A 72,089-nucleotide genomic window follows, 5' to 3' on the forward strand; every position below is an offset into this window, starting at 1 on the left:
ATTTAGAACCTCATAACTTTTGCGGGGCATGGGCGGGTCACAAATCCTTTTGGGGATCCAAAAAAAATGATGTATCCTGCCCAGAGCACAAAAGCACACCCACAGAAACTTCCACATGGACTTCAGGAAATCACGAACCCCCAAATCCCATGTTAAGAACTTCTGTCTGGAGGCTATCAGTTTCCTTTGTGAACTGGAAATCTTAGTTTGCTAGCCTTATCAAATCATCTCTAGTGGGCTGGGTGCAGTGGCTCACACCTGTAATCCCAACACTTTGGGAAGCTGAGGTGGGAGGATAGCTTGGGGCCAGGAGTTCAAGAGCAGCCTGGATGACATAGCGGGACATCTGTCTCCACACACAAAATATTAAAAATTAGCCAGGTGTGGTGGTGTGTGTCTGTAGTCCCAGCTACTCAGGATGCTGAGGTGGGAGGATAGCTTGAGGTCATGGGTTTGAGGCTGCAGTGAACTATGATGGTGCTACTATACTCCACCCTGGGCACCAGAGCAAGACCCTGTCTCTAAAAACAAAAGCAAAACAAAAAACCCACAAATCACCCCTAGTGAAAAACCATGTTAAAGTGAGAATCTGACATACTAACAATGTTTTCATGGTACACTCAGTTGCTGGCATCTTGAAATACAACAATGGCACCAACAAGAATGTAGATAATTAGTGACAATTTCCTAATCAATATTTTTCTGCCTCCAAGTGCTTTTTATTAAGTAATATAATATCGCCAGAGCATAATTTCCTCCTTTTTGACTCAAACTTATGTCATCTCTGGGGCAGAAGAAGCCTTATGAAACAAGACAGAACTGAGGTGACATGGCAGCAATAAAGCTGGATGCTAGATTCCTTTTCTGGGTTTGGGATCTGGCTTTGCTACTCATTTTCTAGTGACTTTGGGAAATACCCAGTCTTCTCAGGCTTCTTTTTTCCTTATCTGTAAAGTGAGGAAGTTGGACTAGATCGGAGGCTGGCCGATCTAGCCTGCAGCCCATTTTTGTAAATGAAGTTTTGTTGGGACACAGCCATGCTCATTCATTGCTGCATTATCTATGGCTGCTTTCTCCTACCATTGTCAGAGTTGAGGAGCTGTGACAGAGACCAATGTCCTGCAAAGCCTGAAAGGTTTACTATTGAGGCCAGGCACAGTGGTTCATGCCTATAATCCCAGCACTTTGGGAGGCCGAGGCGGGCAGATCACCTGAGGTCAGGAGTTTGAGACCAGCCTGGCCAACATGGCGAAACCCCGTCTCTACTAAAAATACAAAAATTAACCGGGTATGGTGGCATGTGCCTGTAGTCCCAGCTACTCAGGGAGGCTGAGGCAGGAGAATCTCTTGAACTCAGGAGGCACAGGATGCAGTGAGCTGATATCATGCCACTGTACTCTACCCTGGGTGACAGAGCAAGACTCCGTCTCAAAAAAAAAAAAAGAAATATTTATTATTAGTCCTTTACAGAAAAGTTTGCCTGCCTTTGACCTAGATGATCTCTCCGTCCCTTCCCACCTGTTGATGATCTGTGACACCCAGAGGCAGAGGGAATATTACCCAACCCAATTTAAGGGCAGACACGGAATCGAAATACTGGTAGATGAGCCAAGACAAAAACCCCTCTACTGTTTTGTTAACACAGCTCCCTCAGTAACTGCTGCTTAGGGAAGTCTATTAAAGAGTCCAGTGGAATTACTTAAAACAATCAGTCTTCCTTTGTGCTCAAACTTGCTTCATAATCCAGACAGTCACTGATTCAGAATGGTTTTTTCTACCTAGTGTATCTAAATCAGTGAGGGTTTTTTTTGTAAAAATCACCCTGATAATATACATTAATAAACATGATTAAGTTTAGGAAATAACCAACAGAAGAGCACATACAATCCTTTTTACCCAACTCAAATTCTGTTTTGAAATGAACTCCACCTTAAGCCAGTCCACAAAGCAAGCAAGCCCTTCTGATATGGATGGTGAGGGCAGTGTTCACCTGTGCGTGAACTTTCTGGGCTGAACATTCCACAGACTGATATATTCTTATGATTCATGTTGCCTGAACCACGCTTTTCAAACATCATGAGCTGAGAAGTCACTGCACCACAAGGGCACAGCTACAATGGCAATTGTCCCAGGGGCTCAGGTTTCCCAGAAAGTCAGCATCCAACAATCTCATTAGATTGGAATGGATCTTCCCCCACCCCAATTGCCTTTCCTATTCCTCGTCACTTAATTCATCCAAGAAGGGGTTATTTGGAGCTAAGTAGCTAGCAAGGTTTTTTTTCCCAAAATTAGCATATTTCAAAGAGCTAAGCCTCTACATTAAGTTCTGAGAAAATAAGCCAGAGGCTAGTCTTACAGATGCTCAAAATTTCAGGTCCAGAAGAACAGGAAAATCCTCCTACTATTGATATAAATTTACTCTTTCAATCTATCTCAACCATCACACTACAATTTCTCTTTTCTCATCTAACAGCATCTCTGCCTACTGTCCCTTTAGTGCTTTGGAGCAGTGGAAATCATAAATTATAGCAACGGGCCATTTCCTAACTGACCGTGAGAAGCGCTTTTCAAACAGCTTGGAAAAATCTCTCCCTTCTGCCATTTTGTTTTAATGGTAGGTAGCAAACAGAACAAACAGTCCCAAATGAATGACTGTCCCAAATGAGATGACAAGGAATGTAGTGTATGAATTCCTCTCCACTTCCTCAAAATCAAAGGGAGTTTGGATCCCAACCCAAAGCCACTGGGGTCCCCCGGGGTCAGAACTAGAGTTGAGGTTATAAACCCATGATTCCCAGAGGTGCCCACACTCCAGTGGGGCAGAGTGATCACAATGGAAAGTCAAGTGACTCCTGAGTAGCTTGGAGAGCGCTGGTTCCTTCCCTGAGCCTGGATATTAGATAAACTGGGCCCCAACTCCCAACTTTGGAAACCTGGGAGATTTCTTGGTTAGCTTCACTGTTGTTGTTCCTGCTTCATAACTTACCTTCTGCTCCTTCATGGCTGCCGCAAGAGATTTGACCTCATCACATATTTTTTTTTATCTTTTGAGACAGGGTTACCCAGGCTGGAGTATGGTGGTATGATCATAGCTCACTGCAGTCTCAAACTCCTGGGCTCAGGCGATCTTCCCAGGTAGCTGGCACTACCAGAACATGCCACCATGCCTGGATGATTTTTGTTTTAAATTTTTTGTAGAATGGGGTCTCACCCATGTTGTCCAGGCTGGTCTTGAGCTCTTGGCCTTGGGTGTTTCTCCAGCCTCGGCCTCCCAAGGTGCTGGGAGTACAGGTGGGAGCCACTGCACCTGGCCAACATTTTTACTTTTTTTGTTTGTTTGTTTGTTTGTTTTTCTGGAAAAGTCCACGCACTATTTCATTCATCTTTCACAGCATTTTTCTGCCTTGCTCCTGGAGCCTCTGCTGTAATTCCTTTCTCCAGAAATCACAACTTACGGCCTCTCTCTCTTCCAGAAGGACCCTTGCCCCTGACAACTTCTTACACTGATTCTTGTTTTTGCTCCTGGGTCATGGCTCCATCTTCTGCTCTCTGCCCACTGTCTCATCTCACTCCTCATTCTAGCTAAAAAGAATTCTTGATCTCTTTTGCCATAGTGGGGGTTGGGGGACAAAAACAACTAGAGGAATTGCCTAGAAGAAGAGGTATTGCCCACAGCTTGTTTTGTTTTTGTTTTTTTGGTGGGGGGCAGGGAAAAGGCAAGTAGCTAAGATGTGGCTCAGAGAAAGTTCTTGTGATCAGCATCACAGTCCATTGCTTCTCAGCCCTTGAATTTCTTTCCTTTTTCTAGTAAAGAAATGTTTGCATTGCCTTGTTTGGAACTGGAATATTGGTCTTGCTCAAAGCCCTGCTATGACGTTCTTAGTTCCAGTGTTTATCTCCAAGCAAATCTCTGTTCTATATTTTGCTTCACTGTTTATGTTTTCTTATTCAACTTCCTGGTCTAAGCTCTGTAGAATTCACCTTTAGCCTAATCCAGTTGTAATACTTTCTAAATTAAGTGCTGGCAGTTCCTAAAATACAAACACCAAATTTACAAATGTCCCTTACACAAAGATGGCTGCCCTTTTTTACTTCTGGGTGGTATCACCAGAACGGTTGGAAGGAATTCTTTCTTTTCTGTGAACTTTTGGCAGCAAGAGGAGAATTTCTCACAGCCAGGTTTTTGAGTGAGGACTAATTTCCCAGAGAAACCATTGCCCATGGTGGTCTAGCTCCCAGACTAGCCCACCAAAAAAAAACCATTTAATCCACAATGTAGCTGAAAAAGTGTGGAAAAAAAAGGCAGTGTATAAAGCTGTTTTTGCTCATGTGTAGGATTTCATTTTCATTAGGGGTTAAATTTGCACAGCCACATTTATTACAATGTTTCTATGGGAAAATGTTTGCTCCAGCTTCCAAAAATTGATTTACAAATAAACTCTTGGAAGAAAAATCCAGTCTAAATTTAGAACTTCCTAGATTAGCTCTAGTTTTCAGCACATATTTTTCCTTTTGTTTGCACAAGTCATCTGGGGACGGCTTTACTGGGGTTGTGTCTCTGCAGGTAGGCCAAAGGCGTGAGGCCGACACCTGTCTGGGGTGAGCCACCCAAGTGTACCACGTCGAGGAGGGGGCCTCTGTAGCTTGCAAAAGGAGGTTTGGTTTCAATTTGGACTGCATTTTCTGGATTACTATAAATGCTGTCATCACTCTGCCTGTGTAGGAAGAACATTAGCTCAATTTCGTAAGCAAATTCTCCCTTTATACCTTCTCAATCAGCCAATGTGTTGCGAATGTGAGTCTTCCCTAAACATTACAAACCCAAACTCCAAATTGGTACATCCAGGAGTGATTCTCTACAGTAAGATGGAATTATTAAAAACTGGATTTACCAAGAAAAATTCCTACTGCAGCCAGCTTGACCCTATGAGGACGTGGGCTTGGAGCCTTTCTTCTGGTATGTTCCCTTAAGGAACAGAGCTGTTTCTTGTGTCTAATCTCAACTGAAAAGGATTCCTTGTGTAGGTTGTTCTCCGGACACAAGCCTGGTTTCTGGGCCAGCTGCTCTAGGGGTACCTGCTCCCTATGCCAAATCACCACAATACTCAAGGTGTACTTTCAACGGGCACTGTAGTTCTTTTGTTCAGGAGGGTTGTAAGTGGCATTTTATTTAAGCAATAATGACTGCTAGAGAGGGCATTTCCTAATACTTAATGGCCAACTGGAGGGATTGTGGGCCTGAGGCAATGCATATAATATGCTATTAAACTCTGAAATTTAAAAATGTAAAGAAAAAATAATTACCTTCTTATGCATGTTACCATGGATACTGAGTTTTGTTTAGTTTTAGTCTTTTCCTAGAGGTTAAAGTCCAGTTTAACAACCAATAGAAAATAAGCACCTCAGTCTTAATTTCCACTCTCTTTATAATGCTTGACATTACCTAGTTAGTGTATGTTTCTTTAAGAAGGTACACATCACCCCTGAAATAGGATATGTAACATGTGATGCAGATTGCCATGGTAAGTATTCATATTTTATTGAAGAATTTGGCAATCAGTATTTAAAATCAGCTAACCTTGTAGATAATCATGTTCTGTTCCCCCCAAATGGCACTAACTTTCATACCATTCTTTCTCCCCCAAAGAATGATTCATTTTTCAGCCCTCAAATTGCATGCACATATTTTATGCATTAGTGCCAGAAACACTTTTTTCAGTGGAATCTATTATTACAGTGCATAACTCAGAGATTAACATTTTAGTATGAAGGAGGAAATACCCAGAAAAGCACCTAATACTCCAGAATTTACACGGTAACTGTTTGTTCTATACTTTTAAAAATCTTCAAACACTTTTTCTTTTCTAACTCTTACAGAAAGGTAAGACTTAATTGAATCAGTTTTATAACTCTGCAGAGGTGCTGGCCCAAGTTAATACAACTAACTCCTTACTGTTGATTCTAGGGACAAAAGAACTCTTAGGAAAATTTAGAATCTTAATTACATTTATAACTTCACATTTCATCCCACAAATATTTTTTCCTACCATTAGATTGATCAGCTTTTATTTTTATTTTATCATAATAAGTGTATACTATAGCATCCCTTTATCAAATACATAATACAGAAACACCATTCCTTCCTTCCTTCATTCATTCATTTATTACCTATTAAGTATTTTTTTGACCAGGTGTGGTGGCTCACACCTGTAATCCCAGCATTTTGGGAGGCCGAGGCAGGTAGATCACTTGAGGTCAGGAATTCGAGACCAGCCTGGTCAACATAGTAAAACCCCATCTGTACTAAAAATACAAAAAATAACCAGGAATGGTGATGGGCACCTGTAATCCCATCTACTGGGGAGGCAGCCAGGTGAATCGTTTGAACCCCGGAGGTGGAGGTTGCAGTGAACTGAGGTGGCGTCATTGCACTCCAGCCTGGGTGACAGAGCCAGACTCCATCTCGGGGGAAAAAAAAAAAGTATTTTTAAAGTGTACTGAGATTTGCAGTGACTTAGGTCCTAGTAGCACGCAGCAAATAAGGAAGCCAAGCCCCCCATCCTTGAAGAAGTCTGTCTGCTAAGAAGTCAGGTATGAAACATCAACCACAATACTTCCTTGGAGGTGCTACACTGAAAGTGTGACAAGACGCATTGGGAGCACAAAGTGAAAACATGTCTCCTAGGAATTCAGTAAGGCATCTCAGGGGAGGTCACATTTACTTTGGATGTGAACTGTAATGCACTATTCACAATTATAAAGTTATTATTATTATTTTGTTTCCTTAACTATTCTTCTATTGGAATACAAAGATGGAGACATTTCTAAGGCAACTGCAACTCAGTTGGGAGTCAAATACAAAAACCCCACAATGGTGGTAACAGTGGTGATAAAGCCCATTTAATACATCTCCCATCCAGATCCCCCTCCTCCAAATTTTTATATCTATAAACAGTGCTAAATTTACATAAAGAAGTGTGTCTGTGATATGTCACGTTGACATAGAGACAATGGGGACACTAAAAGTCCCCGCGAAAAGGAAGTAGTCACCTCCCACTCTGTTGATTTCCACATTGACATGCAGTGCTGTGCACACTACATTTCCTGGCTTTATAAAAGTACATGAGGAGAATCCCGATACCTTTCTTTGTATTATTTTTATCTATAGACATCCAAATCATGGTCAATGCCAGTGTGATTTATCTGGGTCCATAGAATTACACTGCACAGGCTAAAAGCCTAAGTTCTGAGTAGTAGAGAAATAAAGGGATCAGAAGAGAAATCACTAGGAAACGCTGCCTAGACCCCATGAATCTGAGCAAGACCTTTTGGGCTGTAATGAACATATAGTCACAGAGATAGGCTAGCATGGACAAAAGCAAGTCCTTGGGGGTTAGAGAAAGCAGATTAGCGTCCCTGGAACAGAAGGCCTGGCTTGCTGTGAAGTAAGGAGAACTTAGATTAAAAAGATAAGGGCAGGAGGAGAGCAGATGGCAAATGGCCCATGGCTAGCGGAGGAGTGTGGTGGGATTGGTGAATTACTACTCCACAAGGCGTCACCTCTGCGTTCCTGCCCCAGGTGTGCCTCAGCCCATAGCACTTACTAAGTCATAGTGAAGTGATCTGGTTAAACATCAATCCCTCCACTCTCTCTGCATCCCCAACTCTGATCTCCTGCAAGAATGGAGGTACTGCATCCTAGTACCTACTCAGAGCCTGGTGCAGTGTCTGTCAGTGAATGCTGGTTGAGCCTGAGGCAGCATTCATTGATTCAGCCAACGGTAATGGAGGGTCAGCCCTGTAACAGCACTGTCCAAGCAGCTAAGGAAACAGTGGTGAAAAAGATCAAGTCTTGATTGTATGGAGCTTATACCAGGTAGGCACTAGGGCGCCATTCTAGATTCTTACGCACAGTGTGCGTGAAGGAACTGAGGAAGATTCCTTGATCTGAGTTAGGGAGCAGCCTGAAATTCCAGTCAGACATGCCAGCCTGCAGCTGCCGCCTTAACTCCAGTGTGAACATATGAAGAGCCGGATCGGGCCTGACAAGAGGGAGAAGCCCAAGGCACAGACCATCAGATGGTTAATCAGAGCTGAAAATGACAAGCTTGCTAAGACTGGGAAAGATTACGTTTAAACATTTAAATAGTAAGCTTTTCAATGGGAAAGTCCAGGGGAAAGTATAAACGTTTTTGCAGGGAAGAGGAAAAGTACTACTGCAAGTACTTTGACATCAAAAGGCATATTGAGGAGGCAAACACGAGGACTGGATGCAATAAGTTTCATAAACCAACTCCCCTGGCACGGGCTAAATCAATTGTGAAGGCAATCTCAGGGGGAAGGATGACCTAGCTTGATTGAGAAAGCACACAAGCCCAGAAGATGTGAGTTCTGACTCAGGCTCTGACAGAACCTGGACTCAATCACCCAGCCTCACTGCTTGGTTCCCTGTGCCTCTGAAGGCTGCCCCTGGCCTCTGCAACCTTCCAGCATCACAGCAGGAGCATGACCCCTACCTTCAAGAGCTGGGGGAATAAGAGAATGTTCTTCCCGTCCTTTTAACCAGAGGCTACTAGAGCTGACAGGATTATCTAAACCACGAAGGACAGAGTTTGGGGACGGGAGGGAAGTGGGGAGGAAAAGGGAGAGAAGCAACCAACCCTACTTGAGGTGTGGCCTACCTGGGACCATGCGCAATGCCATGTGCAATTCATAGAATGAATAAGCCACATGCCTCTTCCAGTAAAAGATCTGGGAAGTTTGATCCAAAGAGGAAAAGCTAATTCATGTGCCTCAGAAGGCTTATAGGAAAATGGGGGGAAAGTTCTCTTTACCCAAGTCAAGAAAACAGATATGCATGCTCAACTTCCATTGCATCACTTGTCAGGAGAATTTGGGCAAACCTGTGGAAGAGGTTTTCTGAAGTACTTTCTCAAATCAGTAACTTTCGGTCATAAAAGAACTCAGAGGAACCACCTTGTTATTTTCTAAAAGGCCCCCAAGATGGAACTTTCTCATTGGTGAGTCAAGACCAGAACATAAAGTGGCAAGGAAGAAAACACAGATTACTGATTTGTCCAGACACGCTGATGTAAGTTGACATGTGAGCACACATATGGCAGCTGGGGACATACTGATTCCCTTTTCTGATCTTCCCTGAGCTCCAGAAAATCTCCAGAGATTTTAAGGAGCTTCTATTAGGTGAATAGGAAGTCATAATTCAAGAAAAGATTCATAGAGTTTGATTAAAAAAAAGAATCATGGTTTTAAGTTTCTGTAGTTACCCACAGAATGCTAACCTCAGCATATATCTGAATTATTAAACATCTGCTGTATCAGTGTGGTTCAGTTTCAAGAACTGATTGAGCTGAAAAACAAGCCATGCATGCAAAGAAGGTACAAAACCTTAGGATCCTAGAAATGAATATATGAATCCACAAATTCTCATAAAGTTTCTGACCATGTGTCAAAACTCTAAGGAATGTTTGCATCTACTTACCTCTGTAAAAGTGCATTATCTTTCACGAAATGGCTAAAATCCAAACTGAGAATTGAAATCAGGGTTGAAAATCTGGCATCTGAAGTGAGATGTGCTCAGACTGAATGCATTCAGGAATTCTCAAAAAGAGTTCACCTTGCTACGTATATATATATTTGATTAACATCAATTGACAACTAGCAAGAGGCTCATAATTCTATAGTTTGGTGTTACTGAAATTGACTATTTTTAGAATAAAAGTTTTTTCTTGACCTCACCAGCCTATGCATACAAATCATTTCATACGGTGATAACCCAAGTTTCACTGGCTGTTGCAGGTAAGGGTCCCAGGGAAACAGTTTATTAAGGAGTGCTTTGGGGATCAATACCTGTGAAGGGAGAAGGACAAGTAGGATAAGACAAAGGGGGAAGTTAAGATGCGATGCAGTTTTCAGCAAAAACATCAGCCAGTCCACGTGGAGCTCTGGATCTGGGGTTTAGAGTTGTCTCAAGTTAGAGCAAGAAGGTCAGGTCTTTCCGGTTTCATATTGATCATTCAGTACAAGTCATTCCTGGCAGGAGGTGTGATCTTCAGATCATGCAGGCTGTATTCTCTATGTGAGGCAACCCCACAGGCTAACAGCTGAGGGCTATCTTCTGACAGCATTCCCAGCATCTTGGAAATAAGACTTTCATTCCTCAACAAGAATCTTCCTGAGTAGGAATCATGACAATGCATCAAAGCATCCACAACAGTCCACCCCTTGTGGCGCTTGTATCCTCTTATAGGCTCTGGGAAACTTTCCTTCAAGATACTAGTGAGCCTCTGTTCCTAGTGGGAACTTGTAAAAGGAAGAGTAGTGGGACAAATTATAGATCCTGATGCTAGAGCTGGCTTAAGGGTGACACTAACACTTATCTTCTCTCTCCTCTATTATCCCTTGAAGATTTCCATCACTCTCAACAGGCACCTCTTCTGATCTCAGTGGCTTTCCTGGTGTTAAGACAAGTTGCTCATCCCTGAGGGGTCTGAACTTCCTGGTCATTATGCCCTTCACAGGCTACAGTCTATTTTCTTTAAAAATTGGAGAAGGAAGTGCTGAGAGGCGCCTAAGTAAATCTCTGAGGTTATACATGTATTCTTCCCTTCTTTGCATGTTACAGTAGCCTTCCCTCTTCCTGGTGACTGATAATCAGGTTCAGTTATCCCTTCCAAGATGGCGACTCCTCTTTCTTGCCTGTGGTCCCCTTGGTGCAAGCAGTGTCCATGGATCAGCCACAGTTATGATTCAATGGGCTGTTGCTGTGTCACCTGTCAGAAGCATTCTCCCTTAAAAAATGAGTACCTCAAAACCCACAGAGCTCAGTGTTTGGAGGATTCTCCAAGTACGTCATTGGGAGTGATGGCTGGCAGAGACACTCCTATTTCCACTCCTTGGTTCCCGGACTCAGGTATTTTACCCGTGTGAATACAGTGCCATATAAAGGTCTTTGCTTTAAGATGTATTCTGCCTCCTGGAGAATGGTGCTCCATCCTGACAAGGCATCACTTTTGAGCTGGTATATTGGCTAAGCCCCAACAGTTCTGTCTATACCATTGCTTTATGTGGCTTGAAGCCCCAGGGTGTCGTAGCATGTGCTAGAACCGTTCAGTGGAGTCCATGGGCATGCGCCCATTCTAACAACTCCTTTGCTGAAAAGTGGGCTCCTTGCCTTGATGTGATATTATACGGATCCCATGAAGGTGGATTTAACACTATAGAAGCCCTTGAATAGTGGTGCTAGCCAAAGTGCTAAGGGCAGGAAATGTGAACCCATGCCCAGGACATGGATATGTGCCCATTCAGGTTAAAATTAATTGCTGCGTCTTCCAGGGTGGAAGGTATCCAGTGTAGTGAATTTGCCAGAGTGTCCGGTTGGTCTCCTCGAGGGATAGGCTCTACTGGGACCCTAGTATCACTCTCTGCTGCTAGAATGTTAGACATTTGGCAGTAGCAGTGGCTAGAAAAGCTTTGGTAAGCGGGAGCCAATACTGGTGGGCCCATGCATAGCTTCCATACCTGCCACCATGGCTATTCTATTCAGCGCCGGCCCTGGAGTGGATGATGACAGAGACTGCTGTCAACTGGTTAGTCATTTTGTCTACCTGTATGTTTAGTGCCTCTCTTGTGGGTGTTAACATGTGATACAAAGACCTTCAACACTCCTGTAGTCCATGCACGTGTCTCTACTCCAGACCTCCTTGTGGCCAATCTGCCAATCTGTCTCCTACTAGGCCCCTGCCCATTCGGTCAAGCCATTTGGTACTGCCCATAAGTCTGCATATATCACGACCCCAGGCCACTTCTCTTTCAAAACAAAGTGTATGACCAGGGACACCACCATCCACTGTCTTTTAAGACCACCCTTGAATGGGACTGTAGCACAGTTCCCATTCATTTTCAGCTTGCACGGATGTACAGAGCTGGCCCATCCATGAAGCAAGCTTGAGCTCCTTCCTCTTTAGTCAGCTAATCATAAGGGTCTTACATATGGCCGTGGGTGTGAGCTGAGAGGGAAGTGCTGGTACAGTAATAGTGGATGGCTATTGTGCAGCTTGACTGTGCCCTCTGGTCCTGCTTAGGCCTAATCCCAGATGTACCAGTCCAGTCTTACAGTGGATTGTTCCAGGGCCTATCCAATGACATAACATAGTGGTTTCGACAGAACCCAGCTCCTGATGGGCTGCTTTGGCCACATGGTCACTTTGTGTTCCATGGTCAGATACTGTGTCTCTATGAGGTCCCCATAGCATGCCAGAACTGTTGTTCAAAGTTGTATAATTCTCGCTGTGGATGGCATAATTTTGTTCCAGGCTTGTTAGTGATTAAACAAATTCAATAAATCATCTCCAAATGAAGACAGTAAAGTTTTTACACTTACTTTTCAAAACCACAATTTTCTCATCATTTTAAAAAAGCTACATCATATAGTAAGAGTATTCAATGTGACTTTGGGACTTTTAGACATGATTTTTTTAAAAAAGGTCTACTCACACCAATCTTTGCTTATTTATATCAAATCCACAAATACAGCAGGATGAAATGAACAAATAAAAAAACTTAGGAGGAAGTTAAAAATATGGCTTGGAAAAATAACACAGGGCCAAGTTAAAGTTAGCAGACAAAAGCCCAGGGCCAGAGTTCCCAACCAGTTGCTGGATCTGCACTGTAAACTCCATTCTGGGTCCTGCTGTGACTGTTGCCAAGACATCATGACTCAGCACTCTCCCTGAGACCCACCACATGCAATGCAAGGAGACAGGTTACCCCATCACCCATTTCATGCACACACCAGGATGCAGATGCACTCAGTGAAAAGAGGGCTGAGCTTTCTGCATTTGGAAAACTGCCTGAGATGGTGGGGGTGTGTGAAGATAGCCTAGACAGTGTAACTCAATTTAGTTAAAAAAAAAAAAAAAAAAAAAGGCAGCTGGGCGCAGTGGCTCATGCCTGTAATCCCAGCACTTTGGGAGGCCGAGGTGGGCGGATCACGAGGTCAGGAGTTTGAGACCAGCCTGACCAACATGGTGAAACCCTGTCTCTACTAAAAATACAAAAATTAGCCAGGTGTGGTGGCGTGCACCTGTAATCCCAGCTACTCATGAGGCTGAGGCAGGACAATCACTTGAACCCGGGAGGTGGACGTTGCAGTGAATCAAAATCATGCCGCTGCACTCCAGCCTGGGCAACAGAGTGAGATTCCATCTCAAAAAAAAAAAAATATGACTTGAACTTAGTCTTGGTCCTCCAGACAGCAGATCCTGAGACAAACGCTTGAGTGCAAAAATTTATTGGGATGTGTGATCCAGCAAGTAGGAGTAAAAGACAAGACGGATGAAGGACAGAGGATGGAAACCAATACAAGGATGAGTTATTAAGTTGGCCACAGCTCCTGGCGAATGGTTCCTGGCTGTTTCTGGGCTGCCTGAGGAGTTGCATGAAAGATGTTTCAGGGCTGTCCATCTGGGGGAAGAAAGGAAAACATTTATCCATTAGCACTTAGACTCCATTGATCACTCCTGGGTTGGGCAAAATGCATGGGCCCCCGACGGCTTAGAGAAGCTCCAGGGCAGACTCTGGAAGCTCCAGCAGAGGTGTGAGGCAAAGGCATGAGGCAAGGCCCCAGCAGGAAGCTGCTCAGAACCTGCATCAGTAGCTGGAATGAGGGACAAGGGACACCCAAAGGCACTGAGGTCATACCCAAGAGGTGCCTGATGCACAGTCCAGATTTAAAATTGGTTGCTGCTGGAAAACCATCTTCTTAGAATCTGTTCATCTTTAGCAAATTGCTGATCCCTAAGTAATGACCCCTGTAAGAGTTAAGTAATGTCAGCAGGATACTTGTTTCAAGCACCATTCCGTCCATGAACAGAGCCAGCATTTGCAAGTATGTTCTTTGCTTCCTGTGTCAAAATATGAAGCTTTCATGAATGCTCCAGAGATTATATCTGAAAACAGATTTATTCCAGACATCTAGTCTAGCACATGCGGCCCAACTTAATGTCCTATAGAGATAATAAAGAGTTGAAAGAATAAAACTGTTCATTTTATACACATAGGTAAGAAACCATATCTCCACTCATTTTCAGAGCATCTTTGACTTTCCAGAAGCAACTTTCTTTTAGGCTGGGTGGTTTAAATACAGTTTGAAAATAATGTGAATTTTCACACTGTGTTCTCATATAAGGCCCCTGAAAATTTTTCTTCTCTGAAAATACAATATTGACTCTTTTATGGCCAAATTAAGCTACAACAAATAAGGTACGATTCTATTTTACTTTTCACTGTAAACAGTCTCTATTGTTTAAAATAATATGGTCCTCTGGAGGCCAAGGTGGGAGGGTTGCTTGAGGCCAAGAGTTTAAACCCAGCCTGGGCAACATAGCAAGACACCCATCTCTACAAAATGTTAAAAAATTAGCCAAGTATGGTGGTGTACACCTGTAGTCCCAGCTAATAAGGAGGCTGAGGAAGGAGAATCACTTGAGCCCAGGAGTTCAAGGCTGCACTGAGCTATGATTGCACCACTGCACTCCAGCCTTGGCAACAGAGCCAGACCCTGTATCCAGAAAAAAAAAAAAATGCTTCTCTGGCTCATAAACCTATTGCTGAGAAATTTGCCACTGGCTATTAAGCCAATCCTTGGAAAACTGATTGTAAACAAAGTGTTTTGGATCTTGCTACACAGCTGCTCAACTCTTCTATTTGAGAATGAAGTGTAATGAAATTACAACTTAAACTTATTGAGAGGAAGAGCTCAGTAATGCTGTTGAAGACTTGGAATCCTTCTAGCTGGAAAAGCAACAAATGGCCAAGGCGCAGAAGGCTTCACTCAAGCTCAAAGGCAGCAAGCAGAGAAAACCTAGTCCCTCGGGCTATCAGCCGCTGTGATCCCTCTCCATTAATACACCAGGCTTAATTAGTTAAATTAACCTATTAGAGGTTGGATATTTATTTTTTAATTAACCAATTATTAGCAATTTAAATAAAATTTATATCTACCATGAGAATTCTACGTGCCTATAAGAGCTTTTAACGTCTTAACAAGACTGTAAATTAGAAACTATTATCTCTATGTACAAATAAAGTACCTGGGCACAGAGATGCTAAGGAAGTCCTCCAAAGTCATACAGCTAAGTAGTGCCAGAGCTGGATTTAAACTCAGGTGACACTATAGAGTACCCCCAATGCCTCCTTAATCTACATCTTCAATGCTTTTTTTTTTTTTGAGGTGGAATCTGGCTCTGTTGCCCAGGCTGGAGTGCAATGGTGTAATCTTGGCTCACTGCAGCCTCTACATCCCAGGTTAAAGTGATTCTCCTTCCTCAGTCTCCCAAGCAGCTGGGACTATAGACTCATGCCACCATGTCTGGCTAATTTTTGTATTTTTAGTAGAGATGGGGTTTCACCATGTTGGCCAGGCTGGTGTCGAACCCCTGACCTCAGCTGATCTGTCTGCCTCGGCCTTCCTCAATGCTCTGTCTGTCAAAAACAACAATTTGTCACATGGCATAACAAAGAAATCAAGGGGAAGGAGTAGACCTTCATTATGGCAAATTAATCTTGTGCAGATCCCTTGATCCCAGCTCCTTCTATCTCTCAGAGCCTAGGAGGAGTTACGGAGAAACGGTGCGGCAAAGTTAACACTGAGCTTCATCGATATCCTCCAGCTGCAAATGTTACTAGATGCTTCTTCAACAAACTACCTGCCTGAGGACAGTGCACATGAACACATCATAGGCTCTGTAAAATCCTCTGGCAAAGAAACCTGTTTGCCCGAGGATCCCTTTTTGAGGAGCATCTACTTGACACTCATTTGGAAGAAGGCAGTTTCAAAATCACCGAGGTGCAGAATATCACAAAATAATAAATTTGAAACCACAGCCCCTTGGTACCAGGCAGTTCCCACTGGTACTCGGAGTGGAGCCGTCACAGCTTGTCCTGGCATCCCAAACAGAAAATGTATGTATGGATTTCTCACTAACTTAAGAGGAGTCTGACTATTCATTGGCTCAACAAGTATTTATGGGGCATGAGGAGTCAGGCACAGTGCTGGCTCATGAAACTTACAGTCCAGTGGGGAGGGTGAATTTTGCCCAGTTGTACATTTGATGAGTATTACAAAAGAGAAGATGAAAGAGCTACAGGATCCTGTAACTGGAGGACCTGATCTGGCCCAGGCACCAGGGAAGTGACATTTCACCTGAGGCCTGAGGAATAAGTGGGAGGGGAATGGGTTGGGGGTGGGCTATGCAGGGAGACCTATGTGGGCAAAGGGCCTTTCTCCTGGTAAGTTTCTACTCACCCAGCCTCCACCTGGACATCCTCCCTCCCTCCCCAGGAACTGGGCTGAGAGCCGCCCTACTGCTATCCATGGCACTTGTCACCCAGAGCCCTGGTGAACTGTTTGCTTGTATGCAGCACCCCTCACCACATGAAGAGCATCTCAAGGGCTAGGAGTCTCGTTTCTTGTATCCCTGGTCCACCGCCTGATCTCCAGCACACATGAGGCACCCATCAAAATGTTAGCGAAAGGAAAGGAGGAAGGGCAGGAGGGAGGAAAAGAGGGAACAAAGTAATTAGCGAATCCCTAGCTGCAGGCACAGGTTGATTCTCTGCAATGTCTCCTTTTCTGTCACAGAGAAAAAGAGCACAGTTAGAGTTCACAGGGACCGCGCCCTGCCACACATTAATTTATTCTCCAAACATTTGTGGAAGTTGCTAGAGACACAGATGCAACGTGTTTTCAGGGAGCTTATGATCTAGCAGTGGAAGCGCAACAGAAGTGCAATTCTTTCATCCTTTTGCCCACACAAAGCAGCCAAGGCACGACGAATTTTGATGTCAACTGCCCAGGCAGGACTTTGTCCCAGCCCAGGGACCCTCACGAGGCCAAGGGCAGAGATGATAGTTGCAATATACTCTTCTGTCCATTCCCTTGATATTCTCCTCAAGGGGTGGGGGGCGCCTGAAATCCATCTGCCCCGAGGAGAAGGGCCTCGTGGGCCAGCGCAGCTTGCTCCTCCGCAGACCCAGAAGCATTTGTGCGTCCCAGGCGTGGCAGGCCCGGCGCCCACTCCGCCCTCCCGCCCCTCCCCCGCGCCACGTCACCCGGGTCACGTGAGTGACCAGGCTCCTCACCCCAACCCCCCTCCCTACTCCCGCCAGACTCAGCTGCTCTCCCCGGGAGCTGAGGAGCCGGGGGCGGGCAGCCGCGTCTGTCCTGCCCCACCTCGCCCCCTCCCCCGCAGCCTGAGGAGGGCGTTAAGCAAGGGGCTTCGGAGAAATTAGAACCAGCGTTCTAAATTAAGGGGAGCAGATGTCCTTGTTTTGCTCGCGAGGCCTGGGTGGCCTGCTGTTCAGACAGAAATCGTTGAGGCGCTGACCTTCCGGGACTGCTGTCAATCTCCGCGTGCAGATGGCCAGCCCGGAGCCTCGCCGCTCCCCTGCATTGGAAATGCGGCAGCCGGGGGTGCCGGCAGCTTGAGAGAAAAGTCTGCGTGGAGGGGGGATGGGGGTGGTGAGGGGAGGCCCGGGGAGACAGAGGGCAGGAGAAAAAGGCCGGCCCCGCTCACAATGGAGCCCCTGTGGCGGCCCCTCCGAGACAATGCGGTCCCCCGGGACCCGCGGTGGGTTGCGCCAGGCCAGTCCGCGCTCCAGCTGCCTCTTCAGAACAAGGCAGTGCAAATGTGCCCACTTGATTCTAAATCCTCTTAGGCGCTGTCCATGTGAACAAGGAAAGGGGTGGCCCTACGATCCTTTACAATCGGAGGCCTGGGGAGGCCTGGGAGCCCTGGAGCTCCGGAAAATGTCTGCACCACGCATGCAAATGGGTCATTTCGCTTGGACAGAGGCATCTGGCGACATCGGCAGAAAGCCTCTCTGCCCGGTAGACGGTGAACAAAACCCACAAAACCAGCCAGCCAACAGCGTGCAGTAAACACCCCTCTCTGGCCCTTCAATGCCACCCGGAGTCCTGAAAAATTTTCAGGTTGTTTCCCCCGGAGAGACGTCCCATGAAATGTTCAGAAAAGCCAGCTGAGCTGTGCAAAGTCATTAGTCACCCAGGTATTTACACTGTTTTTCCTATTTCCTTTCTCTTTTGGCCTCTGTGGTCAGTGGTATAAAATTCCTAGGAACTCCCACCTAAACACCAGCTTCCTGTTTATTCTCGCAGTGGCTTTAATGTTTCGCTGTTAAAAGCGGTTGACCAAGACACTGAAACAATCAGTAGAGGTTCGCAGGTGAATGGAAAAAAAAATTTAATTAAAAAATATATCTATTGCTCAGGTCAAAGGTCCAGGTTCATTTTTACTGCTTTTGTCAGAATCGCAGAGGGGAAAAGGTAAAATTAAAATGTAACTTAATGCCTAAGATCTTGGTTCAGTTTCATTTGGCCCCTGTGTCTACATGAACCTATAAAATACGATACACTAAAGTATGAATGTTTTCATTTCTAGCAGTGGAAGGCCTTTTTTTTTTCAATGTGGCATGACATTCTTTTGTTAGAGAAGGTTAAAGTTCATGCATTAGCACAATTTGTGTGCTCCTGCGTGTGCCTTACACCTCGCTATGCCTGTTCTGCCTTAAGTTTCTGCAGCAAAACCTTGCATTTACAGAGCCATCTGAATTGCAGCCTCCCTGGCCTGGAAAAGAACCCTCGAAGTCACCTCATTCAACCCTTTTCCAATACTGAATTCCCTGTATGGCCCCTAGGGAGTGCATAACTATTCTCTTAGTGATGGGACCCTTTCTACCTCGGATTTTATAAATTTATTTTTTAGAGACAAGGATCCACTCTCTCGCCCAGGCTGGAGTGCAGTAGTACCATCACAGCTCACTGCAGTCTCTAACTCCTGGGCTCAAGTGGATCCTCCTACCTCAGCCTCTGAGTAGCTGGGACTACAGGCATGTGCCACCATACCTGGCTAATTTTTTAAATTTTCTGCAGAGATGGGTTCTTGCTATGTTGCCCAGGCTGTTTGTTTGTTTGTTTGTTTGTTTGTTTGTTTGTAAGAGGGAGTCTTGCTCTGTCACCCAGGCTGGAGCGCAGTGGTGAGATCTCGGCTCACTGAAAGCACCACCTCTCAGGTTCCAGCTATTCTCCTGCCTCAGCCTTCCAAGTAGCTGGGACTACAGGCATGTGCCACCACGCCTGGCTAATTTTTGTATTTTTAGTAGAGACGGGATTTCACCACCTTGGCCAGGCTGGTCTCGAATTGATCCACCCGCTTAGGCCTCCCCAAGTGCTGAGATTACAGGTGTGAGCCACTGCGCCCAGCCCCAGGCTAGTTTTGAACTCCTGGCTTCCAGTGATTCTCCTGCCTCAGCCTCCCAAAGTGCTGGGATTACAGGTGGGAGCCACCGTGCCTGGGTAACAATCTTATTTTTCATAAATGTCTTCTGTCTATAAAACCAAAATATGTCTCCACTTACGGAGTCATGCGGAATAAATCTAATTTCTTTTGCACATGATATTACCCTACAAATGTTTTGGAGATAGCTCTGCTGTCCCCACACAGTCTTCTCCCTGCTAAACATCCTGAGATCCTGCAGCAATTTCTCTCATGGGTATGAGCCTCTCGCATCACCCTGAGTTATCTAGCGATGCTCTAGTTAGTGTAAATCCTTTAGAAACTAAAGACAGAAATTCAACTCATGCCGAAACTCAGCTTCTTAGGCAGCACGGGGGAACATGGGTTAAAACCAAAAGACAGATTGGTCGGACCATGTTTGAGTTACTCAGACAAAACTACATTTCAGTTTCTCATTTTAGTCCTTTTCTCTTCTAGGTCATTTATGCCACACTCAGTTATGAAGCCTAGGAAAGAAGAAAAAAGACCTACTATGTGCTAGTTCATGTGCTTGCAATGTATCCTCACAGAGACCCTCTGAGTGGGTACCATGGTTATTCCCCTTTTATAGGCTCAAAGGTTAATTCATCCACTCAAGGCCGCACAGCTAATAGGTAGGAGGGTTCATACGTCTGACCTGCAACTTACTCTTTACATTATACAAAGCTGCTGCTGCAGACGTTTCCAGCTAAAACTTATATCCCAAATTTGTTTTTCAGCGTATCCTATGGCATACAGTTTTTATTCAAGGCCGGCTTGTATATATCATATTTATACAGTGACAAGAACTTTTGAAATACAAGTTAAGAACTTTAAGGAGAAAAAAAGTTCTTTTTGGAAGCAAATGAAACAGAAATTCTAAGTTAAAGCCAAAAGTCATCCTGAACATGCTTTTATTCCAATGGTATTACTTAACAGCAAAGTGTTATATTACCCTTGAATTTCCTGCCTAAGCTAAGGGTAGGCCAGGCCCTTGATGCTGCTTAAATTGTTCCATGTATCCCAACTATATCACAAGCAATGCCATCACACTTTACTTGTGCCTGATCTCCAACTTGTCAGTTAGTCAAGAAGGAGGAAAGAATCTGTTTCCCGTGCACACACTGTAATTTTTTTTTCCAGTGTTGCTAAGCCTGCCAGAACAAAAGTAAAACCACAAAACAAGATTTAGATCAGTGTCTTGATCACCCTGTTGCTATTTTACAGTTTTAGGAGGGTTGGACATCAAACACTTGAAACTGTCATCTACATATTCCTTCTCAGAATAAGGAAGCACTGGCATGTACCCCTGCTAAATTATTCTCTACCCCCAAATGTTGGAAACTTTCTCTCCAGGAAAATGCTCTACAGAAGGCACGTTGAATTAATGGAGTTAGTTCTGAGAAAGGTTCTTACTGTCTAAGATGAACTGTCATATGCTGACTTCCGGCCAGGTGGACTCGACGCCTTAGCAGGAATGTTGCTTAGACATTTAGCTTTTTCTAATTTGTTTGCTATTATAAACAGTGCTTGAGAAACCTAAAGTACACCCCCACCTAAAATTACTATCACGTCGATTTGTTTATCTTCTTTATAATTGCTTATCCCAACCGAATGTTTCATAGCTTGCATGCTTGTTTATGTTCTACTTTCTTTCTCGGGATCATGACTTGGGCATGACACAAGTTACCTCTTCTATCTTGTTTATTACCACGTAGTAAGGACTCAGGAAATATTTTTGAATGAATGAGTATATCTTTCATGCACATGTATTTTACTGTTGTACAATTATCTTCTTAAGATAAATCTTTTGAGTAGTCAAATTCATAGACACAGAAAGTAGGATGGTGGTTGACAGGGGCTAGGGTGGTGGGGGGAATGAGAAATTAGTGTTTGATTATTTACTTTTATTTTATTACTATTATTACTTTTGAGAGAGGGTCTCACTGTTGTCCAAGCTGGAATACAATGGTGTGATCATGGTTCACTGCAACCTCAAACTCCTGGACTCAAGCAATCCTCCTGCCTCAGCCTCCCAAGTAGCTGGAACTATAGATGCACATCACCACACCCAGCTAATGTTTTTTAAATTATTTTTTGTAGAGACAGGTCTCACTATGTTGCCCAGGCTGGTCTCAAGGGATCCCCTGCCTTGGCCTCCCAAAGTACTGGGATCACAGGCATGAACCACTGCACCTGGCTGAGAGTTAGTGTTTAATAGGTGCAAAGTTTCAGTTGGGGAAGATTTAAAAACAGTTCTGGAGATGGACAGTGGTGATGATTGCACAATGTGAATCTACTTCATGCCACTGAGCTGCACACTTACAAATGGTTAAAATGTTAGTTGCCTCACAGCTTGAACAAGTAAAATGGAAGCTGTAATTAACCTTAAAAAATATATATGTGTCTGAGATATAATTGTATATAAGTATATGTATACAGACATGTAAACTATTTGTTAAAAAAGAAACTAGAACAAAAATATTTTACATTTACCTGGAAAATGGTTAAAATGGTAAATGTTATAGTATGTACATTTTACTACAATAAAAATGAATAAATTTGTTGAATTACCATTCTTGGGCTAAGGGTAAGTGTGAGTATTTTAAGCTGTGGTATGTATTTCGAGACTGCCCTTCAGAAGAATGATGCCAATTTACATAAAAAACAACTATAAGGGCATGAGAATACCCATTTCAATGGTAGGTTTTCTCAGTCTCTTTATTCTTTGTATTTGATAGGCAAAGACAAAGACACACACACAGACACATACACACACACTTTACTGTTTTATTTATTATTTTATGTGTGAATATTAATATAGTTGAAACTTAAGATTGAATATTGTTTTATATGTTTGGCATTTCTTCTTTTATAAGCAGGCTACATGTATCTTTTCCCATTTTTATGGGGCTCTTTACTTCCTTTTATTGATTTGTAGGAGCTCTGTGTATAGTAAAGGTATTAATTCGGTCCATCATATCATTTGCAAATAATTTTTCTCCAGTTCTTTATTTCTGCTTAAATGTCATTTGTGATCTTTTGCCATAGGAAATTTAAAATTATATATTGTATCAAGATAATCTTTCGGTAAGAAAATTCTTCGTTCCAAGATTATGAAAGTATTCATCTGTGTTTTCACCCAGTACATTTCTGGCTTTGTTTGATGCATCTGTATGTCAATAATAAGGAATCAGGTAAAGATATAACTGAATTGTTCTTCTTGCAAATCCATTATTTTATCATAATTTGTTATATAATCCATGCTTTCTATCGGTTATTTGAAATGTCATCTTTTCTTTATAATAAGTAACCGTATTCTTAGGTCTATTTCACTGATCTGTCTATTCCAGCACCCAGGCCATGCTGTTTTACTTACAGTGAAAGCTATTATACCAATCTATCTAGATGGTATTTGTTGCCATAAATCTTCGATTAGTGAGGCACCTCTGTGTTTGGGAATTAATGGATGATTGGAAAATTTTTAAGTTATATATAATCATTAATTGGAAAGGCCGAGTGAGATCAAGAATTTTCTGTAAATGGGAATCGGCAAGTGTGTTAGAGGTAGCTCCCTAGAAGGACCAGAATGGTAGAAGGAGAACCATCAGTTCTTGGCAGAGCAGGACACCTGGCACAGTGTCAGGCTTTGTACTTAGATCCAACGTATTTCCCCGCGCTAGATTCACTTAGCAACCAGTGTGTTGGATGGCAAGCTGGTGGGCTTTGCCCTCTTGATAGTGAATGCTGTCTCGGCCACCTACTAGGTGTGCGATCTTAGGTAAGTCACTTAACCAATCTGCATTCCGAGACTAATGGCAGCTATCCAATATGATTGTTATAAAGATTAAACAATACGTTTAAATGCACTCTGAAAGTGATCATATTGAAATATTGATCGTCATTATTTTTACTACTACTACTGTTGGGGAGGGATGCTTCCCTCCCATGTCTTCATGCTTGTGCCCATTCACCTGCCTCCTGGCCTTGCTGCTTCTCATGAGACAGAGTTCTCCAAGGAAGCGCTGCTATCAGGACAGTCAGACTCAGAGGCCACCTGTTGACCTCCTTTGATGATGGATGGGATTGCTACTTGCAATGTGATGGACACTCCAGGAATCTCCCTTCTGATCCGCCTCATTCGGGATACTGCTACTGCTGGCTTCCGCAGTTAGGTCAGGGTTGTGCTCTACCTAACAAGCCTTCCTTCATCCTCTTTTTTCCTCTAAAAACATCCTTAATGTGTTAGTACCATGATTTTTACTTTCTTGCAAGGGATGTCTTGGTGGTGGATTAGGAGGTCTGTTTGGCCTTAAGTTTCAACCACAGGCTCCAACGCAGCTTAACCAGCGAGCATCTGTTGGTGGCAATGGGTAATAACAATACAGTGGTAATTTGATTGCTATTCCTTGTGTGTTTTTAGACTCACTCCCCTTGTGTGTTATTACACACAATCAAACCTCATGGGAGGAGGACCGATTGACAGGGGATTTGGGCATTCCTAGTTCTCCAGCACAAATACCATCCTGACCGTCAAACCCTCACCTCTTTAACCTCTGACCTCTATCAATGACCAATCCTTAGCATGGATCAATTACTCCCATAAGGAGGATATTCTGCACAGTACCCATAGTAAGAGTTCATAATAACAAACCCATGTTTGTTATTATGATTGCTACTGCTTTTAGTTGCTACTGAGCATACAGAAAGCACAGAAGTGGTGTGCTCTGTGAAAGAGGGTAGCTCAGTGCCCAGGTCTCCATCACTGTAACCTTGGCCTTCTGCCTGACTCCTTGCCCTTCATATGATCTTCTCTCTGGCCCCTCAGGCCTGGGACTGAATACCTGGCTCTCCCTTGATCATCTGCCGTCTGAATCCAGCCCATTTTTAAACCAGTCCCTGCCTTTCCTTCTTGGGTTTGCCTGTGTGCCTCTGCCTTTTATCTCCATTTCTCAGGCAGCTTGCCCTGGTCAATAAAAGAAAGCTGAATGACTGTTCAAAGCATCCTGGGTCAGAACAGAAAGGTGAGAGCTTCAAGGCCATCAGGGAGTTCTGTGAGGTGCAGGCATGCTGTAAATGGTAGGCCTGGGGACTCTGACAACTGCACAGCCTGCTCTTATTATAGGAAGGCTGCTGCAATCCTCAGGCAATGTCCAATCATTAGTTTAATGAGCATTTACATTTATTGAATATGTGTGCCACATGCTGGGAATAAGAGGTGGGCAAGACAGACATGATTATTTCTTTCCTTCTTTTTTTTTTTTTTTTTTTTTGAGTCAGGGTCCTGCTGTGTCACCTAGGCTGGAGGGCCATGGCATGCTCTCGTGGCTCACTGCAGCCTCAACCTCCTGGGCTCAGGCGATCCTCCCACCTCAACCTCCCAAGTAGCTGGGACTACAGGCCTTCACCACCATGCCCAGATATGTTTTATATTTTTTGTAGAGACAGGGTTTTGCCATGTTGTCCAGGCTGGTCTTGAACTCCTAGGCTCAAGCAATCTGCCCATATCAGCCTCCCAAAGTGCTGGGAATATAAGTGTGAGCCACTGTGCCCAGCCCAGACATGATTCTTAGGAACTTAAGAATGATTCAAGGAACTTACAGTCCAATGAGAGAGACAAATGCCATCAAAACTAATGAATGAAATGACCCCACTGTGGCCACTGCTGTCCAGGTAAAACAGGGTGCTGAGATCAAGACCCAAGGGGCTGGCATGGAGGCCCACTTTAGATTTGATATCGGGGATGGCCTGAATCTGAATCTCTTAATCCACCTTTCAATATGAACAGTTTTTCCTCATCCCATAAATATTTGCAAAGATTCCCACCAGCTTTTCCTACATTTGTGAGTTTTCTCATGACAAAAGAAAAAAAAATCACGAGTCAGAGAAACCTGAAAAATAAAGCGTCGCTGCTCCCAGTCATATTTTCCTCTTCTTTTGCCCTTTGACACCTTTTACTTGATTGCTTTTAGGCCTAGATTAATTTTGTCTGGCCTGAGACCCATGCTAATTTGCATGGCTATTCTGTATACGGGTCAGATGCACGAAGACAGCAGGCTAGCCTGAATTCACAGACCGACTCACATCCATCAAGTGGCCCTGAGCTCAATGTACTCACTGCAGAAGAATGGAGGATAATGAAAAATCCTACCACGACCTAAAATCCTGACTCACCAGGGTTGCCCTGTGGTCAAGCTTATGGGTAAACCACTCCATCATCCTTATGTTCTACTTGTCAAACACTTGTGGGATTCCATTTTGGGCTTTGGACATGTAATTATGGTTCCATTGTTTCCAAAGCCAGACTTAAGCCTCAGATTATATAATTAATTGTGAGTGGGTGGAGTGCCTTCTTGTATTTTACACTCTCGCCTATGATGTTAACACAAATCCTTGTTTCGTTCCTTAATACCACGTATTGCTGAGCCACACGACTACATAAAATGCACGTTAGTGTTGTCGTATTTGTTGATGTTGTGAATGGGTGACTGGAAGACTTGCTTAAATTGGAAAGTCTGTTTTTTTCCTGTGTTTGTTGACATAGTCCACAATTCTTTTAGTCTCCAGAAGTGTCCGTTTATTCATTCATTCATTCAACAAATATTTATTTTAGGCCTATCATGCATGAGGAACTATGCTAAATGCAAGGTAAAAAACTTGGTCTCTAGCCTCAAAATCACACAACAAAGATGGTGCCCATCTTGAGGTGCGATGTGGTGGGTTGCTGTATCTGAATCACCTGCACAGCATTCTAAAGTCATTAGTGAGCCAGGCACAGTGGCTCCCATCTGTAATCCCAATGCTTTGGAGGCCAAGGCATGAGGGTCACTTGAGGCCAGGAGTTTGAAATCAGCATGGGCAACATAGCAAGACGCTGTCTCTACAAAACATTTTATTTTAAAATTGGCCAGGCATGGTGGCATGCACCTGTAGTCCCAGCTACTCAGGAGGCTGAGGCAGGAGGATAACTTGAACCCAGGAGTTTGAGGCTGCAGTGAGCTGTCATCATACCACTACACTCCAGCCTGGGTGACAAAGTGAGACCCTATCTCTAAATAATAACAATAATAATAATAAAAGTCATATATGCCTGCCCATCCCACCCCAAACTCATCATCTGAGATTCTGATTTGACAGGTCCAGAGGGAAGTCCTGGCATGTGGATTTTGAAAAAACTGTAATCAGAATTACATCCTTGGGTTATGAACCACAGGTCTAGTCATCTTCCCAGAACTCTGCAGAACTCAGCTGCTTGCTGGGGATGTACAGCCATGAGCTTCTTTGAACCAAGCAGGACAGTCAGCAGGCTGACAGTGCCTGAGTTGGGCTGGTGGTAATCCTGGGCTCCCAGCCTTGAGAACCTGCCCTGTGTGAGAGACTGGGCCCAGTCTTAGGGTCAGGCCTGCTCTGGTCACCTATTCTGATACAGTTTCGATCTTTGTGTCCACCAAATCTCATGTTGAAATATGATCCCCAGTGTTGGAGGTGGGGCCTGGTGGGAGGTGTTTGGGTCATGGGAACAGATCCCTTATGAATGTCTTGGTACTGCCCTTGCGGTAATGAGTGAGTTCTTGCTTTGTTAGTTTCTGTGAGATCTGATTGTTACAAAGGGCCTGGCAGCTCCCTCCCCTCTGTCTCTTGCTCTCTGTCACCATGTGACACACCAGCTCCCCTTTCTCTTCTGCCAGGATTGGATGCTCCACGAAGCCCTCACCAGAACAGATGCTGGCACCATGCTTCCTGTACAGCCCACAAACTGCAAGCCAAATAAACTTCTTTTCCTTGTAAATTACCCAGCTTCAGTATTCCTTTATAGCAATGCAAACAGACTAGTACAATTCCCACGCCAACTCTAGACAGGAGCATCTTTGCTGTTCTTCATCCTGGGCTGTTTTGGGCCCCCTATGCTCAACTTACCTGACCTCTGAACTTAACTCATGACCTTTACTTTGGCCTCTAAAACCTCACCTTCTGGTGTTGTCTCTGCAGTGACACCTCATGTGTCTCTTGTTCTCCTTCTTAGCCAAGTGAGCCCAGGCCATAGATGTCAGACACTGGGCTGAGCAGTTACTTTTCTGTGGGACCCGGTGTGGGGACTTGACAAAGCAGTCAGAAAAGTAGCATTTAGGAAAGTGTTGAATCCCAAAGGAGGGGATGGATGGGAGGGCTCAGCTACCCCAAGGGGCTGGACAGAGTGAGAGAACTCACATGGTGTCCCAGACAAAGAGAACGCACCTTCTCAGGCGACAGAGGAGGGCCAAATTAGACAGTGGGGAGAGTAGGGGGTTCTTTGCATCAAGTGCCCACTGGGGGTGGGAGGGGGCGCAACAGGACAGCGAAAGTCCTGAGCAGAAAGTCCATCTCAGAAGGGACACAGCCCTGCCTGCAGCTGCCTCTCCAGCTTGCTCTCCATGAGAGCTGTGCCCTCGCTGCCGTCCTCCTCCAAGTCCCTGTCCAGATCCATTTGGCTTGGCCCTGTCCTGGAGTGCACAGGAGGAAGCTCTGGTGACCCCTAGAAGCATCCCCAGGAGCAGTGCCAAAAGACCACTATTTTTTCCTTTTTTTTTTTTTAATTGACTTTAATTTCCAGGATACATGTGCAGAACGTGCAGGTTTGTTACATAGGTATACGTGTGCCATAGTGGTTTGCTGCACCTATTGACCCGTCCTCTAAGTTCCCTCTCCTCGCCCCCCACCCCCCAACAGACCCTGTTTGTGTGTTGCTCCCCTCCCTGTGTCCATGTGTTCTCATTGTTTAACTCCCACTTATGAGTGAGAACATGTGGTGTTTGGTTTTCTGTTCCTGTGTTAGTTTGCTGAGAATGATGGCTTCCAGCTTCATTCATGTCCTTCCAAAGAATATGATCTCATTTCTTTTTATGGCTGCATAGCATTCCATGGTGTATATGTACCACATTTTCTTTATCCAGTCTATCATTGATGGGCATTTGGGTTGGTTCCAAGTCTTTGCTATTGTAAATAATGCTACAATAAACATACATGTTCATGTGTCTTTATTGTAGAATGATTTATATTCCTTTGGGTATATACCCAGTAATGGGATTGCTGGGTCAAATGGCATGTCTGGTTCTAGATCCTTGAGGAATTGCCATACTGTCTTCCACAATGGTTGAACTAATTTACATTCCCACCAACAGTGTAAAAGCATTCCTATTTTTCCAAAATAATTGCCATTCTGTCTGGAGTGAGATGGTATCTCATTGTGGTTTTGATTTGCATTTCTCTAATGATCAGTGATGATGAGCTGTTTTTCACATGTTTGTTGACTGGCCCTGGTTTACCTCATGCAAAGGCCATCACCAGCTTGTGAATTCTGGTTCTTTTTTTAAAAACATCTATTGTCAAGTCTATGATTTCAGATATGATATTCTGCCTGCACATGGCCCATATTGGTGACAAGTCAGAGAAGGTATTTTCATGTATAGCATTTGGCCCAACCAACCCAGGTTTAGGTACCATCAGTCTCTTGAATGTATAAACAGACTGAATTCATAAACTCCTACTGAAACTAACATGCTTTGTAAGTAGAAAACAAAATCAGGATCATGAATTGGCTGGTTTTATTTTTTCTAGTGGCTATTTGCTGATTCTTGGCCTTAAATGATAACATCTTTTTTTTGCATGTCATTTGATCATTCATTCGTTCAGCTTTCACCAAACACTTGTTATGTGGGATTTCCTGTGACGCTTTACAAGCTGGCCCCAAACTGTGCCTCCAGCCTGGTCTCCCACACATCCCTGTCATGTCCCTGCACCCACCTAGCACATTTAATCTCTGGCACACCTGCAGTATATGGATGAATAAGACATGGTCCCTGTCCCTCAGCTTCTTGCAGTCTGGAGACAGTAACAGCCAGGCATCGGTCTTTTTGAGATAATAAAGGGTATGGTGACATTTGACCTAGGTCTTGAAGGACACAGAGCAGGTAAGCGACAGGTGTAAAGCCCTGAGTTGGGTGAGCGGGGAGGTCAGGGAGATCAAGGAGGGAGTGCCTGCCTCATGGGGACTAACTGGCAAGAAGTGGGGCTGGAGAGACAGCTCCCCGCCCAGGCCTGCCTAAGTGCTCTGTGATCAGCTGTTAGAGGTCCTAGTTACTGCCTGTGACATTCCTGCCATGCTGCCTCTTCAATGTGCCCAGATTCCCAGGTCACGCTCCTTCAGCCACCTTTCATGACTTGCTGCTAAGGTGGAAGGGAAAACCCAGAACTTTGTTCTTGGGGGGCAGCGAGGGAGTTGCCAAAGGCTGTTTATTTGTCTTCCTTTTGACTTTCAATCAAACCACATGTAACTGCTCCCTGGATCCCTGCTCAGGTGTGCAGCAGACCTTGCTGTGCACGAGTCTCATGCCTGGCGTGGACTAGCCTCGCCAGAGACTCCTGTCTGAGCCCTCAAAAAAGTCTGCAGCACACGTCTAAAAATAGGTAAGCGAAGAAGCCCAGACTCAGGGAGAAATGCTCTTACCAGGCCCCAGAAAAGCCAGCTGTATCAAGTTCAGGCCTCTTCCCCGCCAAGCCACAGGGTCGTGAGAGACTTCCCATCTTGGCTTTCGGAGTTGGGAAAGGAGGGGAGGAAGTGGAGAGGCAGGATGTGGTGGAGGGGCTGCATGCTGCCTGCAGGGCTGGAGTCTCAAAGCAGAAATCCTCCGAAGGACGTTTTGAACAGCCAGTTAGGCGCACATGCGTGTACACACACACACGCACGCACGCACGCACGCGCGCGTGCAGAGCCCCCAAACAGCCTATTGGCTTTGGTTTCCTTCAGTGAAATCTGGGATCAAGAATAATCTCATCTGGGGTGGCCAGCCACTCTGGACTCACGGTTTCCAGGGTCTTCTGAGTATATACAACCATCCTCCAGACTGCAAAAAACACGATATTTACTCTGACAAAGCCACAAGAGCCCCAGGTTTATGTCCATGAAAGATCAGACAAAGTCCAGAGCAGCGACTCATCAGTGGTGACTGACAACCTGATGTGCAACTAATGTGTGAGTCCCTTTTCTGACCCTTCTGTGTCAGTATGTCTTTCCTCTGCCCTTCCATCTGTTTAGTGGGTCCACTGTGGGGTGAGACAGTTTTGTTGCAGGGGACTTGGGTCCAGCTGGCTGGAATTATCGTAGGTTTCATTCCTGATTTGGTGTGTTCTAGGATGGAAAAGACACTTCCTCTTTGCTTCTGACCTCTTTCCAGAACAAATAAAAACACACACCAAAAAGCCACTCCCGGGAAGATGAAACAACATAGTCACCCCTGGATCCCCAGGGGCAACTTCAGAGGGCTTCCATTAGCAGGGTGGATGAGCTATTTTCCCAGGATATTAAATGTGAGAAGCTTTGAGCATGTATCTGGTGAGTCACACTGAGGGGGATGACCAGTGTTTTAGAGTCTGACAAGGATCGTTACTGAAATACATAATGCAACCATCATCAGCATTTGGGGACTCATACATTGTAGAGATACTGATCTGCTCTACCCTTTTAAGTCTTCACGCAACTAAAGGGGAAGATCCCCTCAAATAGGTTGTTCTCTTTCCTAACCCTAAGAAGAGTCTTTCTTTAAAATAAGTTCTCCTGTATGACTGTAAGATAGGATTGATGGGAAAGGAAGGGACAAGGAATTAGTATTTTCTGAGTGACTACTGGATTCCAGCTCATGAATGGCCAGGGAAATGGCATTCTCACCTGAGCAGGGCTCCTCCATTAGACTAGTGTAGGAAGCCCAAGGGGAGGATGGCACATGGTTAGGACTCGCCCAGGGACCAGGCACAGTGGCTCAGGTCTGTAATCATAACAACTTTGGGAGGCTGAGGCAGAAGAATTATATGAGCCTAGGAGTTCGAGACCAGCCTGGGCAACATAGTGAGACCCTGCTTCTACAAAAAATAGAAAACTAGCTGGGCGTGGTGGCACATGCCTGTAGTCCCGTTACTTGTGGGGCTGAAGTGGAAGGATCATTTGAGCCCAGGAGGTAGAGACTGCAGTGAGCAGTGATAACACCATTGTGCTCCAGCTTGGGTGACAGAGTGAGATCCTGTTTCAAAAGAAAAAAAAAAAAAGCTCGGGGTAGTGGTAGTGGCTCATGCCTATAATCCCAGCACTTTGAGAGGCCAAGGCAGAAGGATCACTTGAGTTCAGGAGTTCAGGAGACCAGCCTGGGCATCATGGTGAGACCTCATCTCTAAAAAAAAAAAAAAGAAAGAAAAAAAAAAAGACAAGCCTAAAGTCACACCGCCCAGTTCATATTCTAATTCTCTCACCTACAAGCAATGTGGCTTTGGGAAAATTGTTTAATCTCTTTGCAACTCAATGTCTTCTCTAAAATGGGAGAATTGAATGGAGATTTCTCAAAACTAAAAATAGGACTACCATTCAATCCAGCAATCCCACTATTGGGTATCTACCAAGAGGAAAAGAAATCAATATAACAAATAAATACCTGCACTTGCATGTTTATTGCAGCACTATTCAATACCACAAAGACATCAAATCAACCTAAGAGCCCATCTTTGGACAAATGGATAAAGAAAATGTGCTGTATATATACATAATGGAATATTATTCAGCCATAAAAAAGAATGAAATCCTGACATTTGCAGCAACATGGCTGGAAGTGAAGGTCATTATCTTAAGTGAAATAAGCCAGTCACAAAAATATTAATACCACATATTCTCACTGACACGTGGGAGCTAAAAAATCTGATCACATGGAGATAGAGAATGAAAAGACGGAGAACAGAGACCAGGTGGGGTGAGTGGCAGGGTCAGGGAGAGGTTGAAGAGAAGTGGGTTAAAGGCTACAAGCCTACAGTTAGATAGAAGGGGTAAATCCAGCATTTGATAGCAGTAGAGTAGCGTGGCTATAGTTTAACAAAAGTATATTATACTTGGGTGATGGACACCCTAAACACCCTGTCTTGATCACTCCACATTATATACATGTAACAAAATTTCACATGTACCCCACAAATGTGTACACATAATGTAAAAAATTTAAAAAATAAGATAAAATGGGAGGACTGAATTCCCTGCCCCATGGGTTCCTGTGAATTGAATGAGCTCACACACTAGCACTTGGCACAGTGCCTGGCATAGAATAAGTGCTCAATGAATGCTAACTCCCCCTCCTGCTGTCATCATCATTTACAACCAATAGACCTGAAAACGTCTGATGTTAATTAAACACCTTGATTCATTTGGAAAGATTGATCTGGCATTAATCGGAACTACTGTACAAAAACGATGACTTCTTTGGATGCATATTTTTTGGGAAAAGGCCCAAAGCGTGGGACATAAAATAAACCGAGTGTTTGCCTTTTGGGAGCGTAGAAACATGTCACGAGTTCTAACACTTCCGCACTCATAGAACTAAAGCCTCCCAAGTAGAAAAAAACTCCATTCCCAGAGGGTATTTAACTCTCTATTCGGACCAAGCTATTACTTGAAGCTTCTCCCTTTTATTTCAGAAACTTCTTGCATTTATTCGATTTAGTTCTAAAGACGTGAAGTGTTATGGAATAAATTTGCTTACGGTGATGGATGGGCATTTTCACAACCCAGGGCCTTGCTTCTAAAGCATTTTTATGACCACTTGATATCACCAAAGAGTGAAACAGCATAGGACACCAATCAATGAGGTGCATATTCTTCTCAGGTGGCAGAGAGATTAGGTGGCCTGTTTAAAAGTGCCCAACAGGCTGGATGCGGTAATCCCAGCACTTTGGGAGGCCGAGGTGGGCGGATCACCAGAGGTCAGGAGCTTGAGACCAGCCTGACCAACATGGCAAAACCCTGTCTGTACTAAAAATACAAAAATTACCTGGGTGTGGTGGCAGCTGCCTATAATCCCAGCTACTTGAGAGGCTGAGGCATGAGAATCGCTTAAACCCGGGAGGCGGATGTTGCAGTGAGCCAAGATTGCACCATTGCACTCCAGCCTGGGCAAGCCTGGGCAACAGAGCGAGACTCCATCTCAAAAAAAAAAAAAAAGAAAAAAACCTGCTCAGCAAACCAGTGACAGGCAAATTGAGATGCCATTGGGCCACACTCCTTCACACAGAGGTCAAAGGAAGGAGCTGGCCATCCTCTGCCCATAGGTCTTTAATTAGAAACAGAGGAAGTCAGGATTTTTTATCCACTTGAGAAAAACATGAAACTTTACCAGCTAAATTGAAGAAACCCTGTTACTAAAAGTCTGTGTCATTGCACTTCGGGAGGGCGGGCCCAGTGGCACACATTTGTGACGTGGCTGTCCAGTCACACTGGTTGTGAAGAGTAGGAGCTACTGGAGAACCATGATGCATGACGCAGAAGATCAGGGGCAGGGCCCTGGCCATGTCTTTCTCAGCCGTCCTGGGAGCTTTCAGGATGGTCATCCTTCTTCTGTTCTTTCCTCCTAAGGCAAAAAATGTATACCACTTTTTTTTTTCCCAATCCAGATGCAAAACCAAAAACTCAAATCCAACTGTTCTCAGTCAAGTGAAAGCATTCCAAGACCTCAGAAATGCTCACTCACCAAAGACCATTTTCCTGGCTTGTAATTTGGTCAGTTATCACTGGTTTTAGGAAGGTTCCGGGTGGTCCAGTTTCCTCTGGGAACTCCGTAGGTTTCATGGTTTCTGTTTCCAGAGTTTTCTGCTTGCCTAGGAGTTCCAGGGCAACTGAACTTGCTGAGAAGGTGAGCACCCACCGCTCAGCTGCAGAAGGTCGTTTGGAAAACCTAATTAGGGTTCCTCCCTCTTTTTTTAACACCAGGAGTTGGCCCTGGCAGGCCTGTGTGGAGGTGGAGGCGGTTACATTTTGATCCCTAGTATATCTGCCTTAGAAAGATGCTGGACTTAAAATTTCAAACCATTTCATAATGATTTATACATTTTTAAATAAGTGCCATTAGATCTCCTTCCACCTTTCAGGTGTCAGAACTGCTAAGCCTCATACAGCTTCTTCCCTAAGGGCCCAAGTAGGTTGTTAGTTGGGTGGGTTGAGTCTCTGATTCCTGCATACTTTAATGCGTTCTTCTAATTTGAAGTATGCAAACTAGGTTTGCTCCCTTCGGAACAATCCCATGCAATTTGGTTGAGGAGCTGAGCACATTTCACAGCAAGAAAATAGGGACCGTCCAAAAGGGATAGAAATTGCTCAAATGAACAATTTGCATTTACTCTCCTCCTGGGGAAAAATAAATTGAAAAACATCTGTTGTGAAAGTTAAGGTATAATCTTCAACTCCTCCAACTTTCTCTGTCCTTGTTTTGTACAGCACAGCACTAACTAAAGGCAGCGTGGTTTTTTTTTTGTTTGTTTTTTGTTTTTTGTTTTAAAAAAAAGAAAAAAGAAGCACACACAGAGAGGCTAATTCACCATAAATGGTCCAGGCCACCACTGTGGAGATTGAGAATGTGAAAGCGAAAAGCAGGCCAGTCAGCTTGTAGAACAAGTCAGTGGAGGGTTCCTCTGACAATGGAACTGGTTGAGAAGTGTCAGCGATCACACCTGGGCATCCCAGGGCTGTCCCCTACCCAGAGAAGGCCATTATCCTGCTCTCTGTAATAATAAACCTCAGAAAGCACAGCCTGGTTGTCTAAATGAGCAGGAATCTTTTCACACATTTCCACCCCAGTCTAATATTTCTCCTTTCAGAGGTAAGAAGAACCTGTATTCATTGAAGCTAAGAAGAAGATAGTTTTTTTTCAACTGTATATATACATATATAATTTTTTTTTTTGAGATGGAGCTTCGCTCCTGTTGCCCAGGTTGGAGTGCAATGGCGCTATCTCAGCTCACCACAATCTTTGCCTCCCAGGTCCAAACAATTCTCCTGCCTCAGCCTCCCAAGTAGCTGGGACTACAGGCATGCACCACCATGCCTGGCTAATTTTGTATTTTTAGTAGAAACAGGATTTCTCCATGTTGGTCAGTCTAGTCTCAAACTCCCGACCTCAGGTGATCCGCCCACCTCGGCCTCCCAAAGTGCTGGGATTATAGGCGTGAGCCACTGCACCCAGCCTAAAAAATATATATTGAAGGAGCACAAGGGCAGATTTCTTACATTCATATATTGTGTAATGAAGTAACTAAAAGTCTGGACTTTTAGTGTATCCATCCCACCTGAATAGTGAACATTGTACCCAACAGGTAATTTGTCAACCAATAAGAAGACAGTTTGAGATGCCAAGTGGAAAGCCACCTCTTGGAGATTACTAGATTCCATCTTTACTGTCAGTTCTTGGGGAGCCCAGGGAGCTCACATGGGTATCAGATGGGATTTTACTCCACACAACTGCATAGCAATTGTGAGAAGATCAGGCAATACCAGATCTAGAGCTCCGTATTCAATTAGGCAGGTATTTTATCAAATGTCAGTGTACAAGTCAGTTTTCTTCCTTCCCTTCAGAATTGCTTTTTCTAATTTCATTATGTCCCTAGGCTTGGCATTAAGACCAATTAGAAGAGAATAAAGATAATGTCTGGGAGTGTGTGGGCTGAACAGATAAAAGCTGTCACTTGCAGATCACAGTGGAGCTTTCCTGCAGGAGTGACTCTCCTGAATCCAAACCACTTGGAGCTTATCTATAGGCTGCCTTGACTTTCCAGGACAGCTGATAGACCTGCTTCAGTCTGATTTGCAAAAGTATGCAATGCTTTTCAGCTATGACCTTGACTTGTCTCTTCCTGTCTCTCCAAGCAGGCCACTCTCCAAATGCAGTTTAGTTCCATTGACCAAAGATGTTAGAAGCAAGCTCTGGGCTCAGACCTGTCATTGGGTCCTGTCTCCTTGCCCCTCAGGATGGAGGAATTCTGTGCCAAGATTTTATCTTTGCTGATCTTGGCACATTCTGACATCCTGCATGTGTGGGCCCCAGACGAGCCCCAACTGTGTCCAGCTGGATAGATGTCACCAGGGAAAACCTCTCATCACAGCAGGTCACTTCCTTTCTCAGGCTACAGCCACCAGAGCTGGGTCAACTGGGGCTAGGAAAAGTAGGCCAACACAGAACTGGCTGGAGAAGGAAATCATGCAGGGCTTATTTAGAAGTGTCTATGATCCACAATGAGATTGATACCTCATCTCTGTGTAGGGAGATTTTGGAATGATCTCCATTTCCCTTCTAATTCTGAAGGCTGTGTACTGTGGTTCCAACCACGTAATTCACCCAAATTAGCACTGATGAACTAGCTTTTCACATACAAATATCTTTTCCAAGCATCAGCGTATTTTTATTTTGTGTCTGCAAATATTGCCAACGATGTGTGCCCAGGGTGTGGATATAGCAGGGCCGAACTTGGGTTGCCATCTGCACAAGGAGATGTTCCTCATATGTGCTCCTTCGCCAGTTTGCTGCCTGAAATCCTTGAACGGGAAACTCAATCTTTAATTCTACCATCTGATATAAGAACTCTATGCCAATGTGATGGGAGAAGATGCTCATTGAAAATTTCCCACCAAGATTTCAATGAATCATACAGATTCTTGCCTGAAGCTAAGCTTTGTAGGCAGTTGATATTGGGGATGGGGAAGGATGGTTGAAGCAGGAGGTCCTGGGGTCCCTGACACGGAAGAAGATGGCTGGAAGTGCACTAAAAGGAGCATATAGAGAAAAGGAGGAAAATTTCACCCGCTCCACAAAGTGCTGAGTCTCTCAGTTGATGATTCTCCTGTCAGCAGAGTCTGCCTGTGGGCCAGGCATCTTGGAAGGAGAGAGGCTGCTTTGCTCCTCTCAGGCCATGATGCAGAGGCTTAGCCTCCCAAGCTTCCTTGGGCACCAAGACTAGCAGCACCCAGAGCTGGGTTTATGTTTGGTTCACCCTGAACTGCACTGACTCACCCCCAGCAGAACTGGGAGGAGCTGACCTCGTCGTGAGGCCTAGTTCTCATTCACCTGGTTATAGGCGCAGTGACTCGGCCCTGTGGTGTTCAAGCCTTCGCCAATGATGCACCTTCATGGGCAGGAATCCATGGGCCCACTCGGGTCTCTGTCTTAGTTCATTTGTGTTGCTATAAAGGAATACCTGAGGCTGGGCAATTTGTAAAGAAAAGAGGTTTATTTCACTTACAGTTCTTCTGGCTGTACAGAAAGCATGGTGCTGGCATCTATATCTGGGGAGGGCCTCAGGCTGCTTCCACTCATGGCGGAGGGTGAAGGGGAGGTGAAAGGGACCTGATGTGTAGAGATCATGTGGCAAGAGACAGGAAGAGGCCGAGCTCAGTGGCTCACGCCTGTAATCCCAGCACTTTGGGAGGCCGAGACGGGCAGATCACGAGGTCAGGAGATCGAGACCATCCTGGCTAACGCGGTGAAACCCCGTCTCTACTAAAAATACAAAAAAAGTAGCCAGGCGTGGTGGTGGGCGCCTATAGTCCCAACTACTTGGGAGGCTGAGGCAGGAGAATGGCGTGAACTCAGGAGGCAGAGCTTGCAGTGAACTGAGATTGCGCCACTGCACTCCAACCTGGGTGACAGAGCGAGACTCCATCTCAAAAAAAAAAAAAAAAAAAGACAGGAAGAGAGAGGGGGGAGGAGATGCCAGGCTCTTTTAAACAACCACTTCTCATAGGAACTAAGAATAAGAATTCACTCACTCCTGCAAGAATGGCACCAAGCCATTCATGAGGGATCTACTCCCATGGCCCAAATGCCCCGCACCAGGCCCCACCCCCAACAGTGGGGATAAAATTTCAACATGAGACTTGGTGAAGACAAACAAACCATACCTAAACCACCACAGTCTCCATTCAAGGAGAACTGATATTGAAGCACAGTCTTCTCTTGACCCAACCACCCTTTCCATCAGATCCTCCAAAGGCCAAAAAAACATTTAGCTAGTTAGACAGTCCAGAAAGAGGAATTTCTTATCAGAAAGGGCTCTGCAACAAGACCAACCTGACTTTCCCCCTCCTTCTCTTCTTTACTACGTTCTTTGCCTGACTTAGCCAGGCAAGCTCTTACCGCAGTCTACTCTTCTTGATGGCACTGATGGGAAGGAAGTAGAAGAGACCCACATCTAAGTTTTCTTATAAAAACTTCTTGATCATTTTGGTCAAAAGTACAGTGAGCACATGGTGTGTATATAAATGTACCTAAACCATTGAAATAGCTGGGGATGTACAGCCATAAGTCACTTAATGTGCTGTTAGGTGATTTCATCATTGTGCAAACATACCGGAGTGCACTTACACAAACCTACATGGTTGAACTTCCTACACACCTAGGCTACATGGTATAGCCTATTGTTCCCAGGCTGAAAACTTAACCCAGGGTCCCTAGGTTTTGGGGTATGGACTGTGAAAAAGTACCCACTAGTACCTGTTGCACCTTAAGTTCTTCTTGTTTCCAAAAATTCCAGGAAGAAGCTCAGCCCTGGAAAAGCAAAAACCCATTGGATCCAGAGGTGCCTGAGTTGGAGATGAACTTTGGAACTTCCCTCATTACCGTACTAAAATCCCTGACCAGAGAGTAACTTATTTGCCATTTTCTATATATGTGACATATGTAGAAGCATGATAAATGACAGCACATGTGCTATTAATATCTTGCTCCATCTCGACATATAGTGACTCAGCTCACCAGGCCAATAAAAGGCCTGTTTTCACCTTTGATTGGAGGAAGCATTCCTTTGAGAACTATCCCCCATGTCCTCCTCATTTGTTGCCACTAGTAAAATCCCTTTAAGTCCCCATTGCTTAAGTCCCCATTGGTTGTGGTCACTGGACTGCCACCTGCCATGTGATGGCACTGACCCGTTGTATGGGTAACAAAACTTATACAGTGTATCACTGTCCTGGATACTGCAGGCAATTGGAATGCAATGCTAAGCATTTGCATAACTAAACATAGAAAAGGTACAGTAGGACTAGGTGTGATGGCTCACACCTGTAGTCCCAGCACTTTGGGAGGCTGAGGCAGGCAGATCAGTTGAGCCCAGGAATTTGAGATCAGCCTGAACAACATGGAGAAATGCAGTCTCTACAAAAAATACAAAAATTAGCTGGGAGTAATGGCCTGTGCCTGTAATCCCAGTTACTGAGGAGGCTAAAGTGGGAGGATCCCTTGAGCCCAGGAGTCTGAGGCTGCAGTGAGTCATGATCTTGCCTCTGTGCTCCAGCCTGGGCAATAGAGTGAGACCCTGTCTCAAAAAAAAAAAAAAAAGATACAGTAAAACTATGGTATTATAGGCCAGGTGTAGTGGCTCACGCCTGTAATCTCAGCACTTTGGGAAACCAAGACAGGTGGATTGCTTGAGGCCAGGAGTTCCAAACCAGCCTGACCAACATGACGAAACCCCATCTCTACTAAAAATACAAAAAATTAGCCAGGTGTGGTGGTGGGCACCTGTAATCCCAGCTACTAGGGAGGCTGAAGCAGGAGAATCGTTTGAACCCGGGAGGTGAGGGTTGCAGTGAGCCGGGATCACGCCACTGTACTCCAGCCTGGGCAACAAGACTGAAACTCTTGTCTCAAAAAAAAAAATGGTATTATAATTTTATGGGATCAATATCCTTCATGTGTCTGTTATTAACTGCAATGTTGTTATACAGTGCATGACTCTTCTTGGTCTGGACCACCTGGGACCTGGTTGAAGAGACTAGATACCAGCTAGTTCAGCCTTTATCTTGACAAAATCAAAAGAGTTGCCAGAAAGTCCTAGAATCGCCAGTTGTATTTTAAATATTGTGCATATAAATATAATGAGCAGTATTTGGTTTTACTACCATCATTTATTTCAGCATAATTAAAGCCATTTCTTCTTTAAAAATTGACTGTCGTATTTATATTTATAATCTGAGTTCAAGATTCTAAATTTTACTAATTCTTTTACTATTTCATCTTTTAAAAAATTATCTAACATATGGAAAGAAAAGGGAAAGATTACTCGTTTAACTGGAATCATGTTTGAAACACTCTGAATATATTTCCTAACATTTCCTGATTGATTGCCTGGGAAATAAATACACGCAAATGGTAGCATTATGTTTATAATTCTAAGTCAGGAATATTTCCCTTATTGCTCTGCCTCTGAAATAGAGTCCCAAGAAAGTGCATAAAATATCAAAATAGTATTTTCAATATCTGCCAAACCTGAACGTTTGCATCTCAGAAAGCAAATGTGCAACTAGTGAGTAAACTGCCTCTTTGTCAAACATAAATGTGGCAAATTCTAAGGCAACTCCTTTTCGACTAAATTGTCTCAGCATGCAGAGCAGCAGGGAGAATGTTTGCTATAGGACACAGGCAAAAAAACAATCTTTATGTTATTTTTTCCAGGAGGGTATTACATTACGTTTCAGAGAGAAATGATGAGCTATTCATGATGAAATGGCACATTTTCTTGCAGAATCACCTACTCCATTTAAATGTGTTCGATTCTTTAGAAGGTGTCCCTAATGTCCCACTGAGTCACAGTCTCCTCCCTGCCTCCTCTCCAAGTGCTTCCTTCCTAGCAGAGGAGATGTTAATGAATTCTGAAACATGACTCCTTGCTCTGGATGTCCACGTAGCCTGACCTCTCTAGATCCACTCTGACAGCACATACATGCTTTTCAAGAGACACAATTTTGTCTTGTCTGGAGAGCAATGTAATTAGAAAGCAATTTGGCCCACATACGCAGCTTCCATGGTCACTTGGCACAGCCTCAGCCTCCTTCTGGCGGGGCTGGTTTTGTTCTGCTTTGGCTGGCCTCCTAGATGTCTAGCGGCTCAGTGATCCTCGTCCTCGCTTGCTCGGAGTCCAGGCTTGGCCAGACTTAGAGAGTGTCAGGTGCTGTCTGCTGGGAAGCCGTGGGGGCTGCACTGGAGCCCCACGTCGGCCCCATGTCCCACATGGCCTCCGGACATGTGCGGTGACGCCTCTGCACAAAAGAGACTCAGAGACCTGACATGAGCGGCCCAACCACTCTGTCTGGCTGGCTTCCTTGACTTTATTTGCTGAGCATCCAGAGTACAAAGAGAATCCGGTGGCACATCCAGCCCCCCAGATCTCCCTTATTACATTGCTCACAAATTTTTCCTCATCCCCCAGGCTCCAAATTGGCAGTGATCTTTAATTCTGCTCCCTCCATTTGTCTCTGCTTCCAACAAGTTACCATATCCTACACATTTGGCCTTCTCATTTCTGCCCTCGATACTGTAATTCAGGCCTCTTATCCAACCATTGTAACAGCCTCCCAGCTGTTATTTCCACACGGAACTCCACTTCCTCCAATTCTATCATAGCATTTCCCGGTAGTCAGATTAGTTTTCCAAATATATAGCATTGGCAATGTTATAATATCATCCTCCTGCTCACAAATCTTCAGTGGTTTCTCATGGTCTATAGTTTCTTTATTTGTGCGTTCTGGCCCACTGCCTGTTTTTATAAATAAAGTTTTATTGGAACATAGCCACATCCATTTGTTTACGTATGGCTTATGGCTGCATTTGTGCTATGATAGCTGAGTTGAGTCATTGTGACAGAGACCACATGGCTTTCAAAGCCTAAAATACTGTTTGGCCTTTTACAGAAAACATTTGCTGGCCTCTGCTCTAAACTGTGCTCCAGTTTTCCTTTCTGGTTTTCTTTCTTTCCTTTTTTTTTTTTTTTTTGAGATAGAGTCTCGCTCTGTCGCCAGGCTGGAGTGCAGTGGCGCGATCTCAGCTCACTGCAACCTCCACCTCCCGGGTTCAAGCGATTCTCCTGCCTCAGCCTCCCGAGTAGCTGGGAAATAAGTACACCCAAACGGTAGTATTGGGACTACAGGCACGTGCCACCATGCCCAACTAATTTTTTGTATTTTTAGTAGAGATGGGGTTGCAACATGTTAGCCAGGATGGTCTCGATCTCCTGACCTCGTGATCCACCCGCCTCGGCCCCCCCAAAGTGGTTTTATTTCTTTATAGCCTGGGCTTTCATGCTGTCGTGCCTTGGCTTTCATTAATACACTCTCTGCTTAGGGAAATGCACCCCTCCAGGCCCATTTCAGGGGGACCCTCTGCATGGAGACTTTCCTAACTCCTGTTTCAATGTGACCTCCCCTCGCTTTTTACTTCGCTATGGCATGTTGAGTGTTCTGGCTTTCACTACAAATATTAATCAGTATCCTATTGCTTCTCCTCTCACCCCAGTCTCTAAGCTCCTTAAAGGCAGAAGTTATGTCTTATCCATCTTTAAATCTCCCCAGGATCACCTGAATATAGTTACTCAATAGATATTTGGAGATTTTATTGACTCGGAAACTAGGAGTCTTTTCTTCCAGTGTTTTCCAGAATAGATAATCAACATTCCCCTACTGGGGAGAAACAAGGTGGGAGAATGAATACAACCTATGCTCCCCTAGGAAGGTTTTAAGAATTTTATTTTGTGTTTCTTGTTTTGTTTTGTTCTTTTGCATAAGAGATAAAGGAAATACACAGCTACTTTATAAGAGACTCCTTAAGAAAGAGATGGAGTCAGGACCAAGGAATGCACAAAGGATGGGGTATTTTGCCATAAAAAGTAACTGCAATACACTGAACGTGTCCCCCAAAATTCGTGGTTTTAAAAAATTAAATAACTGCTTTTATTGAGATATAATTTGATGTTTTGATATGCATATGTATTGGGAAATGATTACTATAGTCAGGCTAATTAACATATCCATTACCTCACATAATTACCTTATTTTTGTAATGAGAACACTTAAGATTCACTGTCTTAGCAAATTTCGAGTATACAATGCAGCATTATTAGCTATAGTCACCATGATGTACATTAGATTTTTAGAAGCTAATTCATCTCAAATAAATGAAAGTTTATACCTTTCGACTAACGTCTCCATTTCTCCCAGCTCTCAGCCCCTAGAAGCTGTAGAGATCCATGTTTTCGCAAATGACAGGATTTAGAATTTCCTTCTTTTTTAAAGCTGAATAATATTCCAGTGTGTGTGTGTGTGTGTGTGTGTATCACACACACATGAATCTATCTATGTATTATCTATCTATCTATCCATCTATTCTATCCATCTATGTATCTATCTATCTATCTTATCTATCTAGCAATTTCTTTATCCATTTACCTGTTGACAGACACAGATTGTTTCCACATCTTGGTTAGTGTGAATAATGCTGCAATGAACATGGGAGTGTAGCTATCTCTTCAATATACTGATTTTATTTTCTATAACTTTGTAATATACTTTGGGATTGAGAAGTGTGATGCCTCCAGCTTCATTCTTTTTTTCTCGAGACTGCTTTGGCTATTCAGGATCGCTTGTTGTTCCATACAAATTTTATGATTATATTTTCCATTTCTGTGAAAATTACCACTAGAATTTTGATGGGGATTGTGTTGAATCTCTGGATAACTCTGGGTTGTATGGACATTTTAACAATATTAATTCTTCCAGTCCACAAACACAGAATATCTTTCCATTTGTGTCTTCTTCAGTTCCTTTCATCAATATCTTATAGTTTTCTATGTAATAGATCTTTCACCTCCTTGTTTAAATATACTTCTAAATACTTTATTATTTTTTATGCTATTATAAATGAGATTTTTATTGATTTCCTTTTTGGATAATTTGTTGCCGGTGTAAAGAAACACTACTGATTTCTGCATGTTGATTTTGTATCCTGCAACTTTACTGAATTTATTAGTTCTAACAGTTTTTTATAGAGTCTTTAGGGTTCTCTACATATATAATCATATCATTTGCAAACAGAGATAATTTTACTTCTTTCTTTTTTATTTGGATGCCTTTTATTTCTTTTTCTTGTCTAATCACTCTGGCGAGAACTTTTAGTACTATGTTGAATAGAAGTCATAGTGTGGACATTCATGTACCAGACCTTACAGGAAATGCTTTCAGATTTTCTTCAATGATTATGACATTTGCTGTGGGTTTTTCATAAATGGCCTTTAATCTGTTGAGGTAAGTTCATTCTATACCTATTTTTTGAGAGTTTTTAGCAAGAATGGATATTGAAATTTGTTAAGTGATTTGTGTGCATCTATTAGGATGATCATGTGATTTTATCTTTCATTCTGTTAATATAGTGTATCATGTTGATTGATTTGTATATGTTGAACCAATCTTGTATCCCAGGGATAAATCCCACTTAGTCATGGTGTGTAATCTTTTTTATGTGCTGCTGGACTTTGTTTGCTAGTAATTTGGTTTGCTGGTATTGAGGGTTCTTGCTTTTTATTTATCAGAGATATTTGCCTTTAGTTTTTATTTTTCTTCCTTGTGGTGTCTTTGTATGATTTTGGTGTCAGGGTAATGCTGGGTTCACAAAATGAATTTGAAAGTATTTTCTCTTCTAGTTTTTGGAAGAGTTTGAGAAGGATTGCTATTAATTATTCTTTGACTGTTTGATAGAATTAATTAGTAAAGCCATCAGGTCCTGAGCTTTTCTTTGTTAGAAGGTTTTTGTTTACTGATTTAATTTTCTTATATCTTATTGGTCTCTTCAGGCTTTCTATTTCCTCTTGATTAAGTCTTAATAGGTTACATATTTATTGCAGCGCATCCATTTCTGCTAGGCTATCCAATTTGTTGGTGTGCAATTGCTCATAAAAGTCCCTCATGATCCTTTTTATTTCTCAGGCATCCATTGTAATGTTTTCTCTTTCACTTCTGATTTTGTCTAGTTAAGGGTTTGCAAATTTTGTTTATTTTTTTCGAAAACTCAATTCAGCTTTGATGATTTTTCTGTTCTTTCTTTTAATTCTCTATTTGATTTATTCCCACTCTAATCTTTATTATTTCTAGCTAACTTTGGGCAAAGTTTGTTCTTCTTTCTAATTCTTTGAGCTATAAAATTAGGTTACTTGAGGTGTTCTTTTTGTAATGGAAACAAGCATTTATTGCTATAAACTTCCCTCTTAGTAGTCTTGTTGCTGCATCTCATAAGTTTTGATATATTGCATTTTCATTTCTGTTTATTTTGAGGTATTTAAAAAATTCTCTTTTGATTTCTTGACTCAATGATTATCAAGGAAATGCCATTTGGCTTCCATATATTTGTGAGTTTTCCTGCTTTCTCACTGTTATTGATTTCTATTTCATTCCCTTGTGGTCTTAAAGATACTTGGAATGATTTCAGTCTTCTTCAATGTGTTAAGACTTGTTTTGGAACCTACATGTGATCCATCCTGGAGAATGTTCCATATATGTTTGAGGAGAATGTGTATTCTTCTGCTGTTGGGTAGAAAGTTCTAAATATGTCTGTTAGGTCCATTTAGTCTAGAGCATTATTCAGTCAGCTATTTCTTTATTGATTTTCTGTCTGGATGTTCTGTCCATTATTGAAAATGAGGCAGTGAATTCTCCTATCAGTATTTTACTGCTGTCAATTTCTTCCTTCAGATCCATCAATATTTGCTTTATATATTTAGGTGCTCTGGTATTGGGTGTATATATTTTTATAATTGTTAGATTATTCGACCCTTTTATCATTTTGCAATGACTTTTTTTGTCTTTAGAGAGTTTTTAACTGAAAGTCTATTTTGTCTGATACAAGTATAGCCAGCCCTGTTTTCTTTTGGTTACTATTTACATAGAATAATTTTTCCTTCCCTTCACTTTCAACCTATGTGTGTTTTTAAATCTAAAGTGAGTCTTTTATAGAAGAAAATTGATGGATCTTGTTTTTTAAATCCATTCAGCCACTCTAAGCCTTTTGATTAGAGAGTTTAATCCATTTATATTTAAAGTAATTATTAATAGGTGAGGACTTACTAGTGCCATTTTGTTAATAGTTTTCGTCTATTTTGCTATTGTTTTGTTCCTCTCTTTCTTGCCGTCTTTCTTTGGTATTTGATAGTTTTTGGTAATGATTTGTTTTGATTCCTTTCTTTTTATCTTTTGAGTATCTATTATGGACTTTTTCCTTGTGGTTACCATAGGGTTTGCGTAAATTATCTTATAGTTATAATCATCATATTTTAAGTTGATAACTTGATTTCAATTGCATTAAAAAACTCTACACTTTTACTCCCCTCCTCTCACACTTTGTTTTCTTGTAGTCAGAGTTTACTTCTTTTTATATTGGGTGGCCATTGACAAACTTTTGTGATTCTGGTTATTCTTTTTTTTCTTTTTCTTTGCTTTTCTTTTTTTTTTTTTTTTTTTTTTTTTTTTTGAGACAGGGTTTCACTCTGTCGCCAGGCTGGAGTGCAGTGGCATGATCTTAGCTCACTGCAGACTCTGACTCCCTGGTTTAAGCGATTCTCCTGCCTCAGCCTCCTGAGTAGCTGAGATTACAGGCATGCGCCACCATGCCCAGCTAATTTTTTATTTATTTATTAAAAAAATTTTTTTTTTTTTTAGTAGAGATGGGGTTTCACCATGTTAGCCAGGATGGTCTTGATCTCCTGACCTCATGATCCACCCACCTCAGCCTCCCAAAGTGCTGGGATTACAGGCATGAGCCACTGTGACCAGTCGATTCTGGTTATTCTTAATATATTTCTTAACTTTTATATTAGGGTTAAAGGAAACTTACGCTTTGCTATTACAGTATTACATTATTCTATATTTGACTCTATATTTACCTTCATTTATAAGATTTATGCTTTCATATGCTTTTACACTGCTGTTTAGCATAATTTCAACAAATAACTCCCTTACGTATTTCTTCTAAGGTAGGTCCAGTGATTATGAACTTCCTCAGTTTTTGTTTGTCTAGGGAAGTGTATTAGTCAGAGTTCTCTTAGAGGGACAGAACTAATAGGATACATATATTATATATATATCTATAATAGGATACATATATTATATATATCTATAATAGGATATATATATTATCTATATCTACAATAGGATATATATAATATATATCTATAATAGGATATATATGTATAATAGGATATATAATATATAATTTATAATATATATTCATAATAGGAGATATATATAAATATATATATAAAGGGGAGTTTAAGTATTAACTTACACGATCACAAGGTCCCACAATAGGCTGTCTACAAGCTGATGAGCAAAGAGAGCCAGTCCAAGTCCCAAAACTGAAGAACTTGGAGTCTGATGTTTGAGGGCAGATAGCATCCAGCACGGGAGAAAGATGGAGGCTGGGAGGCTAGGCCCGTCTCACCTCTTCATGTTTTTCTGCCTGCTTTATATTCGCTGGAAGCTGATCGTGCCCACCAGATTAAGGTGGATCTGCCTTCCCAAGCCCACTGACTCAAATGTTAATCCCTTTTGGCAACATCCACACAGACACACCCAGGATCAATACTTTGTATTCTTCAATCCAATCAAGTTGACACTCAGTATTAACCATCACAGGAAGAATTTATCTTTCCTTCATTCACAGAAGATAATTTTACCAGGTGTAGAATTCTTGGCTGACAGTTTTTGTTTTTTCTTTCAGAAGTTTAACTATATCATCCCACTCTCACCTGGCTTGAAAAGTTTCTGGTTAGGAATCTACTGGTAGCCTTATTGAGGTTCTCTTACATGAGATAAGCCACTTTTCTGTTGCTGCTTGCAAAATTCTCTCCTTGTCCTTGGCTTTGATAATTTGATTGTAATGTGTTTCATTATATGATGCACTTATAATTGTATATCTTAAAATGAGGTCCTCTTTTGGTTTATCCTATTTTGGAACTTTTGAGCTTTATGAATCTGGATGTTGATTTTCCTCTCAAGATTTTGGAAGTTTTCAGCCATTATTTCTTTATGTAAGCTTTTTGCCTCTTTTCTCTCTCCTCTTCTGAAAATTCCGTGACTATATTGGTTCTCTTGGTGGTGTCCCTTAAATTCCATAAGATTTGTTCATTCTTTTCTCCTCTGTCTGCACAATTTCAAATGATCTGTGCTCAAGTCCACTTATTCTTTCTTTTCCTTGACTACATCTACTGATGAAACTCTCTATTTTTCATTTCATTGTATTCTTTAGCATCAGAATTTCTGGCTCTTTTTTGATTTCTATCTTTTTGTTGAAATTTTCACTTTGTTCATGCATTCTTTTCTGATTTAGTTGAGTTGTTTAGAGATCTGTGTTTAGAGATATGAGCTTCTTTAAACCAATTATTTTGAATTCTTTGTCTGGCAATAGATAGATCTCTCTTGGGATTGGTTACTGGAAAGTTATTGTGTTCTTTTGGTGGTGTCATGTTTCCCTGTTTGTGTGTGTGTGTGTTTCTTATAGCTTTTGTGTTGTTGTCTTTGCATTTAAAGAGGCAGTCACCCATTCCAAACTTGAGGGACTGGCCTAGGTAGAGAAAGAGCTCCTTCTATGGGAAGGCACAAGGGCACCAACTGGGTAAGATGTGCAGTGGCTTCTGATCTGGGTGTATGTCTGGGTATGCTGGTTCCAGGAGTGCACCCAGGGCTTGAGTCTGTTGGACACATGGGCATACACTCAGATACCTGGTCCATTAGATGTGGTGTGCATGCACTGTGGCAACAGTGAGCACGTAGGAGCCCAGGCTAATGTGCAGTGGGTACAGCTTCAGGAGCACCTGGTCCCATGGTTGCGAGTGTGCAGCTGAAGTGGGTGCCTGTTCTCATGTACATATGGATGCATATTCAGTGGCACCAGCAGGCACTGGGATTGCTGTGCAGGCATGTGCTTTGCAGCTGCTGCTGGTTCCCAGGCATGGGCACACATGGACTTACCAGGGTTAGGGTTGGGGATGAGTGGCAGCTCTGACTCTGTCAAGGGAGGATCAGCACATGGTGGCTCCAGCTCCAGGAGGTAAAGTGGCTCTGGCTCCAGGCAGTGCCGGCAGCTGGAATCTGCATCAAAAATGATCACTGGAGTCCTCTGTAACTAGGGCTGTTGGGATCCTCAGTGGCAAAATTGTTGAGATTCCCTACTCTCACTCTCCTCCCATAAGGGGAACTCATGGGCAAAAGGATTCTTTCTGGCCCTGTGCCAGCCTGGAGGATGGAGTGATGCAGGCAGAATGTTTTCTACCCGTTTCTATGCATCCATCCACTGTCTCTGAACTCCTCTGCATCACTTTAGGATTCTAGGATTCACACCCTAAATACACTTTGGGATTCTCCCCAAGCTATCTTCATCCATACAAAGTTGACTTTATTATTGCTTTTGTGTGCAGGTGAGGTCTGGGATCTCCTATTCTGCCACCTTGCTGACATTACTCCCCAAATTTATATGTTGAGTCCCTAACCCCAACTGTGATGGTATTAGAAAGCAGGGCCATTGGGAGGTAATTAGGTCATGAGGGTGGTGCCCTCAGGAGTGGGATTTGTGCCCTTTTAAAACAGCACCCGAGAAAGCATTCTCACTCTCTATCATGTGAAGATAAAATGAGAATTCAGCAGTTTGCAACTTGGAAGAGGACCTTCACTAGAACCTGACCATGCTAGCACCCTGATCTCAGACCTCCAGCCTCTATAAATTTCTCTTGTTTATAAGTCCCCGCACTCCAGCTCCCTGCAATGTGTGATACTTTGTTATAGCAGTCTGAACTGACTAAGACAGTAGTATTCACAGATTCCAGAGATTGGGACCCAGATATCTTTGGGGGCCATTTAGCCTCCCACAGGAGCTAATTCACATGGGAGTGGAATGCTGCTGTGAGGGGAACAGGCTATGGAAGCAGGAGACATTGGTGGCTGGTTAAATGTGGAGTGAAGGGATGAGGGAGGAAGAAAATTATTGAAAGGTTTCATGGTACAGGGCAATGTTCTCAGAATTAGGACTCTGAGTGCCAGAGAAGCCCAGAAAAAAACATGGGTTTGCATAAAGGTGACTCATTGGCGACAAAACATGATGTAGACAGGCAGATCCAGATTTTGTAAGGACTGTAGCTTAGATTACCTTGAGAACGTTGTTAAGAACAGTAGTCGCAAAGTTAATATACAAAATTGAGTAGGAATGTGAATTTTTTTAAAGAACAGAAAATCACAATATATCAAAAATTGTGCTGCCGGGGCAACATGGCGAAATGCTGCCTCCACAAAAAAATATAAATACAAAAAATTAGCTGGGCGTGGTGGCACATCCTGTAGTTCCAGCTACTCAGGAGGCTGAGGTGGGAGGATTGCTTGATCCAGGAAGGCGGAGGTTGCAGTGAACCAAGATTGTACGACTGCACTCCAGCCTGGGTGACAGAGTGAGATCCCATCTAAAAAAAAAAAAAAAAAGAAAAGAAATCATAAATTGTGAAAAGCTGACAAATACCACAAACATATATGCTCTAAAAAAAACATTCTTTTATTAACTGCCTGATGTCACTTTATGACGCTGTCATTCTAATTTCATGTCTGTATACTTTTTGAACACCTCTTTGTAAAACAATTTTATAGTATTTTCTACAGCATGAAGAGATGGCTAATTCAGACATGTCCTCTAGCATGATGGATCAAAATGTGGTTTCCTAATTGACAGTTTAGAGAGGTTTCTTTCATCTACGCAACTACTATTGGCAACATAGGCAATAATACTATGTACATTTTTAGGATAGGTGTCAAATTTGACAAAAATCCTCTTTCAAGTCTCTTTCATATATGGACTATTAAAACTGTATTTTCTCCCTACTTACAGCACCATGATACTAAAACTAAAACTAGCTCTGAAACTACAGGAATTTTGATCATTTCTATTTTGTGCAATTCTCATTAAAAAAGAACAAAATGCATGATGCACTTATCATTGTATATGCTTCATTATCAAGCATAAATCCTGACAGGAGAGACTTTCCATTTGGGTTCAGCAATTAGGAAAAGCAAATTTTTCACTGACAGTTTTATATATCTGATGTTTGAAATAATTTACCCGCGCATGGCTCAGAACATTTCAAACCTTATTTATCCTGCTAGATAGTGTGGGACTCAGTTATATCTCCTTCATGTCACGATGTTGGTGAGTTTCTACATTGGGTGGTAGAAGTATTCCCTGCAGTACTCTCATATGGGGATGACTAGTAGTAACTTAGCTGTACTCAAAAGACCACAATCTACATATATAAGCCCCTAAACCAAAATGAAATGTATCCCCAGTTCAACTTCCCCTTAACCAGATGCCCCAAATGTCCATGAGCTCTTTAAAGCCATCCAAAACAAGGGGAAGCATGATAGTAGAAAGAGGCAGTTGCCTTGACAGATTTTAGTTAAAATATCTTACTTTTGAAAAAAAAGTATGACCACAGTGTGCGGGTCCTTCTCAGGGCCTTGGAAGGAGCCAGGGTAAGTGAGGAGGAGCCAGGGTAAGCTCAAGGTTCATTAGCTTCTTGGTCAATTCACCCCTGTATCTAGGAGTCACTCAGATGTGAACCCTTTAATGAGACTGCTCAGGAGAGAGAGCTGAGGGAAAAGAGAGACATGCTCTGGGCTAATGAGGTTTCCAGATCCAGAGCAAACTCTGATCACTCAGTCCTTGCTATTGCATAGCAAAAGCCCTCCTTCACATTTTTAATTTCACCTGTTTTTAAAAAAATCTTAACAGTTTGGCCAAGCACAGTGGCTCATGCCTGTAATCCCAGCACTTTTGGAGGCCAAGGCAGGTGGATCACCTGCGGTCGGGAGTTCAAGACTAGCCTGGCCAACATGGTGAAACCCTGTCTCTACTAAAAAAATACAAAAAATTAACCAGACGTGGTGGCGAATGCCTCTAGTCCCAGCTACTAGGGAGGCTGAGGCAGGAGAATTGCTTGAACTCAGGAGGCGGAGGTTGCAGAGAGCCGAGATCATGCCACTGTACTCCAGCCTGGGCAAAAAGAGAAAAACTCTGTCTCAAAAAAAAAAAAGGAAGAAAGAAAAGAAAAGAAAATCCTGCAGTTTTGCAATGGGAAACAGTTTGGTAGTTTCTCAAAAAGCTAAACAGAGAATTACTGTATGGTCTGGCAATTTCATTCTTAGGTATATATACCCAAAGGAATTCAGAGCAGAGACTCAACAGATACTTGTAAGTCAATATTCATAGCTGTGTTATTCAGCATAGCCAAAAGGTAAAAACAACCCACGTGTCCATCAACAGAGGAATATATGAGCAAACTCTGGTATATGCATGCCAAGGAATATTATTCAGCCATAAACAGAAAAGAGTTCTAAAACATGATACGATATGGGTGAACATTAAAAATATTACACTAAGTAAAATAAGCCAAATAGAAGAGGACAAATAGTTTATGATTCTACTCACATGAAATATCCATAATAGGCAAATTTATAGAGATAAAAAGTAGATTAGAGGTTACCAGGAGCTGGGGAAAGGGAGGGGGGATGAGGAATTATTGCTTAATGATATTCAAGTTTCTATCTGGGATGATGAAACAGCTTTGGACATAAATACTGGTAATGGTTGTACAACATTGTGAATATAATTCATGCCACTGAATTGTACACTTAAAAATTGTTAAAATGGTAAGTTTATGTTCTGTATATTTTACCACAAATAATAGAAAAAAAGAGCAAGGTAAGATTTGAGCATCAGAAATGAATTTGTCCAGATCAGGTTTTCATGCATAAAAATTTCTGACAGAAATTTTTACATGAAAATATTTACTAAAATGATCATAACAGCTGAGGGGTAGTGGCACGTGCCTGCAATCTCAGCTACTCAGGAGGCTGAGATGGGAGGACTGCTTAAGTCCAGGAGTTCAAGATCAGCCTGGGCAACAGAGTGAGAACCTATCTCTAAATTTAAAAACAGATATAAAATGATCACAATCTCTTGAATAAGAATTCTATAGATCTTACTTCACAGCAACAACACGTATATCCAAAAAAATCTCGCAGATTACTGAGCCAATGAAAATGAGAATTAGGCCAGGCGCAGTGGCTCATGCCTGTAATCCCAGCACTTTGGGAGGCCGAGATGGGTGAATCAGCTGAGGTCAGGAGTTCGAGACCAGCCTGACGAACATGGAGAAATCCCATCTCTACTTAAAAAAAATACAAAATTAGCTGGGCTTGGTGGTGCATGCCTGTAATCCCAGCTACTTTGGAGGCTGAGGCAGGAGAATCCCTTGAACCTGGGAGGCAGAGGTTGTAGTGAGCCAAGATCATGTTATTGCACTCCAGCCTGGACAACAAGAGCAAAACTCTGTCTCAAAAAAAAAAAAAAAAAAAAAAAAACAAAGAAAAGAAAAAAGAAAGAAAGAAAATGAGTATTCATCTGGCGTACATTCAACAAACCTCCCTACACTTGTCAACAATCTATTATGGGTGGTTTACATGGCAGTGAACATGTAGTTTGGAGAGATGGTGTGGGTTGTATTTACCACTGTTTGCTTTCTAAAAAAGAACAAACTTACTTGATGGTGATTCAGCTGGCCTGATTTCCTTCAGATCCTGAGGTGCCTAAGGTCTGTTTAATGTGCCTCAATGTCTGTCTGTTTAGACACCGACAGCCAGCTGGAAAAGCAGGGAGGCCCCCAGCCCCTCATACCGAGGCCCAGGCAAGCTTGCAGTTTCACCCTGAGCATGAAAGCACTGATGATGAGAATCCTTAAGTGGATGGGAGATACGTGTGCTGCTAGGACATTTTGAGACATCTCTCTAAATGTATATTCATTTGCCATTCCTGCCTCCCATTCCTCCTTTCCCCCAGATCCCAGCTACCTCTCAGTTCCTTTATCTAAGACTCAGCAGTGTCCAAGGAAGAGAATATAGTCATGAGTTCTATATTAGTCCATTTTCACACTGCTGTAAAGACATACCCAAGACTGGGTAATTTATAAAGAAAAGAGATTTAATTGACTCACTGTTTCACATGGCTGGGGAGGCCTCAGGAAACTTATAATCATGGCAGAAGGGGGAACAAAGACCTTCCTCACATGGTGGCAGGAAAGAGGAAGCTAGCAGGAGCAGGGAAAACTGCCTTATAACACCAGCAGATCTCGTGAGAACTCACTCACTGTCACGAGAACAGCATGGGGGAAACCGTCCCCTTACTCCAACGCTTCCCACCAGGTCACTCCCTAAGCACCTGCAGATTACAATGCAAGATGAGATTTGGGTTGGGACACAAAGCCTAACCATATCAGGTTCTTAGTTTCTGTTTCTGGTTGGGTCAGTAAAGCCCCTTCCTCGTCCCTCTTTTCCACTCATCACTAGAGACAGAAACTAAAACCATGGATTCAGGCTGCTAAAAGCCTAAAACAAAACAGAACAGAACAACAACAACAAAATAAGGTGAGATGGACAAGCTTGATAGAGACTATATTGGGTAGGGTGAGTTAAGTAATGTTTGATTCTGAAACAAATTCCAGAATGGCTTAGCACAATAAAAGTTTTATTTTCATTCAAGCGAAATCTGATGTGCTTGTTCCTGTTAGGCAGGTGGCTTTCCATGTAGTCACTCAGGCATCCGCACTCCTTCCATCTTGTGGCTCCACCATCTTGTAGGGCTTTCAGGTTCTCTGTTAGATTCAGTGTACGTGACCAGTAGGCAGGAGAGACAGATGGTGGAAAATGGCTGAGGTTGTTTCCTGGAGCCAGGCCTGGAAGGGATGCACATCACTTTTGCCTGCATCTCATTGGCTGAGACCCAGTCACATGACCCCCACCTAGCTGCAAAGGAGTCTGGGAAATAGGTTCTGGTGAGTGCATAACAATGTCTCTGCACAGGGACTTTAAAAGTCACATGACCAAATGCCTTTTCCCACCTTCTGTGCTATTTTTCCTCACTCCACCATCATAAGACAGGAATAGTCCTGCCTTACAAGAGGAGGAAATGGAATCACAGAAACCTCGAATGCAGGACAGAAGCCTGGATAAGGAAGCCTGGGATGTCTTGACTCTGTGTGCCCCTCCACCTTTCTGGCTGGGTGCCTGTGGTGTCTTCTTTCGTGACCTGCTCTGAGTTTCAGGGCAGGCTAGGACAACCTCTTCCCAGAGGGAGATCAGCTTGGAACATCTGGGATCCATATGCTCCTGGCTTCCTTAATAGCTCTGAGTGCAATGCAAGGTATTGGTCTTAAGCCCTGAAATCCTGCCTGGTCTGCTTTTTGTCTCTGAGAGATCTTCTCTCCCCTTTTGCACTATTTGAAGGTGGATTTCAATGGACACTGCCTTCTATAACAGCTGACAGGGAATTCTCAGTGGAGGCCAGTTGATTTTGGAGCAATTCCTGCTGTCAGTCCTGCAAAGCCCAAGTTTCCTGACCTATGGGGCATAATGACAAACCCGTCTGCTTTTGCAGTTAGTCATTTGAGGGGCTTAATTGTAAAACGTTTGTCTAACATTAAGCTGAGATGGTGCACAGAAAAGGATACATTTATTTGACCAATCATCCCACTCCCTGCCCTCTTGTGAGTCTGCTCCAGGACCAAGCAATGCAGGTTGCCAAGATATCCAGGACACGTTTAGCAAGAAACGCTTTTTTCCCTCTCTCTGTGTAGATCTCCATCCAGCCATCTGTCTTGGTATTTTATTTTTCATGAAAGTGATCTTAGAGATGAAGTTGGCCTCCACCGTGTGATCATAATTCATAAAGTGAAGAGCCATATTAAGAGTTGGGGAGATTAATAAATGGTCAATTCGTAACGGATTTCTATGGGAAACCAAAGTGTATGGTGTGCAACTTTAACTTTCTGAGGTTGCAACCAAGAACTGCATGCCTCTGAATGTTCTTCCCAAGGTATCCTTTAGTCGCACATAGTCCTGACATAGACGGATTGTGTGCTGACTCCCAGAAAGATTCTTTATGTTTTTACATGTTCTATTGCTAAAGTTGCCTTACAAATAACTGTGAGAAAGTAAATGTTACATCAACACAGCGTATAAAAGCAACAAGGCTAAAAAATACAATTGCTTTAAGGTTAGGGAATGTAGATTTCAAATGTTCAATGAAAGGGATAAGATCTGTATTCCTGTTTTCTATTTCACTATTTCTGAACATATGTGCATTCAGATTTGCTTTCTCTGTACCACAATGAAGAAGGAAGGGAGGTGCTTTTGGGGGGATGCTTTCAAATGTGCACATCTGACCAAAAATGGGGTTTATCTCCTCACATAGCCAGACATCCTGGAGGTAAGGTGGTGCCAAGGTTAGTTGATTCAGTGGTGCAAAGACATGATTTTTTTACTCGGCAGTCCTCAGGCATTCCCCCCTCATAGCCACAAGATAGCTGCTGCAGCTCCAGACATCACATCCTCACACAACTATTGCTAAAAGCTGCAATGTCGTTTCTCCTCTTATCAGAGAGAAAGATCTTTGGCAGAATCTCCCAGTAGACTTCCACTTGTATCTCACTGGCCTGAACAAGATCAATTCTTATCCTAATAAAATCATTGACTAAGGGGAATGAAATTATCATAACTGGTTTAGACTAGTGATTTTCAAACTTCAGCATGAATTGGAATATACTTGTGGGGTAGCTTGCTAAAATATAGACTGCAATGCTCCACCACCAGGGTTTCTGAGTCAGTAGATTCTAGTAAGTTGTCCAGCAATTCTGCTGTGGCTAGTCTGGGAATTATACTTTGGGAACCACTGGTTTAGATTGATTTGATTCATTTTCTAGTGCTGGGGAAAAGTCACCTCTACTGAAATCTGCTCTGAAAGCAGAGTCAAGGTTGGGGGAACTAGGAAAAAGCATTAGGATAAATGAGTTAGTGAGAGAAAGCTTATTAGGCAGCCACCCAGCTTCATCTACAATATGTATGTTTAAATTTTTTCCTCCATTTTTTTGCCTTCTCTTCAAGACCACTGCAGATTAGAGGGTTTTCATGAAATATTTTCATTAATTTGATTCCTACAGCAAGTCCTTTTCCTTTGGGACTAACATAAATGCTAAATCCATCACTGTGTACTGCACACACTAAATTATGTAGAGCTTAAATTATTTCTCTCAATATCTATTACCTTTTGCCCTTCTCTGTAAAATGTTATCAGTCTTAGTGTTTGTTCAGTCAGCCAGCTTTATTAGATCCATCTTAGGTTTCTCACCATCCTCCTTAGCTCTCCCCAACCTAAACACTTCTGTGTCATCAGCAAATTTTTCCACACGGCCATTCACTGCATCCTCTAAGTCATTAGCAAGTATATTGCGCTAAATCACCGGAACTGCTAACTTGAACTTCGTGTATTAGCAGCATCTGAAACAACTATACCAAGACTGGCAGCACGCTTAGATCAGTGATTCAGTTTCTTGGGTGAAAAATAAAAAATATATAGCTCATATTTGATTCCATTCTTTCCTGTGCAGAGTTTGCAGTAGATTTATATATTGTGTTTGTGTTATTGTGATTGTAGTGTTATATGTAAGAAATCTTTGCCTAACCCAAGGCCAGAACGATTCTCTCTTCTTTTAGAAGAGAAATTTTCTTTTAGAAATTTTCTAGTTTTTGTTTTTATATTTAGATCTCTGATCCATTTTGATTTAATTTTTGTATATGGTGCAAGGATTGAACCAGAATTAATTCTTTTGCCTCTGGCTATCTTCTTTTTCTATCTCCACTAGTTCAAAACATTATACTTTCTTCCTTGAATGGTCCTCATACTTGCATGGGTTTATTTCTGGATTCTCTCCTTTTTCCTCTGTTGATCTTGTCTGTCTTGACACCAATATTGTACTTATTTTAATTACTCTGTTCTTAATTACTCTACTCGGTTCTGTTAATCTATTTATCTCTCTTGATGCAATACTATAGTATCTTAATTACTGTAGTTTTATAATAAATATTAAAGTAAGATAATGTAAAATATTTCTTCCCATTTTTTTCCAAGTTGTTTTGGTTTTCCTAGTTCCTTTACATTTTCAAATGAATTTTAGAATCAGCTTGTCAACTTCAACAAAAAATTTCTACAAAATGGATTTTGATTGTGAATTTATGTTTCTGTAGATTAATTTGGGGGAAATTGGACATGTCAGCTAGACTGGGCATCTGACACATCAAACTGGTAAATCTGTTTATTTAGATGTTTCACTTCTCTCAGCATTGTTTTGTGTTTTTAAGTGTACAGGTCTTCTACATATTTTGTCAGATATATCTCTAAGTATTTCACATTTTTATTCTATTGTAAATTAAATGTTTAAAAATTTAATTGGTAGTATACAGAAATAACTGATTTTTGTATATTAATTTTATATCCTGTGATATTTCTAAAGCTGCTCATTAGTTTGAGTAACTTTTTATAGCCTCCATAAGAGGCTTTACATAGTGTCATCAGGAAATAAAGACAGGTTTACTTCTTTTTCTATCTGAATGCCCTTATTTCTTTTTCTTGCTTCATTTATCTGGTTAGAACCTCCAATAAAATACTGAAGAGAAGTGGTAAGAGTGAACATCCTTGTCTTGTTCCTGATCTTCAAGGGAAAGTATTCATTCCTTCACCATAAATGTTAGCTATAGGCTTTTCATTGATAACCAGTTGAGGGCATTCTCTCTGATTCCCAGTTTGCTGAGACTAGGGACTCCAATTATACATATATTAGGCCACTTAAAGATGCACTACAACTCATGGATGCTGGTGGAAGGGTTGTATTTTGGTTTTTGTTTGTTTGTTTTTTAGTGTTATTCCTCTCTATTTACTTTTGTTTTGTTCCTATTGCTGTGTCCTTACTAATCTTTTCCTGCATAATGTCTCATCTGTTTTAATCCCATTCAGTGCATTTTTAAAAATCTCAGATGTTGTAATCTTCATAGAATTTCACTTTTTGTGTTCTATTTTCCATGTCTCTACTTATCACACATGATATTCCCTCCAATTTCTTCAACATAGCAAAACAGATGATGGTTTAAATGCCTTTGTCTACTAATTCTGTTATCAATGTCATTTGTGGGTCAGTTTCACTTGGTTGATTTCTTCTTCTGATTGTGGGTCATATTTTCCTGTTTCTTTGCGTGCCTAGTAATACTGATTGGATGCCAGACATTGTGAATTCTACCTTTTTGGGTGCTATATATTTTTGTATGACTGGAACTACTCTTAAACTTTATTCTGAAGCACAGTGATATTACCTGGAAACAGTTTGAGCCTTTCAGGTTTGCTTCTAAGGTTTGTTAGGCAGAACCAGAGCAATGTAGTCTGGGTCTAATTTTGCCATACCACTGAGGCAAAATACTTCTGAGTGTTCTACCTAGCACTTCATGAATTATGACATGTTTTGTTCTAGCTGGTGGGAACAGGAACTGTTTCTGGCCCTGTGTGAACTCTGGAAAGTGTTCATTTTAATCCTTTTGGGTAGTTCTTTCACTGAACTTGGACATTTCCTCACATCCATGTGCTGATCAGTTGTCAGCTGAAGCCTCATGGGAGACCCTCCACATGTTTCTGGAATTCTCTCTCCATATAGATCCCTTCTTTTCTGCCAAGTTAATCACCTTGGCCTCCCCAGACTCTCATCTCTGGCTCTTCAACTTGGAGAGAATACTAGGATCTGCCTAGGTACCCCGATTGTAATGCTCAGTTGTTTGGGCAAACACTAGTCTAGATGTTGCTACAGAGGTATTTCATAAATATGAATAACATTTATAATCAGTTGACCTGAAAGAGATTACATTTGGTATTATAGGTGGGTCTCATCCAATCAGTTGAGGCCTTTACAGCAAAAACAGGTTTCTCAGAGAAGGAATTCTGCCTCAAGACTGTAACTTGGAAATTCTGTCTGAGTTTCCATCCTGCCAGCCGGTCCTATGAATTTTGGACTTGCCAACCTGCCAACCCCCATAATCATTTGAATCAATTCCTGAAATGTATCTCCATGTGGATAAATCTAGATGTATCTTATAGACAAATAATTCTTACAAATATGTTGGCAGTTTATCCTACTATAAACTTGTAAGTTCTCCAAGGAAAAAGACTATGCCCGTTCTACTCACTCCTCTAACTCCAGCATCTAAGCAGAGCTGGATGCGTAGTAGGGAGTCAATAAATAATTTTAAAATATCCAGACGTGGACAAGTTAAATGTGTGACAGCAGATTCCCTGCACTAAGCAGGACAATTGCTATTAACAGTTCTTTTGTTCTCTCTCAGTTACTTTCCTATACTCCCTACCATGTATTTACTTTACGAATAAGTGTTGCAAACTATGTATGTATGTATGATTTCATTAAATTGCTTCCAGAAGGTTATCATTCATAAGCTGCAATGTACAAGTCCATCTTTTAAAATGAAACACATCTTCTCCTAAAGTATGTCGGTGTTTATATTAAACAAATACGTGCATGCAGCTTCAACAGTGGAGGCCATATGGACAAGTGACAGATATTATTTTCTCACTCACTTCAAGTTTGCATACTTCCTTTCTAAATAGGACTGCCCTCAACCTTCTTCCCCTCCACCTTCTCCCTTCACTGAAGCAGACATTCGGCCTAGTGAAAAATTTAGGTGTCTGGGCCGGGAAAGCAAAGTTGGGAGACCAAAGCAGGGGTGGCATGAGGTTGGACTGATAATGAAGGAAAAATAAAGTCCCAATTTTTGGGGGTGGTTTTTGCTGGATCTTTTTAGAGACAAGGTCTCACTTTGTCACCCAGGCTGGAATGCAGTCATGTGATCATAGCTTACTGCAGCCTCAATCTCCTGGGCTCAAGCTGTCCTCCTGCCTCAGCCTCTCCTGAGTACCTGGGACCACAAGCGTGTGCCACCATTCCTGGCTAATCTTATTTTTTAAATGTTTTGTAGAGATGAGTTCTCGCTGTATTGTTCAGGCTGGTCTCAAACTCCCAGCCTCAAGCAGTTCTCCTGGCTCGTCCTCAAAAAGAGCTGAGATTACAGGCATGAGCCACTGCACTCAGTCACAAATTTTTTAGACTGAAAATCCAGGGCAGTCTATACCCACCAGCCTGGTTTACACTTCGCAAAGTGGGATTTAATAGCTATGGCTTTTCACTCCAGGGCCTAGAAAATTAAGAGAGTAAGAAAGGAATCTTTTCAACAAGGAGAATAATCTTTTGCTAAAAAATATTTGAGTTCTTCTTTCTTACAGTACTATTTACACTATCACCATTAACAAACCCTGGTATTTGTGGCAATGTGTTTTCACTATTAAGCATCTAAACAGAGATTATGAAGTGGGACTTTAAGCAGAAAATCTGTGTTCACCTTCATTCTACCAACCTATTTGCTTGGGTAGATGTATGTATTAATTCAGTTATAGAAATAGTAACTTAAATAATGGATGAGCTCTTATCACTTTCTGTAGACAAAGAGATTTAAGCAACAGGAGAAAAGGCAATTGTATTCATTCTAGTAAACATGTATAATTTATAGCGAAGAGAAAGAAATTGAGAATAACAATAGGAAAATATTAGATATTTTAATTTATCCACTGTTCTGTTTCTTTTCACAGTGGATTTAGGAAATTGAAATGTGTAAGCCAAAGCAGCTGAAATTTTAAGTCCTCAGGTATTCTGACATATGATTATTTCAGTCACATAAAAATTTAAATTTCTTGCTTTGGAAAGAGGCAAGATAATGGGAATAAGAAAAAAGATACTCTTATAATCCAAGGATGAATTTTAATATGGTGCTTGATTTACTCACCTAACCATCATGATTTGATTCATGCTATGAAACTGGCACAAATAAACACTAAATGAGGCATTTTAGAATAAATTTAAGATTGAAAGCTTTGGTACAGAGGGAGCTATACTGTATATCATTTGGTAAATCTCATTTCCCTGAAACTTTTTACTTTCTTTACAGTTTTATTGGCTTTTTCTGGCCAGTTTTTATTCTCCATAGTTGAATCATTATGACTGTTAAAAAGAAAGCCAAAATTCATGAAAAAACATATAAAAGAAGACTAGATTAATTTTGAAATTATGGACACTCCAGGAAGCAGTAAAGTTAGCACACCTGGTATAAAACATACTTGGACTATTTTCATATTTAATGAAAAGTATATTCCACTGAGTATTAACACTAAACAACACTACCTAGAAATCCATTAATAGTTTTCCAGTTTATTGGAAGATTGAGGTTTTACTATTCCCAGTATTCAGAGCATTATATAAAAATGCCTTTAAATTTCAACAACTAACCCTGAAGTCATGCCAAATTACTTCTTGCCCCCAATTAGTGGAGTGTACCATTAAATGAAAATATGAGAATTTCAAGAATATCCACAGAGACACTACAAATCACATAGATATTCAATCATCTGATATAAGATGGATCTATGACCAGAACAGGAAGATTCTCTAAAGAAAGTGAAATATTTATTTAAAGGGCCAGTGGATCATGGGACACATGATGGGTTTGTAATGTTCAGTGAAATGTTATGTTCTCACTTCAGGGAGTGTGAACTGTCCAATTTCCTCTAAATAGAATTTTCATTGTTCGACAAAACCAACTATTACACTATACCAAGAAATAACAACCTAATAAATAGCGATAAACATGGATTTTCCCTCCTCCCTGTGAAACTTTGCTGGAATTTCCTGCTTCTCTTTTATGTAAGGGATTTCTTTTTTCCACGGTTCTTCTTCTTACTCTGATTGGTTTGTATCATTTTTGAACATGCATTTTTTAAAGAAATATCAGATTAAAAAATTCTCAGCCATACATTGTCTCATAAAGATTGCACTATGATGAAAACCAGACCCAGATTGTAGGTCTGCTTTCTTTTTTTTTTTTTTTTCCTGAAACACAAACAAGAACAATTTCAATAAAAACATTCCACTTCCCACCAGGGACACTGACGATGGTAATTCAGGTATTACCCTATCTGCAAATATGCATCTAACACACAGGGACTGCATGGAAGTATTTTAAAAGCTTAACCTAAGATTTTCATATTAAGAATGGAATGTCGTATCTTTTGATTCCATAAAACCCTAATTTTGAAGAAAGGCACCTTTTAAAATGGTCTGGGTAATGACCTGGGACTGCTAACAGGTATCCTATTGAATAATAAGCTCGCTTGTTCCCTGTTTAGCAGTAGGGAGATGGTACTCAAAGATAAATGGAAAAGGCTGATCGCGGCAGCATTGCTTATAATAGCCACCAACTGCATGCAGCTTGACTGTCCATTGGGGGAAACTGATGAAATAAGTTGCAGGATGAGGGGAGGCTGGTGGAGGGGTTAAGAGCACAGAGGGTGGAAACCAGCTGCCTCATGATGGATCCTGGTCCCACCACTTACGAGTCACACCTTAGGCAAGTTACTTGAACATCAGTTTTCTCATCTGTAAAATAGGGATAACAATAGTGGCAAACTTGGCCAGGTGTGATGGCTCACACCTGTAATCCCAGCACTTTGGGAGGCCAAGGTGGGTGGATCATGAGGTCAGGAGTTCAAGACCAGCCTGACCAATGTGGTGACACCCTGTCTCTACTAAAAATACAAAAATCAGCTGGGCATGGTGGCATGAGCCTGTAGTCACAGCTATTTGGGGGGCTGAGGCAGGAGAATCGCTTGAACCTGGGAGGTGGAGGTTGTAGTGAGCCAAGATCACGCCACTGCACTCCAGCCTGGGCAACAGAGCGAGACTCTGTATCAAAAAAAAAAAAAATAGTGGCAAAGTCTTAACGTTGAAGTGAAGTGTGAGATACAGTTTCTAGCGTCGCTAGTGTTCAGAACAGTGCCTGGCATATAATAGATACACAATAGATATGTGGAACAGGTGCAGTGGCTCACGCCTGTAATCCCAGCACTTTGGGAGGCTGAGGCGGGCGGATCACGAGGTCAAGAGATCGAGACTATCCTGGCCAACATGGTGAAACCCCATCTCTACTAAAAATACAAAAATTAGCTGGGCATGGCGGCAGATACCTGTAGTCCCAGCTACTCAGGAGGCTGAGGCAGGAGAATCGCTTGAACCCGGGAGGCAGAGGTTGCAGTGAGCAGAGATTGTACCACTGCATTCCAGCCTGGCAACAGAATGAGACTCTGTCTCAGAAACAAAACAAAACAAAACAAAAGATATGTGTTGAATAAATGTAAAGAGCTGGCCAGAGTGTCCAGCCAATAGATGTCATGCAGATGGTAGCTATTATTATGGTACATCCATGCAAAATGGAATATTAGACAGTAATTGTAAAACTTTATGTATCACTATGTAAAAATAGGTTAAAATGAAAAATAAGATAGAAAAAAGCATGCACAAGGTGCTACAAACTTTATATGAAAATGGCCAAAATGGGTATAAAATGTACAAGTATTTTAATATACATGTATACACACATGCACACACACACACACACACACACAGCCTGGAAGCATCCATAGGTGCTGGTATGCCTATTTTCCTTTGCACACTCTTTTTACTGTTTGAATTTTGACCACTTGAATATGTGGGAGGATCGTCTTCTAGGAAGCAGATTCTGAGTTGAGACTAGTGTGTCAGAAAATTATTTGCTCTTGAAATCAAAACCTGTAGAGGGGAAGAAAAGGAAGCAGGATTGGGCAGATGGAGAAGTTGATCTACTATGTATTGCCAGCCAAGGCCTCAGGGAGCTCTGAAGCTGGGATAGCCCCTCAGAGTTGTCCCAAGATGGGACAAGGGGCCAAGCCCTCCTACCTCCAATTGATCAGTCACTGGCTGCAAGCTGTCCCTGGAAGGGGGCAAATCCTGAGAGAGATTTTCTTCAGCTAAGGCAATGCCCAAAGAGGGTTGACCGTCCAGAGCCTGTTCCAGCAACACCCCCAGGAAGTGGCAGGTAAACTCTTCCTTCCTAAAGGGAGACCATGTGGCACATTACAGAATCTACTACATCATTCATTCTTTCAATAAATGAACAACATAGCTGTCAATTTATTTATTTCTTTTATTTATTTTATTTTTTTGATGCAGACTCTTGCTCTGTCACCAGGCTGGAGTGCAGTGGCGTGATCTTGGCTCACTGCAACCTCTGCTTCCCAGGTTCAAATGATTCTCCTGCCTCAGCCTCCTGAGTAGCTGGGATTACAGGCATGTGCCACAACACCCAGCTAATTTTTGTATTTTTAATAGAGACAGGGTTTCACCATGTTGGCCAGGCTGGTCTCGAACTCCTGACTTCAGGTGATCCACCTGCCTTGACTTCCCAAAGTGCTAAGATTACAGGTATGAGCCTCCACTCCCGGCGCTATCAAATATTTAATTTTCAGTGTCAATGGTGAAAACACAGAGCCAGCCCAATTATGGGGAGCAGGTAGCCTCTGTGATGTGATTTAAGGGGTGCCATAGGGCTATCTGCCCTTCCCCCAAGTTTTTTCTGCACTACCCTGCCAAAAGCACATGAAGTTTTAACAGTTTGTTAAGGGATGACTTAAGGCAGTGCTTCCTGGAGAAATTTATTTGTGTTCATTAACTGCCTTAATAGGTTACTCAATAATTGTTTCTTATCTATCAATGATTCAGAAAAACATGGACTTGGCCAGTAGAGAACAAAACATTGAAATTGTCCAGTTTTTCCAGCTTAGACGTTACTACTATTAGTAGGAGTTTAGGGTCAATTCTCTGGACAACCAAAGGAGCATGAATAGAATGCAGAGAAATGTTCTACAAAATGGGTTGTGTGCACCTGATGGGGCGCAAAAGACATCCGCTGGCCCTTTCTTGGTAGTATAGACGTTTGCAATGGAAAAGAAATTTGAGACCCTCTACACATCACATTTTTGCCTTTAAAAAAAGAAAAGCAAGGAAGAAATAGATTTTCTAGTATCATATTTAATAAACATATGGAGGCTCCCTTATTTGGTCTGTAAGCCAGACAGTCTTATTTCAAGGACAGTACAGGAGAGCTGCAGTGAAAAGCCCTAATACCACAACAGAGATGGAGGGGACAAAGACGGCTTCACTTTTAGCTTCTTGTAATATTTTGCCCTTCACTCATTCCTGGAGAACTACATTGCCAAAATTATGTAGTTTTTTAGATTTTAGATTTTTTTTTTTTGAGACAGGGTCTTGCTCTGTTGCCCAGGCTGGAGTACAGTGGTGCCATTTCAGTTCACTGCAAATTCCACCTCTCGGGTTCAAGCGATCCTCATGACTCAGCCACCCTAGTAGCTGGGATTACAGGTGCACGCCACCACACCCAGCCAGTTTTTGTAGTTTTAGTAGAGACGGGGTTTCACCATGTTGGCCAGGCTGGTCTCAAACTCCTGACCTCAGGTGATCTGCCCATCTTAGCCTCCCAAAGTGCTGGGATTACAGGTGTGAGCCACTGCGCCTGCCCCCTAATTGTTTTTTTTTTTTTTGAGATGAAATCTCACTCTGTCACACAAGCTGGAGTGCAGTGGCGCGATTTTGGCTCACTGCAGTCTCTGCCTCCTGGGTTCAAGTGATTCTCCTGCCTCAGTCTCCCGAGTAGCTGGGACTACAGGTTTAGTCCCACCATGCCCGGCTAATTTTTTGTATTTTTAGTAGAGACAGGGTTTCTCCATGTTAGCCAGGATGGTCTCGATCTCTGGACCTCAGGAGATCTGCCCGAATTAGCCTTCCAAAGTGCTGGGATTACAGGCGTGAGCCACCGCACCTGGCCTATTTAGTTTTAGCTAGACAAAATTATTATGTGGCATCGACTATTTAGTGACATGGTGTCTTGGATTGGATCCTGGAACAGAAAAAATGTATTGATGGAAGAACTGGAGAGATACAAATTAAATCTGTGATTTAGTTAATAGTACTGTACTGGTGTCAATTTCTTAGTTTTGATAAATATACTATGGTTATGTAAGATGTTAGTATTCGAGGAAGCTGGGTGAAGGGTGTATGGGAATTCTGTTCTATCTTTGCAATCCTCTGGTAAACCTAAAATTCTTTTGAATTAAAATTTCTTTTAAAAGTATATTTGAAATATAGCTTTTTAACATGCATTATTGTTACCAACAAACATTGAGCCATGGATAGTGTTGCTTTGCAATATTATAAACTAATTTGAAATGAAGAACCCACAATATTAAAATGAGCCTCTGGTTTTGTTTCAAGTGTAAAGTCGTGTGAGTCTCAGGCCAGTATTTTAAAACTTCTTATGAAATATTTATACATATTTAGCAACCACTTTTGAGATTTCTTATCTAATAGCAAAGCTACTGCTGAAGAAACTGCTGCAGTATAAACCAGTGAAATCATTTACATAAAAGGATAGTAAAAAATTAAAGTGCCCTCTTTAGTTAGAAAAATCTTTTGGAAGACACAAAGCACAAAATGTTAGTAAAAATGATAAACCACAGGGTGGTTGCTGAATGGGTTGCTGCTGAATGAATAAAAGTTGAGATGCTTCCAACGTGATTCCATAATTGAGCTGCTAGATTCTGTTTGAATAATGAAATACACGAAGAAATGCTTTTATATGGCTTGCCAAAGAAAAGATGTACCAGAAAAAGATATTCTCAACAGTAAATGACTTCTTTAATTTAAAAAATGGGGAAATGGGGAGTGGGGGTTTACTCATATGAGTCTAACCACTCAGGGAGTAGCTGCTTTGATGGAATTACAAAAGAAGAGACATCAGCTGGGCGCGGTGGCTCACGCCTGTAATCCCAGCACTTTGGGAGGCCCAGGCGGGCAGATCATGAGGTCAGGAGATCGAGATCATCTTGGCTAACATGGTGAAACCCCATCTCTACTAAAAATACAAAAAATTAGCCAGGCGTGGTGGAGGGTGCCTGTAGTCCCAGGTACTCGGGAGGCTAAGGCAGGAGAATGGTGTGAACCCGGGAGGCAGAGCTTGCAGTGAGCCGAGATCCTGCCACTGCACTCCAGCCTGGGCGACAGAGCAAGACTCTGTCTCAAAAAAAAAAAAAAAAAAAAAAAGAGACATCAAGGGGAAATCCACAGGCATGGCCCCTCCTGAAACATCTGTTCGCTGCATCATCAGCCATAGGGATATCATTGCTGTAAAAAGTTGAACCAGAAATCCACAAAATGTTACAGGGTGTCATCGGTGTGGTTACTTGATTGAAAAATAGAAGTAGAATCTTAATGAGATGGGGAATAATGGTGAAAATCTTTTGTGCCCTCGGAGGGTTAAAAGTTATTTCATGGCAAAGCACTTAAAAGTATTGTTAAACTTGAGACAGATACGCGTTATTCTTTTATAAATACAAAGGTTCCAATTTGGCTGACTCTTTCTGAGGCCAATACACTATTCATCAGATATTTCCAAAACTACGTTTGATCTGTCCATTTGAGATAAAGGCGAGGAGAAAATAGTGTTACAATGAGGGAGAAAGTAATAATTGTTGAAAGAAATTCATGCTATGGAAAGAGCTCTTTGGAAATGGATGCTTGGAAATATTCTCAATTATATGTGGGTTTTGTTGCCAAAAACAATATAAAAACTCATATCTGTACACATTAAAAACCCTGGAAATATAATTTTCTAACCTGCCCCAGTTTTTTTTCCATGCGAAGAATTTTATCATGTTTTGAAAATGTTTGTTGGAAATATTAAAAATGCCAAATCTTCCAATTAGTTTGCAACAACCACTATTTGATATCTAGAAAAGCAGAAATTTACCAGCTCATAAGACACTTTGGCATAATTAGTGGATGGAATTTAGAAATCAGTATTATAAGTTAGTAAGGAGAGTCTTCTAAAAAGATACTTCTTGTACGTGAATCTACATACAGTAATTTTGTGAAGCATATTTGAATCTATTATAACTATTAAAATATACTGAACTTGGCCGGATGCCTCATGCCTGAAATCCCAGCACTTTGGGAGGCTGAGGTGGGCAGATGACTTGTGCCCAGGAATTTGAGACCAGCCTGGGCAACATGGTGAGACCCAGTCTCTACAAAAAATACAGAAATTAGCCAGGTGCCACGGTGTGCGCTTGTGGTCCCAGCTACTTAGGAAGTGGAGACAGGAGGAGGCAGAGGTTGCAGTGAGCCAAGATCCTGCCACTGTACTCCAACTTCGGTGACAGAGTGAGACCCTGTCCTCCCCCCCCAAAAAAAGAAAGAAAAAAATATATATAGAGAGAGATAACTCAAAATCAATATCACAAATTGTGTTTGATCTTGCTATGCCACAAAGTACTACACCAAGATTTTCACTAATCAAAATTTTTAAATCTTATTTCAACTTTTTCTTTAAAAATATTTTTTACATTTTATAATGTTCATAATATGTTAATATATAATATTTAACATAAAATAGTAGGTATTAAAGCCTGGTGACATAGGTAAATAAATATAGATGTTAGATAAGAAATATTTTAAAAGTAAATATATTAGAAACACATGCTCAAAAGTTTTTTCTGATGGGGCACGTGATATGTAGTCTTTTATAGAGAATAGACAATCAGAAACAGCAAAGAAAATGGGTTAGTTTAGTTCTTTATAAAATCTATCAGAGAAAATATACATAACATACCAACCCTAAAGTATGCATTGATCCTCTATTGCCAAGGAAGCCAAATTGGGAAGCTAATTACATAAACGTTTTTAGAACTGTTCAACAAAGTCGTCCATTTACCTTTGGTTAAAAGTCAAATTGTTGGAGCACAGCCCTAGAAACGCTGATTCAGCAAGATGAGTATAGACCCAAAAATCTGGATTTTTCACAGCACTGAAATAACTCCTCATTTTGAAGATGAGGAGAGTAAGATCTAGAGAGTTAACATGACTTGGCCAATGGTATGTGGGGAGTTCACCAACCAGAGCCAGGGCTAGAGCCACCCCAGCCCTGTTATTTCCCTGTGCAGCGCCCCCCTTTGGCACATCCTGCTCCTCAAATGAAACTCTGGTGCCTGCCTACTTAGATATTAGCAGATTGGAGGAAAGCAATCAAGGGGCTCCAATTTCAGTGCTTCAGCTAGAAACCACTCGTCACTTGTAAAATTATCCTTTGAATTTTCTGGTGAGACTAATGGTCACAGCACTTTATAGAGCTAAAAACAAAAAGCTATTGTTAGGTTTGTTATTGTTGCCATGTTGCTAGGAGAGCCTCTGCGATGGAATGTGCCATTCAATACAAGCTTTGCTTCTCTGGTACAACCCTACCATGTTCAAGGGACATGGCCCAGGTGCAAGGGGAGTGAGACCATACATTGCAAGGCCAAGGCCAGAACAGCAAGAGAAAGGGGAGATTTCCTCTCGGGCTTTGTGGGAGAAGAATCAAAGACTAGCACACAAGTCCTGAAATAACAACAGAGTCCTTCAAATTTAAGAAATAAGCATACATGAAAATTCCATATGTTATGCTGCTTTGCTTTTGTGGTCCCTAAACCTGCCCATTGCTCATTTGGTTATAGCAAACAGCAGTAAAATGGTCCTGAAATGTATAAGACCGTATTTTGTTGGAAATAGGCCATGCCCTGGCTCCAAGTTTGATTCACTGCTCTTGGAAATACTCCAAGCATGGTGGTGGTATGAGAGTGGTATATTCACCCAAACACCTAGTTGATCAGATCAGCAAGTACAGGCAAGGAGGGTGGCAGATGAACAGAACTGGATACACGTGTGTAAGACAAGTGACAATGTCCTCAATTATATGCTGGAATGAAAAGCACATGTCCACCTCTTCAAGCACCTGAATTCCAAATGCCATCACTTTCCTTTGTTATTTGCATCCTAGAAAATACACCTCCAAGGATAATGTGTGCATATATATACATATATTTCCAGGGTGAGAGAAAGCATGAAGAATAAAGGGAGAATTGACGTACCATTTAACATTTTTGAAATGTTTGAAAACTGCCACTGGGAAAATGGTATACCTCTTGCTTAAAAAATGACACATTTTATTTAAAAATATTCCTGCATTTTTTATTTCAGGGGAAGGGGAGGTAAGGGCTGTTGTTTTGTAAAACCTCCCAAGGCTGAGCATGGCTGTCATTTCTGGAGTCTTTCTGCTGAGGCCATTTCTCCTGTGACCATGGGCTAAAGGGCACAGCCGTGTGCCCCCACACCTGCTTCTGAATTCTGAGCACAGGCCAGAGGAGGGGAAGGGCAGGATGTTTGCAGAAGCAGAGCCGACACTTGGGTAAAAATGGGGAAACAAAAAGTGGTCAGGATAGATTCCAGAGTAGTTGGAGTTATAGGGAAATCTTCACTGCCAATGTTCTCTAGATCCTCAGCACTACACCCTGGCCAGCCCCGAAGTCGTGGAGCCCCCCTCCTGCCCTGGGCTGGCCACCTCTCTCACTGGATGAGTGATGTGCTCTGGCTCAAAGGCTGAGGGGGCAGGTGGAGGATGCCTGCCGTGGAACGTGGGTGCTCCCTCCATCAGAATCTTCTCACTGGGAGAGGATCTGCGGCCGTCACCTGCAGCCCTGGTCCTGGCAGAGCTTTTGGAGAAAATGGTAATGTTTGCGTGGTCACTGGGACCATAACTCAAGGGTGGAGGGGACCGGAACGGGATGGGCTGAGGGTTTCCAGGTTCCACTCAGCTGCCCAAGGGCTGGAGGGATCTATGGCCCTATCCCTAAGGGAGGAAAGAAAGCCTTTGCCCTCCATGAAAGGATTCAAGGGGTCTTAGGGCCTTCTTAGTGGCCCTGAGGTCATGATGCTAGTTTGTGCTGTGCTGTGTAGGCTGCCATTGTATTTTGCTGTTGTGGGAAAACAGAGGCAGTGCAAGGACTGAGGAAGAAGAATGTAATTCTGTTGGGGGCTTGGAAATCCCCAGCAGGGGCCACCCATGGAAGAGGACACCCCAATTGCCTGCCCTGGGCCAGGGAAGAAGAAAACAGAGTGCCCAAGGCCTCAGCTTCTCCACTAAGCACCTGTTCCCTCTGCAAGGGGAGAGGGCCACCAGCTGAACCAGTGTCACCTTGCTCAGATCCCAGAACTTGGGCTCCAGAAGCAGCAGTCAGAAGCTTCTGGAGCAGCTCATAGACCCCTGGCCCAGGCCTCCTGCACTCTCTGGTGGTCCTGTAGCAGCCTCCCACTGAAAATGTCCTCTCACTGCTTCTGTAGAATTATGCCACAAGGGAGAAGCAGCTGGAA

The 72,089-nt window shown here is 42.3% G+C and overlaps 1 long non-coding RNA gene across 1 annotated transcript; it reads right to left on the minus strand.

Annotated features, from left to right (window-relative positions):
• Positions 1 to 13,293: 13,293 nt before the first annotated feature.
• Positions 13,294 to 30,054, minus strand: LOC134807099 (uncharacterized). Its single transcript, XR_010146736.1, has 2 exons — positions 29,836 to 30,054; positions 13,294 to 13,482 (listed from the first exon to the last, which is right to left on the minus strand). It is a non-coding gene; the product is annotated as an uncharacterized LOC134807099 (long non-coding RNA).
• Positions 30,055 to 72,089: the final 42,035 nt, after the last annotated feature.

This window comes from Pan troglodytes, chromosome 8, assembly GCF_028858775.2.
Source record: "Pan troglodytes isolate AG18354 chromosome 8, NHGRI_mPanTro3-v2.0_pri, whole genome shotgun sequence".
Lineage (NCBI taxonomy): Eukaryota > Metazoa > Chordata > Mammalia > Primates > Hominidae > Pan > Pan troglodytes.